This window comes from Amblyomma mixtum, chromosome 3 (genome assembly GCF_055824585.1).
Source record: "Amblyomma mixtum isolate Tamu chromosome 3, ASM5582458v1, whole genome shotgun sequence".
NCBI lineage: Eukaryota > Metazoa > Arthropoda > Arachnida > Ixodida > Ixodidae > Amblyomma > Amblyomma mixtum.
In genome coordinates, this window is record NC_143014.1 from 102,920,062 (window position 1) to 102,974,278 (window position 54,217).

At 45.2% G+C, this 54,217-nt stretch overlaps 1 protein-coding gene across 1 annotated transcript; it reads right to left on the reverse strand.

Annotated features, from left to right (window-relative positions):
* Positions 1–9,349: 9,349 nt before the first annotated feature.
* Tg (Transglutaminase) lies at positions 9,350–47,683 on the reverse strand. The gene is made up of 16 exons (XM_089580491.1): positions 47,377–47,683; positions 37,390–37,602; positions 35,963–36,099; positions 33,888–34,026; positions 33,075–33,193; positions 32,315–32,425; positions 31,699–31,873; positions 25,970–26,108; positions 24,817–24,923; positions 19,114–19,279; positions 18,919–18,998; positions 14,373–14,518; positions 12,905–13,049; positions 11,083–11,243; positions 10,505–10,644; positions 9,350–10,242 (listed from the first exon to the last, which is right to left on the reverse strand). Exons 1-16 carry the CDS (start codon positions 47,423–47,425, stop codon positions 10,059–10,061), a joined length of 2,211 nt encoding a protein of 736 aa, XP_089436617.1. The 5' UTR covers positions 47,426–47,683; the 3' UTR covers positions 9,350–10,058.
* Positions 47,684–54,217: the final 6,534 nt, after the last annotated feature.

The window sequence follows — 54,217 nt, forward strand, 5'->3', positions numbered from 1 at the left end:
ACCCCAGAACTTTTAGTGACTTATAATGCCATCAGGTTTGCTTTTTTTTTCTTTATTATGCCCACAATGTACAAAAATACTCAAACATTGTTTGGACCCTTAGCCAGATGGGTCCAATACGCACTATGTTACAAGGGTAAGCATACAAACAGCAACGGTCCATAAAAGACCATAGATAATGGGAAACGAAACAGTAACACTTCACACAGGTTTTCTACTGGTCAAGGAGAAATGTCTTAAATGAGGGTGCAAAGTTACTTTCAATTTTTAATTCATTAGAAATTCCATTCCAGATCTGGGCACCATTAAATTCAATTAGTCTTCGATGATAAGTGTTATGCCATGGTAGGAGGTAAAAATTACGATGTGTTGCAGCTCTCGTGGTTCTGGTGGGAAGTCAGAAGAGGCCTAAGGGAAATGGGTCATTAGACACTAGAGTACTGTGCCCTACTGCAGCTGTTTTTAGTGTGTATACAAAGTTCAAAGACAGGAATTTCAGTGATTTCAATAAAGGCTTAGTTGAGTCAGTGCAATTTGAATACGTAAAACTCCTAATCGCTCGTTTTTATTTGCGGACAATCAGATTTGGATATGTCCTATAAGTGCAACCCCAAGATTCTATACAGTAGCCAAGCTGGCTGTGAGTGCAATGAAAAATACAGAATACGCAGGATAGGGAGACCAAAGCACTAACAAGCCTTTCGAAATAAGTAACAGACATATGCAAGTTTTGAACACACACTGCGCGTCTGTTTTTTCCAAAGCATGTTTGTTTCAAACATAGCACCCAGATAATTAAACCATAACTGTTCCAACCTCGCATCATCGACACGTATATCTAACTGGTCATAATTAATTTTTTTGGACTGGAATTGAATAAAAATTACTTTGTTTTTAATTTTTAGGGTAAGCTGATTAATCGGAAACCATGTCGATACTGTTGAAAGTTATTCACGTATTTTCAACTGCCATCCATATATTGTGTCACCGATAAAGATAACGGTGGTATCATCCGCATACATTAGGGACACTGAATGACATAAGATTTTAGGAAAGTCGTTTACATGCAAGGAAAAAAAGATCGGTTCAAGGGCCGACCCTGAGGCACACCAGTGAGTACCTCTTCAGTAGCAGAGTTATGCTCATTGATTATTATGCGTTGTCTTTGACCGGTTAGGTAGCTCTTGAAAAGCTGTAGTATATTCCCTATGAAACCATAACTCTCTGGCTTACTGAGTAGAATTTGATGTTTAACTATGTGAAAAGCTTTACGTATATCGAGATAAACTACAACGGCAACCTTGTTATTGTGGAGGGCTCTATTGAGAAGCTGAGTAAGAGTAAGAGTAGCAGTAGATGAATCGCTAACAATGCGCTTGTAAGTGGTCCCAGCGCCATCTGTCCTTATTTTAATACATTCGCATGAGAATGGTCGGCGCAAGCGGAAATGGCTACCGCCACTTGCGAGTAGCCAATGGCAGGTTGCCCACCTGCCATGGTGGGCAGGCGGCAACCTGCCCACCGGGCTACGAACAAACTTCGCGTACTGCTTATGCGAACTTTTACTACCTCGGCTATAATGAACCTTAGTATATCACCTAGGATATAAAGACCTTTCATGTGTTAGCCTTGGATGTAACGAGCCCGAGTGGGTTAAACTCGGATATACTGAAACTAAGCATCCAACCTCGGATATAACGAACTTTCGTGTGTTACTTCGGATACAACGAACCTAAGCGTACCACCTCGGATATGACGGTCTTCAGTATGCCATTTTCGGATACAACCAACGTTTGGCTGCTGACGCATGCAGACGATCCACCGAGGGTTGCCCGAGTTTGTTTTTATGGCCTCTTTCTTGTTCTCAGTACGCGTTCCTCTTTTAGTGGTAAGTGCCGCCGCGGTGACTCAGTGGTATGGTGCACGGTGCTGACCCGAAGGACGCGGGTTCGATCCCGGTCACGGCAGACGAATTTCGATGGAGGCGAAATTCTAGAGGCCCGTGTACTGTGCGATGTCAGTGCACGTTAAAGAACCCCAGGTGGTAGATATTTCCGGAGCCCTTCACTACGGCGTCCCTCATAGCCTGAGTTGCTTTGGGACGTTAATCCCCATAAACCAATCTTTTAGTGATAAGTGACAAGGGGTGTTTTTCCGCCTACAATACTATGTACATTTCGAAATACTGACATTGATTGTCGTTCTAATGCGCTATTAGTTTTTTAAGTAATTAATTTCTGCCTCTTAAGTTGTTACCTCAACTATCTAATCTCTTATGTGATCGTGTGTGAAGGAGGCCCCATTACAGTCTTTGGCTTTGGCACCACTTCCTGCATGTGGTTGTGTTGCCCGGTTTTACCTAGTTAATAAATGTGATTCCTGATCCTGATTCCCGGATTTTGTGGGATACGCTGGTATCCTTCATCGTCCCCACGCTCGAGGCGAGCGCGTGGACTCACGAGACGAGCGCGCGCGCCGCCGGGAATGTGGAGAGAAGGCACTCCGGCTACTCTCCTCGTTCCCAACAATGACGTGACGTCACGACAACGCACTGACCCCGTAGGGAAGGGGTGCATGCCTTACCTTGAGCGCAACCGGTTGCCCCAAGCGAGGAATGCCCGATGGGTTATAAAGAGGAGCTCGCGGCGGGAACTCTCTCTCTTGCCGCGAACCTCCTGCGAGCAGCCCCAACGGACCCCTGCCTGCCCGCCGACTCCCGGACGACCCAACGCCTGTCGACGACGGCTTGGTGAGCTACGAGCCTCCATTTTATCGGATAGAACATTCTTCCGCAGTGTGCTTTACCTCGCGTTAGCGTGCTCTGTCGTTGCCTATTTCGTCCGAACATGCCGTGGCTGCGACTCTGCGCCATGGGTTGGGGAAACGTGCTGTGTACGAGTAAACGCCTGCGTGTAGCCGGCCCGGAAGCTCGCCTTCCCGGCCGGCTGGACGCGGAGTGACCCCATCTCCCCACGAGGGATCGCGCCAGCCGGCGAAGAGCGGAGTCTCGCATCAAAGGTCAGCGCGCTTCCCTGGTCACGAGCAGAAGAGGACAGTCTCTTCCCCGCGCACGCGCAGCAAACACGCCATCCGTGGCGCTTGGCGCTGCGACGCCAGCGCCCTCCCCTGTTAGTTAAAGTAACACAACTAAGGAGGGTGCATTGCGGGGAAGCGAACCACAGGGGACGAGTAAAGCATCCCCACAATTTCTAGGGGCTATCGCATGGACGGTACTTCCCAAGCGGTACTTTCTCCTTCATTTAATCCCCCTGCCCAATTCACCGAATTAATTCCTGTTGTCGCTCATCGAGCAATTGGTTTATCTTTCCATGTGCCCCGAGGCTTGCTGTGGTAACGCGGGGCGCGATGATCACAAAGCGTCGAGAGGGAAAGCGAGAGAAGCAGAAGCTGCCACTGGGATGAAAAGGAGCACAGTCGACCCAAATGTCAACTGCCAGTGCAGAATTTTATATTTTCCTGGAGCTGGTTGAAGGAAGCGGAGAGTTCCCGAGGTCCAGCACAACGTTATTTGGCTTTTGGGAGCACTGCTTTCGGGATACGACAGCTGTCTGGCTGCTGCACGCTCTGCGACAACCCAGCGCCGCGCATCTTCCCCCTTTGCGCATCCTGCATTCTGGCGCTAAATTTCGCCTGAACAGCCCTACTGTACTATTCAGTAAGGTATGGTCAGTAGAAAATTGCACTGGTAGCAATTGTTGGGGGAAGGAGGCGTTCTCATTTATAAGACAGTTGCTCTGAATGCCTACAGGGTGACCGCCCGTGTGTTGGCCTGTATTCAGAAAGGCTAAACGATCAGTGTAGAATAGATTTTTCTTTCTGCTCCAAACATTTATGGAATGGACACAGCATGTCACCCCACGACGAACGCTTCATCAAAACTCCACGAGGGATGTCTATCAACCACAGCAAGTGCAGGCAGTATAGACGCGGAACTCTTAACTTTAACGCGACAGCGTTAAAGGCCCCGTTCTGCAGAAAATCCGGCGTCGGCGTTGCAGGCGACGGCGCTGTGAGCGAAAGATCACGAGCATGCTCTGTAAGGTGGTAACTGGTAGCTGACATGACCGGGCACATATTGGTCGCAGGGTTGTGCAATGTCACATGACATGACCGGTTTGGTAGGAGCTGCCAGCTCGGGCTTCTTAAATCAGACGGGAGGCTGAAGGGAGTCGAACCCTCCCGCACCCTTTCATTCTGAGTCGTACATGCTCACCCTAGGCCACGCAGGCACGGTCTTATGGCTTGGTTAAGCGGGGATTTATGTAGGTGTTTAGCCACTAAAGCTATCGCGTCATACCCTTAATGCGGAGCTTGTGTTCTCCAATTTTTTTTGCATGCATTTGTGTTTCAAGAGCACCGCAAACTGACCTGAAGGATACCAGACGCCCTTAAAGGTGTATATTGGAAAAAAAAAGGGGGGGGGGGTACCAGCGGATACAAAGACGGGCACACAAGAAAAGAGGCGTTAGACACGGATGGACGCCAGCGCCCGCCCGTGTGTAACGTCTCTTTTCTTGGGTACGTGCCTCTGATCGCAGTTACCCCCCTCTTTTTCAATATGCACCAACTGGCCCAAGAGCAAGCTCTATTGCACCTTGAAGGTGCGCACGTTGGAATAAATGCGTAAACACTTTATAGGTGTATAAAAAGCAGACTCATGACGTCTTTGAGGAAAACGAACAACCGAATGCAAAAGTCGCTGGGAGTACAACCACAGTACCACTCGTCAGAAAGTTGCTGCCAATCCACTCCACCACTGCGCCACTTTTCTACCGGTTTCCTTCTGTTCTTTATTGCCGAAACTGCGAACTACAGTATCATCAGTGCTTAAAGTCAGGGGGGTCTTTGGGGTTATCAGAAACCCCACCAATACTGACAAAGGATCTAGACGCTCCCCGTACTAGAATGCAGGGACTGCATGAATTCGAAGCCAGCAACCATTTTTCATTCTTCTCTTGAAAAATTCGCTGTGGTTTTTCGCAACAATCATTAAGATGCTTTCTAAAACCGAAGACGGAGAAAAATGCAAATTTGGCAGCACTACATAATCGTTGGATGAAAAATGGAAACCCTTGCCGCCCTTGCCGCCACCCCACGTGCCAGTACAGAGCTGGCCGCTCAGCTCCAAGGGTACACAATGACAATGAGCACACAGGCAGAGAGTAGGAATCGTTTGTTCCCGGTCTGTGCCATAAATTGAGCAAACAACGATCTTTAAAAATGATTTCGCCCCTTTCTATAAAACCATGAGTAAAACAGGCCGCAAGGCGCTTTTTATTCCTCCCTCTCCACCTGTGCTCAAATCACTAGAGATTTCTCTTCGATGAAGCCCGACTTTAAGCACTGGTGCCATCCAAACACGGCCAAGAAGCATATATCGGTAAGAGCACTCTCCAGCAAGGCCTGTTACGCTGATTATGCAAACTGACTTACTCCCTCTTTAGTGAAAATGTCAAAACACGCAGTAAGTATGCTTCACAGAACTTATGGTTCGTCAAACTTCAGCGATTAACAATACGCTCAGGAAAGCAGGAGCAAACTGCACGCGCTCGCAGAGCAGCATTAATGACGTTCACTTGAAACTTCCAGACCCTGTGGAGTAGATTGTGGGTAAAAAATTGCATTGCAAATCGCGCTGCACAAGTGCTGGGCAGGGTGGTGGTGTGAATGTACACGCCGGATTAACTTTAGAATGGACTGTCGGCAATTGCGTCTCTACCACTTCCATAAAGCCAGTGTCATCTAAAAACTTCAAGAGTGATTGTGACAGTGATTGCAGCTCATTTCGGAAGCCCTCAGGGTACACGATGCGAGAGAAGTTGTCCAAAGAAACGTTCAATCTCCTCAGATTTTCTAGGAGTGCATCACGCTCAGCCCAAAAACGCGGGGGCGCTAAAACGAAATGGATCACACCATCCACAACATCCCAGTGCACGCACTTAGGTGATGCGGCACGGTGAATCTTGTGCATCCATATCAGCGTAAAGGCAGAGTTCGTGCGCAGTCGACGCAACACAGCAGCTGTGTCGCGCGACAAAGCTCGCGTAACGCAAGGGAGGTGCATAGGCGGCCGAAGGGCAGGAAAGTGTTGCACCACTAGCTGCCTTACGAAGTTCTCGTCCTTTGGGACAGCCACTGAAAATGGAGGATACGACCGGGCTTTTGAGCAAGAAGGTCTGCTGCCATGTTACCAGCTACTCCAACGTGAGATGGTAGCGGCTGGACGCAAGCTGTAAATCCTTTCATATAGAGCTTCCTCAGCCAGGTGATAGACCAGAGGCAAAAGTTCTTATCCGGAGTCTCTCGTTGCAAGCACTCTGGTGTAGACTTGGTGTCAGACAGAATGATGACTCCCTGCGCTTTGCAGAATGACAGACGTTTAAGCGACCTTGCAATGGTGAGTGTGTTATATCCTGCCAGGTGGCATCTTTAGCACCTGGCAACGACGAAGTAGTGTGTGCGCGTGCTCCTGTGTTCTGTGGGTTCGCACGGCAATTTAAGGCAACGGGCAAGCCCCATATTCTCAAAATAAACCCCTATCAGCCCCTCCTACGCCGATACTACCCAATGATTCAGCCGAAACAGACGACTCAAGATATTGCATTGTCATGCATTGCAAATGTTGCTGAGCAGGACTGCTCATACCTGCTAACAGAGCCAGCAGTGTAAACTGGCAGGTGGCCAGATGTAGCGATCTTTTTGTGCGTAAGCCTGGGACGTCAAGGCGGTAAAGAATGCCATCACAAAAGCATGGCGGATACTGCTTACACTTGTGTCCCGTGGGTGACCAACCCACGTTGCTAATATATGATGTGGAGGGCTGCAAAGAAGTGACTTTTCATCCTAGTCGACGAAGCAGGATCTGACCTGTCCGGGTATCTCCAACGCGAACTAATCGTAGATGCAGTTTTTTGGTTTGGTTTGGTTTATGGGGTTTAACGTCCCGAAGCGACTAAGGCTATGAGAGACGCCGTAGTGGAGGGCTCCGCAAATTTCGACCACCTGGGGTTCTTTAACGTGCACTGACATCGCACAGTACACAGGCCTCTAGAATTTCTCCTCCAAAGAAATTCAACCGCCGCGGCCGGAATCGAACCCGCGTCTTTCGGGTCAGCAGCCGAGCACCATAACCGCTGAGCCACCGCGGCGGCTGCAGGAGTTTTTTGGAGGCCTCCAGACGTAACGGAAGGCAACGAGCTTCTTCTAAGATCTCGCTATAAACCTGGCGTGGAACTCCCAGCGCAGTCTTCAGGCTTAATCTGCTGCAGGTATGCATGCGTGAAGATTATATTATGCGTGCATCCCGGAGATTCGCCCAGCCGTAGTAAAGGCTGTCATATCGTCGCTTAAAGGTAGCTGTGCACTTGCTTTATAGAGTTATCCGGCGACTTCTAGTCGTGCCCGTGTGAAGTTAAAAAAAAAAAGAAATTTCTGCGCCGGTAGCTACCCGCATGCTCCTTTCACGTTTAAAACACGCTGGTAAGTCTTGCTCCCTAAAAGGCTTTACAAAGTGGAAGAGGCAGAAGTAAAGGTTCATTGTCAGGAAGAGGGGAGGGGTTGGCTCGGAGATCGTGCCTCTAGTTTGCTACTCCACACCATAGAAGAGAAAGGAGGAAAGAGAGAGAAAGAATGAATAAGAAAGAAGCGGTGTTTCCAGATCCCAGAGGAGCTGTATTCACCTCCTAGGTATTCCACTGAAAGCCTGATAGTAAGGAATTTGTAAGAACCTGCCACTTTGCAAAAAGAACATGACACTATGTAGCTAATGTTATCAACTATAGAAGCAACGAACTGCGGAATAGCTCCTGCACAATTGAGCCGAAAGGCAGAGTTGTTCATAGGGGGCTACGCACACAGGCCGTTATCTTGACTTTTATTCGGTCCAACCGATGGCACACAAGCGCTCTGTTGTCTGCTCTTTGGTCGAAAGAGCAATAAACACGTGCTCTAACGAGCAATCCCTGAAGGAAGAGCTAAAGACTGTTGAAAGGGATTTGGCGAGAAATGGCTATCCAAGAAGCTTTGTGGCAAACACAAAAAAGAAACTACTGGAGCGACCGCCACCTTCTGACGTCTCCAATGCTTCTAAGCCAAAACGCGCCTCCATCCCCTACATGCCACAGATCAGTGAAGCGCTTGGTCGGGTATTTCGAAAGTACGGCGTGCAAGTTGCCCACGTTCCAACAAGCAAGCTTAGACACGAGCTCGTCAATGTGAAAGACCCGCTTCCCTCTGACAGATATCCTGGGGTCGTGTACAAGATTCCGTGTGAAGATTGCGACCGGAATTATATCGGGGAATCTGGAAACTGGTGCAGACGGATCCAGCAGCACAAAAATGACGTGGCGAAAGGACGCAGTGCTGCTAACGCTCTGGCCGAACACGTGCAAGAAACATACATGTCATCAATTGGGACGGGGCACGTGTGCTTGCCAGAGAACGAATCACTTCTAGACGCTTGTATCTAGAGTCCTTGATGATACAAACCACTCCCGGTACACTAAATCGGACGCAAGGAAATCTGCCTCCTGACTACGCAAGATCATTACGACGCATTTTTGAATAAGATATAAACGCATGCTTTAGCCTGGTTTCACCCATTGTGAACAAGGAAGCCGTAGGGCTTCCGAAATGTCAATACGTTTCATTAAAATTTTGACTTGGCCAGTGACCCTATGTTTTTATTATGGGGCTTAGCTTGTACCAACAGTGTCAAATCAAACGCGAAAGCTGAAACACTTGCACAAGCAATGAAAACTATTAGCGGCTGGAGAGGAAATACAGGCGGGCCTATTAACTCTTCGAAAAAGCGGTCTTTATGCATTCGATGCGAAAGTCAACCGGTTTAGTATTCTGGCTTCCTAGCGTAATCTCTTCCAGTTTTGTAGCTCACTTTTCGGTTCTCTTGTCTATGTTTCATTTGACGCCGGCAGTATGGCCGTGTAAAACCTACTGGTTGGCGACAGAGGCGTTACGGTCGTTTAATTGGTTGTGCTCGAGTCAGTTGGTAGCAATCACGCGTTCGCGGCGCATGCCTTGTTGTTCTGTTTTTGCTGCGGGCAGCATCTTGCGTCGAAAGCACGGCAACGAAGTTAATCGAGCGAATACAGATATTGTGACTTCTTTTTATAAAAAAAGGCGAATCTGATTACGTTTGTTCTCCTGAACGTCCACTGAATTCGGCAAAACAACGCTGTGAAACAAGCTGTACGCTTTCATGACCTCCTTAACCGAAAAGGTGCTACACATGGCGTTATGTCCTAAGTAAAGCGGGTTGACGGCGGTTGTTGCTGCGGATCGTTTTTATAGGTGAGGAAAGCGAAGCGACTGCAAATCTACTTTCTATTTTATTGTCCTCTCCTTGAGTTGAGACACAGTCAACCGTAACATTTTTACATTTAGAACATGTCATAAAACATTTTCGCTTTCATGATCTTGTTGCATTATTTATTTTTTTTATTCCAACGCTGTCACTCCAAAAATGTTTACAAAATCCATGTTCACATAAAACTGACCTGGACCGGTAGTGGGAATTAAGTGCGTTCATGCAATTTACCGCGCAGTTCAGCACACGGTTGTGCAGAAAAAAAATAGTTAGTAGCAACAGCAGTTATACGTAAACGACTTCTTACCCCATACGGTCAAAATACAAAAGTGCAAGAAATACGGCAAGAACGAAAGGAAATGAGTAAACTATAGTTGCAGCTTGTATATATACCTCGGAGACAGCAAGCGGAACAAGTTAGGAAAAAAAGCGCCGCGAATGTGCTTTTCTTGTACATCTAGAACTCAGCCATTGACGGCAGCCGCTTGTGTGTTTGTGGGGTGGGGGGGAGAGGGAGGAAGGGGAGAAGGAAGGGGTAGTGAGTGGCAAGCATGAGCACAGCGTAGGCACAGCACCACACTGAAGGCTTCGGGAGCCTAAAGCCGCGCACCCACATGATTTTCTCATTGCGCCAGTTAGGAGTTGGAAAGCCGAATGCGGGATCACATGGCTGAAAACCACTCGGCTCAAAACGTGATCGGCCACTGGTCGTCTACTCGGCGGTGCCGTTCGGTGCTGCTTCGGGGGTGGCTTCGTCACCCTTGACGACAACCTCCATGAAGCCTTCTACGTCAGCCAGCTGCGTCGATGAAAACTTGGCGGCGATGGACCTTGGTCCGCTCGTGGCTGGTGTCAACGCGAACTCTATCCACGCTTCGCTCCTCGGCTGCACAGGCCTAGAAAGCAGAGGAAGGCAGGAAAGAAGTTTTCAGAGCAGGAAGGGCGGGCGCTCCGAGCACGCACCGGTAGCAGTGCCGTCTGTTTTGCCGAGAGAAATGAAGAGAGAGCGCTGCTTTATGCATCTTGTTATCGTTGAAAGAGCGAAATTTGTTAACCGCCGCGTTCACTTTAAGGCAACTCTGTGATCAACCGCAATGGTGGCAGAAATAAATAGGAATACTAAAGGCTGCAAGGCAAGCAAGCTTGAGGTGGACTAACTCTTTCAGGGAAAGGTAGTAAGGCCGGCTCAGTCCAGGTCCCTCGACGGCGAAGAAGCACCGGGTGAGCCTGATCGGCAGGGGGTTCTGGAAGCTCGCGGTGAACTTCTGCCTCTTCCCCACGACGACGGGGCCGTAAGCCTGCATGAGAAGTAGGCACGTGCAGAAAAGGGAACCCTCAGCTTCGTCAGCCACCAAGGGTACGAATCTAGTGGCATTAATTTTACGACCGCTTACTCTGGCATGCCGTTCTTTTGAGTATTTTTGTATGTGCCATTAAACTGACGACGTTTTATTTTCCACAGTCAACTGGCACTGGTTCGGCTACTCAAACCGGAAATTGCCACACATTCTGGCCGAACTGTCTTGTTTCATGCCATTACAGCACGTAGTATCTCTGTCCTTATTAAGTGCATGCATCAACCGTCTATTCACCCCCCTAGCCCCCTAGTAAAAGCCCCCTAGTAAAAGTCTGTCAGGGCCGGAAGAAGGGTGCTTGCTCAGGGCGTAAAGATAAAGCGCAACGGCAGATCGACAGACGCGCGCTCAAGAAGGGGCGCAAACATCGCAGGTGTTTACCTTGATCGCAATTTCCGGCATGGCGAGCATAAAATCTTCTTGCACAATGTAGTCATACTTGACTTCCGGAATGCTTGCCATCATAGTGACCTTGAACGACGCTTGGTCTGACACATCTCTGCTGTAATCCTTGTATCCCACCTCCAGGGTCAGCATCTCCTCTGCAGTGCGGAAAACAAAAAATCGCTTTCCTCCCCTTGCACCCCCTTTCTGTTCACTCGTGAGTTTAAGCGAATACATTTTGAGAAGACAAGCGGTTGTGGGGCAGAGTGCACAAAGTAAAAAAGAGTGCATGACATAAAAATAGCTCTATAACAAATGGCAGAGAGCATATGCAGGGTTGCCCACGTCAGCTGCGCTATGATTTAAAAATGTACCGATGTGACCGCCCATTAGAACAAGTCCGAGTATTTCTTTTTTTACTTTGCATAATTAGATACTACTTCGAATTTAATTAGTTTACTCCTCAGTATTTGAATCAGCGCACAGCTTCCAATTAGGCAGTCGTCGAACATCCTAAATAAAATATGAATTCTGAAACTTTCATCCTGTTGCTTTTTACGTTTCAGTCTTTTCTTGCTGAGGAACTCAGTGATTTGTGGAAAAGAGAAACAAAATCACCTAATCAACTTTGCGAAGCGGTATCCAATTTGTTTCACGAGGATAGCGTAGGCACGTGGTAGATAGTGTATGGACAGGAAGCTTCTAAGCAAGTGCGGCGAAAAACAGTTCGGTTTATTCATGGTAAATATGGTAAGACAGATTCTCCAAATGCATCAATTCTAAAGGGCTATTTACAGTCCTTAGCAATGAAAATGAAAGTTAGCCGTCTAGTATTGGTTCACAGTTAGATACCAAAGAATTCTGGACAAAAGCATTTTTGAGAGGGAAACCGTTTATGAATGCAATTTTTTCATATCATGTAAGATTTCACTGTAACAATCAATATATCCGCAGATCACCCGACGGCAGTCTTGTATTGTTTTTTCTATTAGCGTTTTTGCTGTTGGCAAATGCGTTCCTAGTTGGTTTTAAATGGCAGTCTTAACTGCTCGATTCGATCGATGGAAACACTTAAAAAGAAAGATTTTGCTACGCATCAGAAGAATGGACCATTCACTCCAATATTTTTATAACAGTGTCTTAAAATTTTTAAATTTTCAAAATTTTTGTCCGAGAATGTTGGACATGGGTAATTTGATGGCAGATCTTTCCTGATTATGTGAAATTGGCGTGCACTAAAAGAACACGACATGTGCAAGAGCATTCATTAGCCCCAATTTGCGCGCGAACCAATGGGTTTGATTACAAGTTTTTTCCCCAATATTGTTGCGGAATGGAATCGTCTTCCATGGGCTTATGTAAATTCAAGTGTTTTGTGAGGGAGTTGGAGGATTTATTGCATGGCTCCTAGTATTGTTGTCCGGATAACTGTTCCGAGGTATTATGACTTGCGGCTATTGTGACTGACGGTTTTCTGACTTCTACATTTTAGTTGACTGCCCCTCCTGCTTGAGCCAAAGCCATGTCTCGCAGTACGCAAAAATAAATATTAAAACTCTACGTTAAACGGGACATCTATGCCAGGTAGGTCAGCGAATGATTTCATGACCTTGAGAGCCGAAAATGTGTTTAGAAGTGTGTTTAGTAACAATACTACGCGTAACAACACCGCTGTTTGATGTCGTGGGTTCACCTCATTAGTATGCCTTATGATGCGACCGAAACACACTGACCCTGTCCTCTGTCCTCAGAGACAGCATTCGAAGCGATGCAGGACAAGAAGAATGACTGCAGGAAGCTCCATATTGCGTTCACTTACCGGCACCTGGTTGCAGGTTGAGTGGAAAGTTCTGGTGCTTAAGCGCTCTTCTTGTGACTCCGGTGTAGGTGACCGTCTCCACGCGCAGGATGACCTTGCACGCATAGCGCTTGCTTGTGCTTTTGTTGACGGCTTTAGCACGCACCTGAAAGCAGCACCAAATTGTGAGACTTTCGTCGTTTCAATAAGTTCAACGCGCGCCAAATGATTTTAGTATCAGTTTGTTTTTTTCATTTCTTCTGTTTTACGGTTAATAGTAAGACACAGGAGGCTGAACAGAACAGTGCGACAAGCAGCATGAAAGGTTAGTGGATACGGTGCCAGCAGTAAAGAGAATGGAGGTGTCCGGCTGTCGTAAGAGTGCAGCTATGTGTAACGAGACAGCGGTTCTAATACGTAATCGGAGTGCGACTGTGTCATGTATAAGAATGCAAGGCTATTATTTTCCGAAGGCATCTTCCTTTCTTTTGTTGGACCATGAGCGTATGTCTTCATGGCACCGGGCGTCGTCGGACTTCGGCAATAAGTTATTAGTGAACGCGACGGCCAACAAGAGGGACAGTCTGTCCCTCTTGCGAACGTACAACTCCCGCTTCCTTTTAGTGGACAGGGAGCTGGCTCTCGGTTCTCTATGAAAGGGAACAATGACAAAACGCTGCAGCCAGCAGAAGGTCTTCGGGAAATATTCGCGCTGCCGGCGGCGGTGGATGAAAAATGGGCGAGGGAGAAGTGTGAGCCCGGAGGAAAGATTTTCTGTGTGAAGATAGGAGCAATGCAAATGAACAGTTGGGACGCAAGCTGCGAACCAGGCAACAGCCGTGTCATAGAGTCCTAAATGGAAAGAAGAATTCGATAGCGCGGCCGTAGCAAGCGAAAGCGTACAGCCCCGCCTGATTAATTAAAGATTCCTGTTTCAAGGAGCCTGCAGGTGAAGTTGAGCAACCAATCCTCTGTATTGAACTTCAAAAATGCATACATGTGGATATTTAATCTGTAGCCCTTTTGCTCAAGTTGATATCTTTGGAATTTGCCTCTGTTGGTTCAACCTCAGCGTGCATGAGCATCAAGTGGATCGCAGAAAGAGAAATCCAGGCACGCGTGCTGCCTCCAGGTTCATTCCTTATGATTCGCTGCTATGGGGGCAACAACAGCACAGGGTGTTCGAGCCACTAACAGAGGAAAAAAAAGATTGGGATTCGAATGAAATTAGCATAAGAGAGCTGCAGATTAAATATATTGGCACTGCAAAACGAAGCAAAACTCTTCATTGAAAGTCCTGCCAAAAAAAAAAAACACACACGAAGCGAAGAATACATTCAGAGAATTCCTACATTAGCAAGCGGTACACAGTAGATTCACATTTGACAACTGTAAATACTTAACTTCCTGTCTACATTACTTTTAATGACGGGACCTCCGTACAAGTCGTATTCGCTTCGTTTCGCTTACAAAGCTTTTCTCAACGTACCACTATCCCAGATCCGACGAGCACGTCCTTGATGGGGTCGATGCTGAATTGCACATCGTCCATAGAGTCATTCAGATAGAACCGAGAATAGGCATGGTTGTTGTCTCTTAGAGCTTTCAGAACAACGTCCCTTTCCTTTTGGGTACCTGCATGGCAAAAACGCAGCAGTTAACGAGTTCCGAGTAAAAGTCATTATTCATCATTCATCATTTATTTTACCCTTAAAGGCCTCTGTTGAGGCATTACATAAGGGGGGGGGAACAAAGCAAATGCAACTGAGAATAATACGTTAATACAACAAAACATAATGCAATACAATAAAATGAAAAACGATACATCACAATACAACGTTGGTCAATAATAAAGGGCGCAAGGCTGAATTAGGCGGTAACAACAACAACAACAAGAAAAAGAATAAGTGTAACTGGGTGAAGTTTGAGCAGTGTCTTTTATTCAGTACAGTGATTAATTAATGCCTGTCGAAATTTAGTAGCGTCGCGCTCGTTAACAATGTAGTCGGGTAGCAGGTTCCAATTTTCTATTGCAGTTGGAAGAAAAGATTTATTAAATGCCAAGGTCGATCCATGTATACGTTGAATGCTGAGGAGGTTAAACAGGCGGCGCGATGTTCTGATGGGAGCTAGTAATAATGTGTAACGAAGATCAGGATAATTGTAATATAACTTATGAAAGAGGCAGAGTCGTGCGATTTTCCGTCGGAGCTCCAGTGGCGGGATGTTAAGTGAAGATTTAATACTGGTGATACTGCTGTGTCTATTGTAATTTGAGGATATAAAACGGGCTGCTCGGTTTTGAACGGCTTCTAAGGTGTTAATTAAGTATGCTTGGTGAGGATTCCATATAGCCGCTGCATAATCAAGTATGGTACGGGTGAATGTTTCGTATGCTAATTTTCGAACAGAAGGAGGGGCTAGGTACAGGGATCTTCGGATGAGGCCAAGTGATTTTGATGCTCTAGATGCTAGATATAAGATGTGTTCCGACCAGGTTAATTTGCTGGAGATAGTGATTCCATGGTACCGATATGATTGGACTTGGGTTACCGTGTTTGACAGGAGTGAATATGCAGATCTGATGTTGGAACGTTTTCGCGATACTTGCATGAATTGGCACTTTGAGACATTCAGCTGCATAAGCCAGACGGAACACCACCGTTCTATTATGTGTAAGTCATTCTGAAGCGATAGTTGATCCCTGTTAGTGACAATGCGACAATAAAGGATGCAATCATCCGCAAAAAGCCGAATAGTGGATGAAACACCGGAAGGAAGGTCATTAATGAAGATTAGAAAAAGAAGTGGGCCAAGAACGGAACCTTGGGGAACGCCAGAGATAACGTTAGTAGTGCCTGAAGGATGATTGTCGATTACTGTGTATTGGGAGCGACCTGTTAAAAAGCAATGTATCCATGATAAAACGAGAGGATCAATGGACAGTCCGGAGAGTTTAGACATGAGGCGAAGTAGTGCTTAGTAGTTATGTGCTTAGTAGTTAGTGCTTAGTAGTTAGTTAGTAGTTAGTGCTTAGTAGAAATGTGCTTAGTAGTTATGTGCGTTTTCTGTGGCAAGCAGAAACTCAACACATCATTTACTTTCTGTGCTTGATTATGCGAACCATTACTGCGTACAGAGTGGTTCTGTAAGTTGCTGTTTTAGTTCGGCGAAGTTTGCCGGCTACCGGAAATAAAATTTATACATGCCGCAGACCATTGCCAAAAGTAAGTAGGTAACGGGGTTAGTTTCTTAATTTGCAGTGGAGCATATAGGTATGTCACTCCCTAAGCTCTAAATATGTGTCAGATAAGGCTGACCATTGTACTCTGCTTTCGATACCTTTTGGTCTTTAGGGGTGCCGTAAGGGCCCCAGTATGCGGCTGAGAAGCAAACTCCATTGCTCAGATACTTTTAGCAAAGACGGCACGTACTAAAAGCGCAGTTTCCTTTATTAATACCTCTTTTTCCAACAAGAATCTTTCGAACTGACTTGGGAAAAACTTCACAATCAGAAGGTTCATCCTAGTCCTAGTTAAATGGTCATTGTTGGGCCGGGCATTTTCTGGGTATTTGAAGCTGTCAATCTTAATCCAGTTGTTACTGTCTTCGATGTCACTGGGAGGCCGGTCTTGACGCCATTCAGATTTTGTTGGGGGAAGTATAGAAAAATAAAAGCGAGCAACACAGAAATTTTGTGACTGGGCCGCACCCAGCAAATGAACTCGTTCTTAGTTCGTTTTTCATTTCGCACATCCCGCTACCGTACCGTTAATTTACAAAAAGAAACATTCCCACCTTGTACCGCCCTTCATCTTGAAAATTAGCTCAGGGACTAACTCTGCATGAGTAGCGAGACGAGTGAAAACTGAGCTGAGCAATTACAAGACTGCGCCACTGACATCCCCATCTTGCAGCCTCTTGAAGCACGTATTTCACAAGCACATAATTGTGTTGTTCGAATCAACTAACTGTTTATCTAGCCATGGTGGCTCAGTGATTAGGCGTTTGGATGCTGACCCGAAAGACGCGAGTTCGATCCCGACCGCGGCGGTCGTATTTTGATGGAGACGAAACGAAAGAGGCCTGTGCGATGTCTGTGCACGTTAAAGAGCGTCAGGTGGCCGAAATTTTCCGGAGCCCTCCACTACGGCGTCCCTCATAGCCTGAGTCACTTTGGCATGTTAAACCTCATAAAATAAACGAAACTAAATTATTATTCAGCATTCGATTCGGTTTTAGGCAAAGACTTAGTACTATAACACAACTAGTAGAGGTTGCGCATGTCCTCGTTCAAAGCTTTGGTTGTAAAGCTCAGGGTAACGTCATATTTATAGTTTACCTAAAGCGTTCGGTACTGCACCTCATTCCATATCCCGAAAAAAAAAATCCATATCACTTTATATAATTCTCGCCCAGTTGATTAGTTTTCCTGTTTTCTTACTAATCAGTCTCAGTCCGAGTCCTTCAACAATGCCGAAAACACTACAGTTGGCCTAACCTCCTGAGTCCCTTAAGGCTCAGTTATCGGCTCATTCCTCCTTTTGGTTTATTCTGATGATTTTCCACGAAAGATCGCAACGAAGATTCGCCTGCACGCCGATGACAGCGTCTTGTATTACCCAATAACACCTTTCAGTATCACGATCGCCTTACTGACTCATTTTAAAGCTTCTGCGCTTGATGCGATAAGTGGCGGATCGGCATAAACTCAAATAAAACTATTGTCTTCACTTTCACTAACAAACCGTCTCCTTCAGTCTTCAATTATTACTTCAACAGGTGATTACTAAACAGAGTATCCGAGTTCAAGTATTCTGCGGGAAATTTTACGTCTGACATGTCGTGGTCTGCACATATTTATTCAATAAGCGGTGAGGCTTCGACATTTGCGTCGTGCATTATAGAGCGCCCCAAAACAAACCAAACTTCTTATGCAGAAATAAGTAGTCTAACACCTTCTTGATTATGAGCCTGTAGTTGGCAGCCCGCACACGATAAACGAAATTAATAAACTTAAAACTGTAGAGAGGCAGGCAATTCACAGATTTTTTTCAGCGTCATGATCGTGACTTCTCGCCTTGTTCCGCGCTTCCTGTGAATTCAATTCCAATTTCAAAACGCCGTCGCATTGATGTTGGGAGGTCTTTACACAGCCCTGTCAATGCTGTTAATTGCCTCTCAACAAACAGTTACCTAAAGTTCACTAAACCAACCTCACCAAGAAGCTACCATCCACTAAACAGTGCTCCTTTCTACTCACGCACAAACTTATGCACATGCAGTTTTTTTCTGCTAACTATAAAAAAACTACAAAATCACTTTTTGAAAGTTCTTGTGCTCTTCCACTGAACCAGTTTTTATCCAAAATTGAAACAATTTAGGTCCCCTGGAAGACGCCGATTAAAGGTAGCATGCGCTCAGCTCTCCGAGTTAGTTTCTTACACGGGCCGCGTGCTCGGAACAATTTCGTTCCTCTCAAATTCGGCAACTGGAAACGAGGGAAAAAAATCCTCATTGTCTATGCGTGTACCCCCATTTCGAAACTTGTACTTCAGTGTTCGTGTACACAAAACAGACTGCAAAGGGGACGCGTACATTGGCTACAACAAAATCCTGGCCAACGTAACCCATGTGCTTCTGTGGTTAAGTACAAGTATGGATCCGCACAATTAGGGCGGCAAGGTGGACACTGCGGACGGTGTGGTGTAAGGGTAAGGGACGACAGAGCAGCATTCAAGACATACAGAGCGTATATATTTTGCTTCCACAATCAGCTTGTTTTGTGTTTTGTAGATGATAGCATTATGTCGCATGTAAGCATGCGGAGAAAAGTCGTACTGGACGCTATTTGTCAAATTCGGAGGAATGCTAGATTATCGGTACATCGGCCTTGGAAATGGCACATGTGCCATTTTCTTGAGAAATGGCACATAAGAACGGATGCAAACGGGGCTATAATCAGAACAAATCCCTGGCAGGACGTGATAATAAATTTCCGAAGGTTTTTAGCGCACTTATTTATACTCACGTACCCTCCGCGAACTTGTACTCGTGAGTGATGTCTTCTCTTTCCCATCGACCCACGGCCTTCGTGCTCAAAAACTGCCCAACCCTGGAAACATAGAAACGATGCCGTGGTGGATCACACAGTGAAAGTTGCGCTGAAGGTAACTGAAAGCGTTTGAATGTTTTGAAAAACAAGTATTTTCGATATGTCGAAAACCTACTTATCCGTGCTTTTTTTTAGCATCTTAAGAGGTTTCCTGGGGCTTTCGTAGCGCCAGTAGATTTGGTCAGCGTTCACTTCAGCAAACACAAAAGTGCAGTCATATGGCTTAGCAAGTTCTCCCGCCTTGACAGCCTTCACGCTTGCCGGTCCACAGCTGAAGATACCTGCAATAATAAGAGTGGCAGTCATATGAGAGCCAGCATACCTTGTCAACTCCTTACATGAATGAAATGCGAGGCACTGAAGCAGTTTAATTGCAACCCTCTTTGGAGCGACAGCTGTGTCTAATGACGCTCAACTGAGGAGTCGGCTATGCGCTTGACTTCAGAGTGCAGCAGCCTGAAGCCCTAAAGCCCGAAGCTTCCCCCGACCGCAACGCTCACCTTCACAGCCAGCGTTGGCGGTCGGAGTGCGCGGCTGCTGGTTTTGTCTTTGAGTTGCTTGCTCACAAAAATGTCAATGAAGGACTTCGACTAATTGCGAAGTTATCTTACTAGAACCTGAATGCCGCTGTTTCTCATCTAAATGGGCTTAATATTGAAACGCGAGTTACGCGCAAGACTTGCGCCCCTTTTCGCGTTCTTTTGAATGACGAGGGGGAAAGTCTACTCTCTGCTGTTGTGAGGAGTGCTTCGGCCGCCGGGTCGGCAGTGCTATCACACAGGCCCGTTTGGGCGTATTTGGGGCTCAGGTCTGGTTCTCCACGTTCGTAACGGCTTGGTCATGTTTCTACGTACTCTTTTACGGATTCAGTATCTGTGTTCTAATATATCTACCATGGAAACTCAAAAACGCAAGGATTATTTATAAAGGTGCTATTTATTTCTTTAATATTTGTTTTGGTGACCAGTAGACTAGTGGCCGAAGCTGTGATACACGGACAGTAAAAATAATTTTTACAGTACCCATGAAGAACTTTAAATTGTATTTCTTTCACGCAGATTCGTCTTTCGTTTCCTTGCCTAGGTTAGCATTACCTTGAGAACATATTTTCTAAAGGTTTAAGTCAGGAAGTTTTGCATACGGTTGAAGGTCTTTTGGTGGTCTACTACTTTCCTTTTTTTGTTTTCTTTGTTTTATTAGCGTAAATTTCGCCGTTATACACAATGTCCCGTCGTGCTTCACGTGTTTGTTTGCCTGTGAGTGTGAACATGTTGTTTTGCTTTGTATTTTTATTATTTTTTTACTTGACCAACTGTCCTCGGGCACATATCAAGCTAACCTCGTAGCTTTTTGTTCGGGGCCCATTTCCTGCATTTAACTGCAAACTCCCTTATTACAAATACTCCCTTATTACAAAACTCCCTTATTACAAATCTACTTCACCTTGGGGGATTCCCCTAAACATTTGACCAACACTGTTCCCACTTCGAGTTATTGATCAATTCGATCTCGCCCTACCATAAGCTTGCCGTCCTGGTTAGCTCAATTGGTAGAGCGACTGCTCCGGTGTAGCGGTGGTCCTGGGTTCGAACCCCGGACCAGGACGAATTTTTCTTTAACTACGAAGTTCCTGAGAAAGCTGTATAGCTTTCCTTTGTAGCCGTATGGCTGCGCTCGGATGGATGCCAATGAGTAATTACTCCCTTATTACAAATCTACTCCACCTTGGGGGATTCCCCTAAACATTTGACCAACTGCAAAAAATAAACATTTAATTCAAGTGTTCACTACCGAAAGTCAGAACTGGGGCTGTGGATCCCCTCAGAACATCTCCATTCGCAAATAAAAGTATTGAATAGGCAATATGAGTAAATAACTGCAAATAACAACTCCACGTTGTGCGTGCAGCTTTGAATGAAACAAAAATGTTTAACAGCATTTAAGTAGAAAAATCAGTAAACACTGGCCACCAGGAAAATAAAAAGAACAAGTAGCTTCACTCTGGATATGTTCGTTTGAATACAGCTATGACGTAACGACAGAGTGGTATAACAGCTGACCGATAGGTGACTGCAATATCACTCGTATCGCTTTTAAACATAGTGCACCTCATAAAATGAAACGTAAAACGAATATTTAAAAAAAAAACCAGCCTTCTAAAAGAAGTGAAATGGAACTAAGAAGTGGTTAAACTGGAAAACGTCTTGTCTCATCGCTAACATCTCTTCTTTTCACTCGCAAAAAATGTGATCGAAAGGAATGGCTGTATTACCGAAGTTGAAGCCAAGTGGTATTTGTGGGACTGTATGTACAAAGCCCTCTCCAGGCACACAATCCACGTATATGGGCTGCTATTGTTATGCTCGAAGTTCGGTGAAGCATAATGACAGTGATGCATACGCGGGCAGAACGAAAGCTCGATCGAGAGGTCGATAGACTCCCTCGATCTACCTCACTTCAACGAAGAAACGACATCTCTGAACGTCATGCACTCGACCAAAATTGGTGTCAAATCGTTGGTTTCACTCAGTGAGCATCGAGTCTTCACTGACTTGCCACAGCCTAACCTCCTCCGGGTACTTTTAGGCTAACAATGATAGCAGTAAGCTTCGTTTGAGATTAGATTTACAGCCCCATTAATCTGCTGTAATTGGTGTCTCAAATCGAGATGAAACCCATTAAGTCCAAATCTCGGCAGTCGTCTGCTCTTTTATTAAGCCGCCGTAAAGAAGCACTTTTTTTTTGCGCTGAAATTTTCGCTTTGTCGGCATAAATTTAGGCTTTTTTCTCCGTGAAACCAGTTATCTGCTCAAATACTGGCTTCTTGCAATATTGCTTTATATAGTTACGTGGCGGAATCTATTACTGGAGCGGTCAGTGCACTTTCTAAAGTCTTCAAAGGAAAGTGAATCATCTCAGAGCTTGCAGAGTCTCAAAGATCTTAACGGTTCTGGAGCGGCAAGAGAGACAGACATTTATAAAAATGCCAGAACAGGGACAATGCTAAATAACAGACATTATGCTCAATTCTAAGTATGCATGAGCCAGCTGCGGCCACTCTATAATCTCGAATTTTCAATGTTCACCTCACTCTCTGCCTCTCCCTGCCGCTCTGTTCCCTTGACTGATCATCGGCTATCCTTTCTCCACATTACATGCACTGTCCAGGCCCATTTCCTTTTGTTCATCGTATCTAAGCTAGGATATCGTTTACTCCTGCTTTTATTCCCAGCCCTCTCTGCTCCTTTCTGTCTCTTAAAGTTGCCACTACCATTTTCATTTCCATAGCTCGCTGCGCTGTCCTCCATTTAATTTCCAGCCTTTTCGGTAACCTGCATGTCTCCGTTCTATGCGTGAGTGCTGACAATATATTATATACCTTCCTACTGAAGGATACTGGTGAGCTGCTATTAAAGACCCAAGAGTGCCCGCGGAATGCACTGTACCACATTCTTATTTTCCACAGTTATTTCACTTTCGTAATCTGGATCTGCGGTCGCTATCCAGCCAAGATAGGCGTATTTCCTGTCCCCTTCCAATACCTCGCTGCCTATTCAGAGCGCTTAACATTTGCTGTAGCAGGATGGAAAGTTTGGTTAGTTGTGTTACGTTCATTTTAAAAGAAAAATAGAGGCGAACGGAGCGCTTGTGTTGTGCTCCTCTTCTTCGTCTGCCGTCTCTGTTAGCGCTGTATTTTTCGTTTAAAATGAACGTTTAACATTCATTTAGTTTCTTTCATATCAATTTTTATTCCCGCAGTTTTTCTTTGACTATTTAGGTTCTCAGTCATGTGCTGAAGTTACTCTCCAGACTTTCTTACAGAGCAATGCCATCAGCATATGACAGGTCACTTAGGTGTTCTCCATTTATTCTTGTCCCCAGCTCCTCCACAGACAGAAAACGACGAATATGATTAGTTATTATTTTTGGCACCTTTTTCTCTGCTCGTCTACTTACGAGAGCTCCCATAAAATACATTCATCATGTCGAGGTTGTTTTCTTATTCGTTTGCTATATTTCCTTCCTTTTCTTAACCTTCTGGTTTCGAGCCCTGAAGAATAACGTTGTATTGTCTCTTCTGCTTCCATTCTCACCTAGGCCTGGGAAGTTCCGGTTTTCGTCGGATAGAAAAATGCGAACTCCATGACCGTGGCGGTCAGGGAATGCAGACGTTAAATGTGTTCAGGACTGCAATGAAAAGAGATGTGTTTACCGCGCAGAAACCACGCAAACCATCTAAGATTTGCTGGCTGACTGGTTGGCTCATATCCAGATGATGGCCTTATCAGTGTAATACTGTTTTTTTTTCTCGAGAATGTTTTAGTCACTGTTACTGTCATAACCCGCTTATTGTTCTCAAACCCATTGCTACCTTGTTAGCTTCATCCGCTCTAACTACTCTCGCTGCACCATGAAGATTACTGCCATAAAAACTACTTTTCATCTCCCAGATCTTTTCCATCCGCCAGATGCTGTCGAACCCGGGTGTATCGAACTCGACGGGGATCGTAAAATAGTTCCAAATATAGATAAATAGTTATAACGCGAGATTTTCTTAATGTCCACAGATTCTTATTTTAAAACCTGTGAGAGATACGTCGGTGCCGTCTGTGCAGCAAAGCGGACATTGCGTTCGTGATAGAACTAAACATTTAGACGATTAATTAACTAAAATCAACGAATCAAAATTTTGAATTTTTGATTTGAACCATTTCTGCAGCAGCGGGACATATATGTCTCACTTGCTGCAAGAGCCGGCAAACGAAAAACGATGCACCTACGTACAACCGCACGCAAAAATATGGTACGTAAAAAATATGCTACGTAAACAAACCACTCAGAGCTTTTTTATATTTCACTAATAGGCCTCCTTGGTGTCCCGTGGGATGTACAGTTTTACGAGACCCACCTTGCAAGAGAAAAATAAAAAAAATGCAAACTTCTTTAGCTTTAGAGCCTTTTTAATCGGTAAACTTTCTCGTAATACTTCTTGAAGCAATTTTAAGTTCTTATATAAGTTTTATAATACGTCAAAAAGACCGAGTTAAGGCTGCGCACCACCGTTTGGGTCTTTTCCCGAAGTGATTGGTACAACTGCGTACCCCCTTTTCTACAAAACCAGCAGTCGCAGCGGCTTGAAGGTGACGTCAGTCTGGTGTCATTCTGAGTGCAATTTTACCTTTTATATGCATGTGAAGCATGTACAGCCGTCGACATACCTGTCTAGAGCACTCGAACTAGTTCGAGACAGCGCATGTCTGATGCTCAGACCATGCTCAGAGATGCGCTGTCTCTAACCAGGCACTGCCGCTAGACGTCGCTCTGCGCACTGCGGACCTCAGATGGCATGGAGTTACAGCGCTCTAGGCAAGTCTGTAGACGACTGTACACAACTTCTGCTATAAAACGGGTTACGGGGCAAGGTTATATTGCAAAATTTCAGGCCGTCAGCGTCGAAGCTGAGCCCAGTTTTGAAACTTTTTTAAACGACAATTTGGTTCTAAACATCGAGCGGCAAAAGTAGGGATTTGAAAGTTCGTTGAGTTGGTTTCCCACACTGCAAATTTATAAAATGTGTGCAAGAACTGTCTCTGAAATATCCCTTCTGGTGTCGTATTCCGATTTGTTCGCTCCCCACAGCCCTGCGCATGAGGTCGCCCCCGACAAGAGTGATTGAGAGGTTTCAGACAGTTTTTTTTTCTTCGTGTTTTTGGAAGCTACTTAAAAAAAAAAAACACGCGCGGACAGGATTAATCCAAGGAACAGAGATATGGGTGGTGGAAGAATGGCGGAGAGGGCATCGCGAAAGTATGGTTACCTCCAGACATTTCCTGAGGGGTGGCATCAATGACCTGCCAACCGTCGTATTCTTCTTTTCCAAGGTCCGGCCGTTTCATCCAGACTTCGTTCCACACATGGAAGTTCCTGCGGGGTGTATGAAACATAGTGAATGTTTGAATTAGTAAGGGGAAAAAATAGAAGGCAAAAACTGACAGCGCGCAAAAAAGAAAAAAAGCTGCTGAATTATTTCCGTCGGAAGGAGCGGCTGTTTGCAGCAGACTGTTTGCAGAAGGAGCATCTAGTTCGCAGCATTGCCACATCGTATACCATTAACTGCCCACCGAAACAATTTTGTCCTCAATGTCGAAATTGGGCAGCGCAACTGTGTGCCGTGCGCAAGACAGCGAATTTGCTACTTTAATCGGGAGGCTCCACCGCGTTTCAGCCATTCCGCTCGTTGACGCGAAGGCAGCGTCACTTTTCTGAGCACGTTTTCTTCCCAGTGGGAAAACTCTGAAGTGAGCGTGGATGTTTACAGGACATAGCAAAAGTCCTTTTTGAAAGAAAAACCACGATGAATTTAACGACATCTAGGTTATGTACGCTGGTGTACTGTCACATTATCGGATTCACACATAGCACCAAAGCTTCATCGCGAAACGTCGTTTCAGCTCGTATATATAAAGCAATTTTCAGTGTCAGACTAAGGCTGAAAACCCGTGCTTTACCGAAGAGACAATGACTGGTTTTATCAATATAAGGCAAGATATTTTAATTTCCACCACAGCCTCGTGACACGATTTTGACAGTTTTAGGCAAACTTCGTGCATGGGGAAGAGCGGCTGACTTTTACCGAGCACGCCATGATTGCAGCCAGTGAAAAAGTAACTCTTGAGTCATGAAAATATTTGTTACGCAATACGGCCCTAGATTCTAGTTCAGACTTCCCGGAGATTTGTTCGCCGAAGGAAGAGTGCGAAAGAGTGGCATTATCAGTAGCTTTGTTCTAAACATAAATACAAACTTTGCGTCTCAACACGATAGGACACTATGTAGATTGTAGTTTTTAAATAACAGATTTCCCAGAGTAGACGTTACAATGCAAAAAAAAAATGTGAAAGTAGGATACTTGCATTTTTAGTTTTTATGTTTTTTGTCGCATGGGTCAAATGTGCCGCATGATATCTCACCAGATTGAGTCGGTGTTGAGCTTTTCAACAGTTTTGCCATTGTCGTCGTAAAACTGATCCACCGTGGCGCTGGCGTGAGTGTCATGGGCCGAGTAGTAGTTGGTCACAGTCCTCGCTGGGATTCCGAGTGCTCGACACACTACAAGGATGAAGATCATACACATTACTTTAAAGCAGGATGCATTTTTGCATTTTACTGCTCCTCCACCGCATTACATTGTGGCCAAAACCGTCACGTTACAAATCAGCCGTTGCCATCATATTATAAAGAATTGGCGTATGCCATTCAAGCCTCTCATCAAATGATTTCTAACCGCATGAGTGTCATGAGTCTACACTGAAAATTTTTAGAGTTACGTTCCACAGCAACTCCTCATACGCTCGATCTAAACCCCTTGATATTGAATGTAGCGACGCTCTCCTCCAGATGCCCGTGCTGAATCAATATTCAGCACTGTAAAGCGCGATCAGAAGTGATGCAGTCATTCCGTGACTGAGTGAGCCTCACGGAAGCGATTTTTACTATCTTAAAACAATCTGATGTTATTTTGAAAACATCATTCAATGCAGTGTATCATAACAATTTCGCCAGCGACAAGTCAAAAATCGCTCTAAGAGGCGCCTTTTCTGTGACTCGCTCCTCAGGTGGCATTAGATTTCGGAATCGCGGTAGAGTTGCGCGCAGTCGCGACGGTCGAACGAACTCCTTAATCGCTCTAAAGATTACCATCCCCTATCAACCTTAGGCCGACGACGGTATAACGCCGTTAAAGCTACCACACTAGAGCTCTGGGGCACCCGGGAGAGAGACTGCCGTATACGCTACGAAAATCAACGTTTTCTATTCTGCTTACAAGGGTAGACGTGCAGGCTAGTTGGTGAACCATGATTCTTCAGCGCTGTGTGTGTCTTTTCTATCTGTGTCCCTGTCTTTTGCGCTGTTTTAAAGATTCTATTCTGCGCCACGTCAGAGGCAGGCGTATTTACTAGAAAAAAAAAAAAAAACGTATGCGATGGAAACGTTTTTCGCGGAAACCCCCACTGAGATTCAGAAATTGAAGTGGCTAAAATAGGCATATTCCGCACGCCAACAGACGCGAATAGAACATACAGAGAAATTGCACCAAATGGAAAGATTAGCGTCTGAAACGACGCCCAATAATCAGCGAATTAAGCAAGATTATCAGCTTCCTGATGATCACGCAAGAAGTTTGAAGTATGCACAATAGTTCAGGTACCGCGAAATGCACAGTACTTCACTGAGGACGGTATGCTTTGTCGGAACAAAGTCCTTAAGGGCGGTGGATCAACTTTGATGTCATTTTTTCCTCGAGCAATCGCCAACAGCACGATGCCGTTTTCACTCCGGCTTGTGCACTGAAATTCTCCGCAACCGAGCATAACGCGGCTCTAAAAGTAGAGTTAGAATTGTCAGCGCGTAACTCAACGGAGATCGACCAGCAGCAGAGGCAAACGGCCTACGAAAACACAAGAAAACGATCCTTTCGCGCGCGTTTCCCAGGCGACGGCGGGAGGGACCAATCATCGTTCAGAAAAGCGCCAAGCAGAGTGTCGGGAGAGGAGGATGTGCGAGAGTCTGCGTCTAGGCCACGGTGGTCTAGGCGGAAAAGTTCACAGTTCGCTTGATCTAGCTTGATCCGATGTGTGGCGGCCTCTCTGTTTTAAGTTGTGCACTACAGTAACAAAAGGAATATTCCAACAGGTGCGAGAGATGGCGCGGGATCAACCATCGCATAGAAAGGAAAGAGAAGAGGCGCGGGGAAGGAATGAGCATCGAAGAAGCGCGTGGTTCCCAATGTCGACGCAGGTAAGCATGGCACCTTCAAAGCGACAACGCCGGGAAAAGAACCCACGCCATTGAGTCAACCAGGCACACGTGGGCGATCCTCATGACTCTTTAGAAGAACCTTTGACTACAGTCTGCTGCCTTTTTAGTTATAGACGTTGGCAGTGATACCGAGTCAGTAGCAGCTGCCGCCGTCTTGTGGCAAGAGTGGAAATTATTGTGGAGGTGACTTTTCTCAGTTTCTCAGTTGCCAGGCTTAGTATTATAAAAAAAGTAGGGGCGTGCGAATATCAAATTTTTCGAATACGAATCGAATACGAATACTTGATTCCGAATATCGAATCGAATATCGGATAATCAAGGACAGACGCATTTAACCACTACAAAACATTTATTTGAGCACCGAAGAACATCACAGTTTAACTACCGATGATTAAATGAACACAAAATGTGTGTGTGGTTGCACAAAAAGTATCAATGTCTCGAACATTATTCTTAGAGGAGTGGAAATATCAGAGAGGATGCCTAGTACACAGCATTGATTAAAGCTAGCTTGCCATCAGCACAAAAGCGCGTTGCTGGGATGAACATAAAAGGCTGTTGTGAAGGAAAACCAGCTGCTCCACATTGCCAGGCAGAAGTTGTTCCCTTCTAGCTGAAACGACTCCTCCAGCCACAGAAAATGCCCTCTCACTTGGCACTGACCAGGCACGTATTTCGAGGTACTTCGTGCACAGCTCTGACTATAGCAGCTTCGCAGGTATAGCCACAAAAACGCTCAGCAGCGCAGTCAGCTATGGCATGGCCCTTGAAGGAAGGAAAAATTTTCCTTCCTCGAGGGAAAATTTCGAAGGAAAAATTTTCCTTCATCCATGCGCATTGCTCTGGGCGCCGCCATGTTGTTATGTCTCGGTCGATAGGGCTTGCGGACTGAAATGAACGCTGGTGCTCACAATGAATATTCGTCTAGATATGAACATTCGCGTCTGGTCGAATATTCGAAAGAACACGAATACTTGGATTTCGAATCGAATACGTACACTAAAAATATAATATTCGAAATATATTCGAAAGTTTCGAATATTCGCACACCCCTAAAAAAAGCAAAACATATGCGCGTTTTTCTAAAATACACCTGCGATCATAGCATAGAAGCTGCGAGTCACACGAGCCGCGATCGGGTGAGAAGAGGGATGTAAGAAAACTTGTACATCTGCCGAAATGCGGGGCATCTGTACCCTCCTCCATCATTTGCGGGTTGTAACTAACGAGATTTTGCTGAATACCGCTTTCCCTGTAGATTCGGTCAATAAAGGAATGAGGAAAGTGTGTAAAGTAAATTTATTTGTGTGAAAGAGAGCTTTGCAGACAGATATTGTGAGGCTGCAAATGACACCTTACATAATGCGTAGATCACCTTTTCTGTGATATGTTCATGTTCGGTGAGAAACATGAAAAGAATGCACATAACAGCAACACTTCGGAGAAACTTTTGTCATATGAGATTTCGGGTCCTTCTGTAGTACAATGAGGATGTTTTCTTTAACATTGATTTTTCTATTAAAATCTGTTGAAGATGTGTTGGCGTGTGCATGTGGATTGCACCGCAAGGCGGACACAATGACCGTGTAATAATACGTTTAAAAAGCGATTTAATAACTAAAATTACCTAATCAATTGTTGATTTTCTGATGCTAGATTATATATTGCAAATATGATGGCCGTCAGTACTGAAGGCAAGATATGTAAAATTTCTGGATCATAACTCCAGTTCGAGATATAAAACGTGAAATAGACAATTTTGAACATTCTTCAAATTGGGTTTGAACGGGGTCGTTCAAAATTTATTCGCCATGGGTTTTACGACGTAGCCGGTGCTGAAGTGATTGCTGTGATGACACTACGCGCAGCTGCCAAGCGCTAGCAAGTACGGTCAGCGGTTCGTCTTCGTCTGACTGTTGGCCAGCGACGCCATTTTATCGATGTACAACGTCCGAAAGCCAAGTTGGAGATTTTTGAAAATGTCGGACATTCGATATCTGGAACCACAATGACGAATAAAAAATTTTAAATGCGCGGACACCTAATATTTGGTTTGCGTGATATAAGCGAGCGCCAGCCTGGGCAACGTTTCATAGCCAGATTGCTGGTACCGCGTATGTCCGGCATTTCTGGCTTGTTGTAAGCTTTCTCCGATCTGTCCAATACTTGACTTTAAATTGTTTTATGTAGAAGTATGTTCGACGCCCATTTTCAATTATTAAAATGGCTTAATTTGATGTCCACATGTGGCGCCGACGACTGCTGCCGGGCGCTGCATACGTCGGAAGAATGGGTCCCATCGGCTAGCAGGGGGGTCCTAAGATGCTAGTAGTCGTCGATTTCAGGTCACTGTTGTCGAAACATTACTCGATGACCATTTTTATTCGCTAAAACTTGTTAACTTGCGATCCACAATCGTACGTCGCGGTCTCGCTGGGCTTATTCGCACCGCTTGTGAGCCAAAGAGGGAATATATGAAATGTAGACGCTCGTTTCGCTTATTCGTAGTACGGTGAAGGTATAGACAAGAGCTACTATAGTCGTCGTCTCATCGACATGAAGGTTTCGCTCGGCCGCCGATGCTGGTGCCGGCTGGTGCGTCAGCAACCGCATATTTGCCGATCAGCACACCGGCCGCTTAGTAGCCGACTCAGCGCCTGACCGATGTCGCGCGTCGCTGTTAAAAGTACGTTACTGGGCTGTGATGTCTCTACTATTCACCGACGCCGTTCCCATAGCTGTACGTCACTAACTATAGAGATAGCGATGGTTCTTGATCGTGAGAAAGCATTTAGGGACTCTTTGGAGCTGAAATAAATTATATTTTAAGAGTTTGTTGCATCCAGTACTTCGCCGTGCGTGACCTTGCATAGAGAGAGAGCCCATAACAAGCTCTTTATAGCCTCCAAATTTGGTGTCTTATCCCCTTGAAAAACTGCGGTTGCTTTCCTTGCTGACAACTTCAAATGCGCAACATAATCTGCGCCATAAAAATAACTTCGAATGCTGACAAGTAAATTTTAGTCAGTTAAATGTTTTTTTTTCACTCTTTCAGGAACATAATGTCTGCCTAAACGTACCATCCACCTGCACAGACCGCACGAAAATCTCTTCAAGGGCTCAAGCTACAAAGTGCTGCGCCTTTTCTGCTTTACTATTTAAGGGCACGCTCTTGAATTTGATATAAGGGAACAAACCCATGGCGAAATTTCATCTCCAGTGACGCAGACATAACCATCCTGACGCACCGAATGCAAGCACGAAGAATAGAAAACGATATAAGGAAACACAGAAATGGGCTCACATCAGTTTTTATTCCAGGGAACTTTAGCCCTGAACTGTTTGGAGAGGCCGGCTATAGTCACTGACGACATTTAAGATCACATTTGATGTATCACTCGTGATGCACTTGAGAGACGTGCTCAGATATGAAGAAAGGAAGAGGAACTAATGGAGTTTGTTTCTTAGATAAGTGCAAATTTTACAATGGCGGCGCATAAATAACTGCCAGCCGAATACTTGGACACATCAAAACCATACTTGTCGCTTGCGCTGCCGCCAGGTTCTGAGTCCCTCTGGGGTAAATTACCGATTATATGCGTGCGTATGTAAGTACATGGTCGTCCACTCTTAGTGCGAACACATGAGCGCGTGGTTGCATTCTTCGGAGGGCCAATGTGTCCGACACACCTGCGCATGGAAGTGGAGTGGCAGAAGACGCGAAACAACACCTTAGTTCATCTTCGCCTTCGCCACTTCGCTGCGATGAGCGGCCTTCTGTCGGACGCAATGGCCTTCCGATGAGCGTGGCCGCGCTATCGCGTGTTCGCACTAAGATTGGACGACCCATGGTCTGCACACGAGAATTTGAGTAGCTCACCAGCGGTGGTAACCCCGGCGAAGACCCAGCACTGTCCGTATTTCACAGGCCTTTTGGTCTTGAAGAACTGTTGGAGGATCGGGTGACTGCCAGTCCATGAGACAGGAGAGACTCCGCCAGCGAAATTGCTGGTCCAGTTGCCCATAAGTACGCCCTGATCGTCGGACGAGTTCACCTGTGACGACGGTACAGGGTTCATCTCACGTACTATGCATGAAAACATGTAGGCTTTATACTTACAAACGAAAGTCGAAACATAAATCTTAAAATCATCGATCTAATTGAAAATGTTGCTCAGGTTAGCAACAATTCTTTTTCTCAAAACATTTTTGCCTCCTGTTAAAGAAACGCGTTTTCAACTATTGCATCAACAACGGTACTTGAACACTTATGACAATATTGTTGTTCCATTGGGCAATTTTCCTGCTGTTCCTTCTATCTGAACGAGCAAAAGATTCGCTGTTAACAGTTTCGATCTTATCGCTGATTCAGAAATACCGAGCATGGCTGATATACTCGTCTGGTTACTGCAAGCATTCGGTTAGGTCAATAATGCTTCGCGTTGAACAGCAATTCGATCATTTTGAGGAGTTAATGTCGTCACAGCGACACTCACCACTGCTGAAATGTGGCGCGCAACCAAGACCGGATCGGCGCACGCTTGCACAGGCAGTTTGCCAACGTTCCTCAGCAGGTGAAGACAGCAGTCCAGGACATTCTCTTCGAACTGTAAGTGTGAATCGGCGCTCTTATCTCTCTATTGCTCTGCTTACGGTACCATCTCATTGTTAGCTGAGGGCAAAAAGAAATCAAAACTAGCCACGATTTGTTTTCACTCCGACTATCACAGAAATGCGAGCGGTCCTTTTGGAACACCTGCACCGTGTCGTAACCTGAGTTCAAAATGAGAAGCGCAATTTGTAATCCTTTATTTAAAGATGCATGACATTCATCAACGTGCAAAAAATTATGGTTTTATTTGCGTGCAGCCGTTTTATAATTGAAAAATTGTGCGTATTTAGAATGCTTTAGGTACTGAATAATTTATTTAGCTAATTAAGCAAATATGAAATCCAACACATCCCAGCTTGTTGTGCGTGACCTCCAATAATAATGCGCGAGCTTCACTGTGACAACGCGAACCCGTGCCTTTTAATTCTCAGCTCGCGTTACACAACACAACAATATAGCATATTTGTGACCACGCGTCGTTTTTCACTATTTGGCGTGTTTCTTAAAGTACTGCTGCTATGTATTACGACTTGGTTAGCAATGTGCCATCTTTGAGAAAGTTGTCGGAGTTCATCTTATCCGGAAAGGTCAATAAATCTGCTCTTGCCGTCACGTCTGTGCAGAACGGTCGTCAGGGGACTTACATGGCCGTATTTCCAAGGACTGGGCCTCAAGCTATTATAGCTTCCACGCCAGATGATGCCGGTGTGAGCAAGCACATACTCAAATCTCCCTTCCGCATTCTCCATGTAGACGGTGTCATCTACGCATTAAGCAAAGAAGAGCAGCTTGTTTTATTCCTGGTCTTCAGTACACGGGCCCAAAACGGGGACTACTGCAGTTTTTGGTACCCTTAAGATTCCTCACTTACTGTGTTCAAGTTCTTTAGACCGACATGCAAGCGTTTCCCTACTGTATATTGAAGCATACCGTCGTTACAATGCTTATACAACTTAAAAGCGACCTTACAATAGGCTTTTGGTTCGAAGCTGTACAGTGGGGCTCTTTGGCACTCTTAGAAGTCCTCAGATCCGGTGGTGAGGGCGAAGCCTGTTCTTACTTTCGAGAGATTCAGAACGCCGAAGATCACTAGCACTGCATGGGCGAGAACCAAACACTGTGGGTCATATATTTTGACAATGGCCGAATGTATTACTCATAAACTCATTACTGAAACTCATTACTCATAATCTGAGCTGTGACTGTTATTTTCTGTTAACCAGGAGTTAGATTTTCCGGCATATCAAAGCCACTCCACAGTTATCAATTGCCCAGCGTACTGTCGCCTCGACTTTGCGTCTGCCGCGTTCATTTAGGCAGTAATGCAGCGAGAAATAGACGCTTTGTTCAAGACCGCTAAAGAGGCGTTATCTGCCAACGAGTTCACGCTTTCGTCCAGAGACGGTAAGCACTTTCTGCGTCCACCACAAGAGGGAGCAGGGTAAATCATGCGGTACCTTTGTTCCACGGGTTGAACAGGATGTAAAGGGGATCTGGGTATGTGTAAGTGGCACCAGATGAGTCCATTGCGCTACGCAGCTTGGAGTCAACATCCATGTACCAAGATCCGACGATGCAGGTCACTGGCGCCATCACCTGAGGAAGAGGAAGAGAGAACGGCGGCAACGTGGCTGGTGCTATGATAGCCGTCAACACTCTCCTTAACGTGAGAGGCTCGCTTTACGCTATTCTGCGCCAAGAATGGATCTGTACTCTGCGTAAGCGCCGCCTGCTTTGGCAGTATCGAATCGAATAACATGCCGCACTTTTGAAAAATAAAACACATATGCACTGCACGTAATAAAATAAAATAAAAGATTCAAGCGGCGAATAAAAGGTACTTATCAGCCTTACTAGAGAGTTTTAGGATGGGGAGGCCCTACACAGTGCACAGGCTCGAAAGTTTGAGCCCTCTGTTTTGAAACTCCCCAATATTTCAGGAGTATTATTAGTACTAATATTTCGGCTGGGCAAATTTTAAATAAATTGCAGGTGACCCTTCATTGAGAGAGCAAATTGAAGTGTGAGTGATTGCGCCGTCGTATCTATGAGCAACAGTCGTGGAAGCGCCAGTGAACCAGTGCAACTAAACGCAACTCTCTTACCTCAAGTTACACACGGACAGTATTAGCATGTGCTCGTGTCATCGGTGCTGTCATCTATCGATGTTGTATTTAAACATCAGAAAACACATTTCGCTGGACGAATGCGATGATATTACGAGGTTCTCTTTTTTTTTCTCAAGAGTACGCCGCTGGTTTTCGCGAGCTTACTCGTGGTAGGAAAAGCTTATAAATAAAGTGCTTACAAACCCCGCTACACAGTTTTCTCAAGAAAGCCGACTATTAATATTTGTGAGCAGTTCTGCTCGCCATCACGTGTCATTATTACCTTTAGGTGTCCATACCAACATTTCTGTGAGTCGTTTTTAGATTGACTGCGTCTATGGCATAAGATATTGTTATGCATAACAGTTCTGTGGCATAAGATAGCGTTGGTCCACATAGAGTGCGGCAAAAATCCCATTTGCCGAGAATTTCCACCAAGAGAAGCCGAGCATTAGGCTAGGGGAAATTTTTTACCCACTGGAACACCGGTGGGTACCCGTCAGCATTGGGATCGAACCCCACACCTCCTGCATACGAGGCGGATGCTTAAACCATTTGACCATCATTGTGGTGGTAAGAGTGAAATGAGGATAGTGTACATGATGCCGGTGCAGTGTGGCCAGGCCTACATCAGCCACAAGAGAAGCTGTCTGAACGTCAGGCTAAGTGAACGTAAGGATTCATGTACTAGGCGCGAGTGTAAACCTTTGCTTGACAAGACCGCAATCATCCTACAGTACCAATAGAAGCTGACTAGAGAACTTTTTGGCGGGTTCAACTTGATCGGAGTTGAAGGCGCGTGCTAAAGCGGAGGCTCAGTATCTGTGAGGAAACGAAATGTTGACTTCTTGAACTCCGTCAGTGCACCTGACCCTCCAGTCCTGCCTGAGAATAAGCGACTGCATTGAGTGGACTCAGTCCTTGACGCCCCCCCCCCCCCCCCCCCCCCCCCCCCCCCCCCCCCCCCCTTTCCTTGCTGATGGCTTGTTACAAGAACTCCCGCATAAAAAAAGAATTCGCTCGCAATAAAGACGCTTGACAGCTTGCGCTGTGCCTGTTTACGTTGTAGTTTTTACGTCCCCGTGTTGCTGACCGTACCCAGAGTAGGACCTTACTGATGTTAATGCAGGGGACGGCAGAAAGTTAGGTGGGCGGATGAGATTAAGAAGTTTGCGGGGATACAGTGGCGGCAACTGACAAAGGACAGGGTTAATTGGAGAGACATGGGAGAGGCCTTTGCCCTGCAGTGGGTGTAGTCAGGCTGATTATGATGATGATGTTAATTGAGGAAATAATTATACCTTTTTTTTCTCGCGTTTTGTCGATGATATCCGGGCTGGTAGGTGTTTTACTTTTGGACTAATACGCTTAGGAGTGACTGCAAAGTAAGTGTTTGGATAAAAATGTGGTGTTCGTCGGGGTACCTCGACAAGAAGGGATTTTTCTTCTGTCTTTCGTATGGCGGCACTCCATGTCCCCGACGTCAAAGCCTCAGCCCCCGTGGAATCTACGGGCACCAAGGAGACCGTATCCTTGCTGTACGGCGTTGCGCGGTCCACACCTGGGAAGGAAACGAGCGCTCACTGCAAATGCGCCCTACGTGGCGCTTTTCTACTAATGATTATAGCGGAGGCAGCAAAGGCAACATGCCATGAGAGTACACAGCAACATGTGCTCGCTTTCAGGTGACAAAACTGCGGGAGTGTTAAGGAAGAAAAAAATTGTTTTATACGAACTCACGTGCAGCATTAGTACGTGAACTCTAATACAGATTCTGCTTGAGTAATCAGATGTCTTGGCTTATAGACAATCTGTATGAGCGACATTGCATACAAGCGACGCGTTCTTTTGGAATTTTTTTTGAAAACGTTAAATTTACCAACCTTATATATACGTTCATCACAGCGTTAGCAGAATTGTTCTGCCGTCAAGCAGCAGATGTTTCTAAGTAAAGCTCCGTACTGGTCATGGTACCGTTTATTTGCTGTTATAGTGAAAGTGATAAACAGAAAAGCGCCGAAATTGCACGAATTTTCTTAAACATAACAGGTGTAACATTATTAACTTTACGCTCTGCTTTCTAGTGATCCAGGAGAAGGTGAAAATAATTATGCTTTGATGTTCTTTTCTGCAAAAGACGGCAAGAACATTTTAGTGTGACACTAAATAAAATTGGGGAGCTACTTATTAATACCAATGGCTATAGTTAGGAAAAAGTGAAGCAGAATGCTATAGGGAGTTTGTCCGAGTGCGCCACTGATTGTGGTTCCTGTAGGGGACAGTAATCTTTGCTTTTTTTCACGTTGGTAAACTACAAAAAGCTCTAAAATGGTGCTTTGTTTTTGTTAGTGTTAGGCATTAAAAGAACGACTGAACGCCCTCATGAATCTGCTTGTGGCAGTCGCTGCTATATGCTCCCTATTGCTGTCGTAATCGTGCGCGTATGTACTACGCGTGCCATCATTGTCGCTCGTGGAGTATTTCAGAGAAAGCACTGTAGAATTTGTGCTCTGTGCTAGACTAGAGCACTAACTAGCTGCAGATTCAAGCAAAAGATGAGAGCAAGAAAATCGCTGGTATACGCCGTACTCAGTGCTTGTTGGAACATTTTTGTATTTTTCCATGCGTTTCGCGATTATTTATTGATTATACCTTTATTTGGCCCATATTTGGTCGTCATTATTGTTGGATCCAGGTGAGGCTGCTCCTCACAGCAGAAAATGTTAAGCAGCGTCATCTTCGTGTTTTGTTCTTTACGAAACATGTCAGAAAATGAACCCCAATCATTGCGCCAAAAAAAAAACAAAAGTGAGAAGAGCTTTCTTAAAGTGGTTTCTTTCCCGGGGCATACCTTCAAGACGGAAGAAGAGAGACAGGGCATCGCTCGTCGGATTGAAGGGCCTGTTGAGGTTGATGACTATGGTGAAAGACTGCCCCCGTCGAAGCACGGGGGCCGGATTTTGCGTTTTAGTCCGGGCGAATCCTCTCGTGAAGTGGTTCTCGGCGTTGTACGTCACGTACATGTCCACCGAGCGCACCTTGACCACCTCGTCCGGGCGGCCGGCTGCACAGAGCGCCCAGGGTAAGCAGTCAGCGCCTGGATGCTCGGGTTATTGGAGAGAACTTCAGAGACCGGACGGATTCACGGAGCTTTCCGCACGTCGGATCGGCTCGACCGGTACCTTAGTTCTCCCCATTGCGACTATTGGGAATGGTATAGGCGCCAGCTAAGCTAATCGCGAACTTTGATATGAAGACCTTTGTGTATTTCACCTTAGCTCATTAGTACTTTGGTTCTTCAGCTGATCTCTGCTGTGAATCCAGATAATTTTGCTGAAGAATCCATTTAAGAATTAATTGTGGTGAATCACTCGTTCACTCTAATTTTGTGCAGCATTTCAGCGATAACTGCGTGCTCCATTGCTAGATTGCTGCGTGATAGATCAAGTCAGTGGTCGTAATAAATTTTGTTTTTCTCGAGGATCATGCAACCTCTTCCGCCAGCGGTGTGTTTCTTCAACTGCAGTAAGGAAGGCTCCGTATACTGCCAACATTTCCTGGTTTGTGAATGCTCAGCAGTCCTAATTGAGGAGCGGCAAAACAGACGGTCATGGGTAAACGCCCCGGCGACTACAGTTTGAGACCTCTTTCACTTTTGAAAACATATACGATTGCCTTTGCTGCAGTCGAAGAAGTTCTAGCCACGCTTGATACGCTGCCACATATGTTCGTAAACGTAAATACGTTTTACTGATGTCGTGCAAAAAGTAGCGACGGTTGTCGCTACCGTTGGATCTCTGTTTATACTGCGGTTGTTAGGACTTCAACATCGAACTACTAGCGAATTGATTAAAGTACTATACCTGACCATGCAGCGGGACATAATCGTGCCACGAACTGCTTTAAAACGCGTAATTAAAGGACAAAGATGTTTTGTCAAGCTGATTACAGAGTGTGATCATGGCGCGCTGATTGAAGGCACCTCAGTGGAAGACAACGCTGTAGTTGTGCATAGGGGCGCATAAAGACAGACATGAAGAGTATGAGACAAGATACACATACACCGCAACTTATCGACGCTCCGTCCACATTAAAGGAAGCTAAATTGCGATCCCTACTCCAATCTGCACCTTGCGCAATATTTTGTAATAATTATTATTCTTGTTCATTGTTCGGCCTCTTTGCCATTGACCAACCGCGCCTTTTATACCGGAGCCGGCCAATGATACTGGAGAGTTTTAGCATACAGGAATCGCATTGGCGTAGACGTATACCGGATTAATGTACAGTCTTCGCCAAAAGTAACCCGGCACAGGTGGTTTGTTTCTTAGCCGCGTAGCGAAACACTCATGACAGCCCTTAAGCTCTGACTCTGTGTAAAGAAAGGTGAGACCTTGTCCTAACATTATGGCACCGTTCGGTCTTTAGGGCTGCTGTAAATGCTCCGTTATACGTTTTAAAAGCAAAAACCTGTTGCTCGGTTACTTTTGGCAAAGGGAGTGCGTCTACTGCGCACGCGCAATTGCAATTGCGAGTGCACGGCAGGCATACTTTAGTAAGGTATACGTCCACACTAGTGGACGCATAGTTTTGAGTAGAAAGTTTATCACAGCGAAGACGTTCTAACACTCTGTTAATATCTTCGTGGGGGCTGGTCGGTCAATAATCATGGAAAATGGCAGCGCAAAGGACAAGACGACGACATCGAAAAAACAGACCACAGGACAAGCGCTGATCCTGGGTTTCTTCGATGTCATATTCTTTTCCTTTGCGCTGCCATTTTCCATATTAACACTGTTGTTTAGGGAGCATATCATAGCGGAGACGTACTGCGTGGTCATATACCTAATTTACGTATGCCTCCTGCGCACGCGCAGTTTCAGAATGTATCGCAAGTCGGGGCGCGCACCTGCCTCTGCGCGTGCGCAGTTGACATCCGCTAGTCCGGTATACGTCTAAGCTTGTACATAAGCGCTATGATAAAACTCTCCATTGTTTCTTGGCTACCATGCACTGACGTCACAGGCAGCAGCTGCCATCGACGAAGGCACAAAAGTATGAATACGAAAAATAATCGCTACATTGGGGCTGTTATGCGTGTAAAGGACGATTAACTTACATTCGTTTTCACAATGCTTGCTGACAGGCTCACGTGTTAACTTTCAACACTACAAGATGAAAAGAAAGATGAACAAAAGAAAGAAAGGAATGAAGAAAAGAAAGAAAGAAAGGAAGTAAGAAAGAAAGGAAGATAGAAATAAAGGAAGAAAGAAGGAAAGGAAGAAAGAAGCAAAGAAAGAAAGAAAGAAAGAAAGAAGTAAAGAAAGGAAGAAAGAAAGAAAGAAAGAAAGAAAGAAAGAAAGAAAGGAAGAAAGAAAGGAAGAAAGAAAGAAAGAAAGAAAGAAGGAAGGAAAGAAAGAAAGAAAGAAAGAAAGAAAGAAAGAAAGAAAGAAAGAAAGAAAGAAAGAAAGAAAGGAAGAAAGAAAGCCGACAGCAGTAGTTCCCGCAATCAATTTGGGCCATAGGCCGAGTGGTCTCGATTGGCCAGAGCAGATTAAAAAAAAAGTGCTTCATTTCTACGAAGGTTCCGCCTTCCGTTCTACATTTCTTAACCACGACGGACATTATAGGGGTGGCTGACTGTCACAGTGGTGGGTCAGCGATTATGGCGCTCAGCTGCTGACCCGAAAGACGCGGGTTCGATCCCTGCCGCAGCGGTCGAATTTCGATGGAGGCGAAATTCTAGAGGCCCGTATACTGTGCGACGTCAGTGCACGGTAAAGAACTCCAGGTGGTCGAAATTTCCGGAGCCCTTCACTACGGCGTCCCACATATCCTGAGTCGCTTGGGACGTTAAAGTGCCATAAACCATAAACCAAACCACTGTCACAGTGGGCTCGTCATATCGTTGTGTAAATTAACTGTGCTTATTAACTTTTAATTGCCAGCTTTAAAAAAATGCTGCGATGGCCGCTTTTAAGCGCGTCGCCATGACAGCCTGAAGCAGGAAAAATAATTTCGAAGAATCAACCCTCCCTTGAAATGGATACCAGTTTATTGTCTTTGACCACTCCAATTTTGAAATTCAGTTTCGGAATTAGAGTGGAGAAGAAAGTTCTTTGTGATGTATGTATAAAGAGCGTCACAAGCTTCGCCCTCATGACGTTCTTAAAAATGACGTTTTGGGGACGTTGGAATCATCAGAATCTCATCGCACCTTTATGCGAGCAACTCATTAGGCTGGCAAACAGCGCCTGTGCTTCTAATCTGTAGCCCTACTCCGGGTCCCTCAAGCGAATATCTGCCTGTGGCCAATACGATTCGCGAGATAAAGTACGGTATACGCTCAGAACGATCGGACATGCGCATGGCGTCGTAAAAACGCTGTGCGTCCTACTCAAAGCTTCTTCCTCCGCTGACTAGCCTGTGCGTTACGGCACTGCCGTCAACATGAAAACATCCAGTGCATATTTTTCATCGTCGAAAGCTATCACGAGGACTGTTAAAAAGCCGTGACAAGAATAATATGTCTGTGGCGACTATCTCCTTCAAAACAACTATGGATACATGAGCCTTAAAGCTAGTAATTGAAAAGATCATTGACAATGTCGTTAAATTACATACAATAAACAAAAAATGTAACGTTCGCTGAGCTGAAGAGGCACAATGAGGGGATGGGACCTTCGTAGTTGTAAAGCCTTTTTTTTTACCATCTTTGTTACCTACAAAATGACCACTTGGTCCAGTACCGCTCGCCAATTCTGCGCCAAAACCCATGAATAGCGCTAGTTCATGCTGGTGCAGATGCAATTCCATATGGAGCGCAGCACTTGTCCATATCGCTGGACAGGTGATTGTGTGCATGTAATTCTGTAGCGTCCGCAGCTCTTCATCAGGTACCTTAAAAGCAGCCTACAACGAACGTGGCGTCGTGTCTTGAATTTAAGAAGGACCGACGTCACTTGAACGATACAAGGTTCGCCACTATTCCAAGGCAGAGAACACGCGTAAGAGATGTGCTCGAAACAGGTGCGCCCGAAACAAAGGGGCGAAAATAGTCTGCCTCGACTGCGAATGTCGCCGCAGTGTCGGCGATGGAACAATGGCAGGACGCAAATGGCCAGCGTTCGCATGTCTGCACGATCGAGATCTTGTTCTGTGACCTTGAGCGCGAGCGGGTTTAGTCTTTCGTTCCTTATTTTAATTCATTTTTCTTTCGCTCGCCAAAATGCTAGGCTAAGAAGCAGCCGACTGCCGCTAGTATCATACGGCGCATGCCCCCCTCACTGCCGACGAAAAGAAATTTTGCTCTTGAACCTGTTTAACCTTCCCCTATTCTTCTCAATGTAGTGCGGCTGTCTAGTTTGTGGTTCCTCCTATTCTCTCTCTCTCATTTTGTCAAGGTCTAGAATGTCCTATGGCTTAGTGTCTAGGACTGCTTTTCTGTGCCTTGATTGGGTCCGGGTTCGGTGTTGGGCGTGTGGCGTATCCTAAATAAAATAGCGAGCATTGCGAGCGCCGTTTTTATGTATGCAGCACTGCGGCGCTAATGCTTACACGCACAAATGCATTCGAAATATTAAACCGGTATTGTTACAATTTGAAATAGCAATAATCTTCAAAATAAGAGATGTTGTGTTGCGTTTCCCATTTTATTGCCGTTGCCTTACTGATGTCTCGACCTTGCACTGTTGCAAACGGGACCAAAGCTCATCTACATTAATCCTAAGCAGTAAAAAGGAAACTCTACTCAGAGATCATTTTCGTTCATATTATACAAGTACGGAACGAAGCCGTATATTGTAAGCGCTGCTCATTGGTTTACAACTATGTTTAACAATCTAAAGATGCTTCCTGAAGGTCGAAAACTTCATTGATGTCATCGAAGTTGTTCAAAGTAACCCCATTCGATTAATTCTCTATAACTACTTCCGTACTGCCAGCATAACCTCAGCGAAAGGGATGCGAAAATTAGCTTCGTTAGCTTTTCACCAGAAATTTTCTCGCATTTGCTTATTGCATAGCATGTTTGACATTTGCCGATTATTGGTACCGTATCAATTCATCCGCGTCCGTACATCTCGTCTCGACTAGACCGCACACACAAGGTTGGAATCACGTCGTGCTGGACAAAAATACGTGACTTCTTTGTTCCCCGAAACTCCTCAGGGGTCTCGAACCACCTGCTCGGACCGACTGCCAGCACTGATGACATCCACCATTTTCGAACCGCATTAGCTAACATTCCATATGTAGAAAACTAACTTGCCGGCGCCTCATTGTTATTTTTAGTGTTGTAATAACCACTAAACTATTTTCGCCCCTCCTCCTTCGTAACAAAGGAAATAAACTTCAACTTCAACTTCAACTTCGTTCTCTAATGCCTAAGGCCTTTAGTTATCAGAAGTTAAGCTCAGATATTACATTTCAAGTTTCCATTTCAATATTTCCTCCACTTATCAGTTTAAATTCAGATGGATGATCAAATAATGATAATGCGACCTTCGTTTCGGTAACTAATTCTAAATGGCAAGAAAAAGCTGACTGTGCTGGTGGTAAAGAAAATGATCAAATCAAATGGAAGCAACTTCCTGCTACGTGTCCTCGCTTACGTGACTTTTAGCAATGAATTTTTAATAAGGGTTTCTTTGGCAAGGCTTTGCCAGTTTCAGTGCTGAAAGAAAAGTCAATTACATATTCAACTTTGTCAATTTGATAAGTATTTTAACATCTTGCAATTCTGTCACTAAATGTCGCGTGCAGAAGTCTCTTGAAGCCACAGGTGGCACTATTGATCACTAGTTAGAGACCGTAACGATCCAACAGTGCATCCATAGGTTATAGCAACAGCTTGGTGGTTCCGAGGTGCATATTTACGTGCTGAACAATGATTCCGCAAACTTGCATACAGAAACGCGCGAATCACACTAGTACGTGGCCCTCGCGGCCCACGCCACCCGTCCGCTACTGCTGCAGCATCTTTCCTTTGCAAATTCGGTTATTGCCTTTCGTACACACAAAGGCACAGTATGCGGCTCACTGGCGTTGATGTATTTCTAAAAGGTTTAAGCCTGTGAACTTAAATAATGCATTAATCACAGTGAACATTTTATCCGGATATCCTCCATACATGCATTGTTAACATTTGAACATTTATTGGAACATACGCATACAATGCATTTCTGCAACCAGATCGTCAGCTGTCTTTTTCAGAATTTGGGTGCACGGAATAAAGACAAGAACACTTCTGTGAGATAATTAAACGTTTAAAAGATCCACGCGTACACCGAGGTAATAAAAAAAACGGTCACATACGATAAGCTGAGATGTCTATAATGATGTTAAATACACAATTCCACGCAAGGGTTCTTTAATTTTTAAGAGGTATTTATTGCCTCATGGCATAAAGTAGGTATGCAAATGATGGATGAAAGAAAAAAGATGGTCAAATGAATGAAAATAAGTGCTGTGTGTTTCTTTATAGTGGCAAAATGTGCAAAATATCCCCAGAATGCTTGTCCTCCGTTTGCTTCAAATGTCTTGAGTTATTGGCAGATGGAAGCGAAAATTGATTGGATTACAGTTTGGTCTATTTGTGTCCTCCGCTTGCGTGTTTTCCCTCGAATATCCGTATTTATGGTAGTTTCCGTTCCTCACCCTATGCTGCGAGCATCTGCAGCTTGAGTCAAGTGCAAATAAGTTATGAAAGCTTTTTCTCCGAAGCCCACTGGAAAGTATATGCGGACTAAAATAAAGCTTTTTCTGCGTAACATATGCTTGTAATTCAACTATCTGCAATTTCAAGGGCAAATTACGATATCTGGCCACTATTAAGCGCGCATAAATTTCTTTCCTGCTAGTTTGTCATTAATTTTTCCCCGTCAGTGTGCATATTTTTTTTATTTTTTTACATAAGAAGCGAATTGGTCCGTGGAGTAAAATGTTAGGAGCAAGAGGCGTTTGCTGCGTCATCATAAGAGTACGGGAATTTCAGCAGTTTATGTTTGCCCCACAGATTGTGTGCTCTTTATAAGTAGTCAGTATTTCAACGACAGTTTTAACATCCACGCTGCTTTGTTTAATAAATTAAGAGAAACCGCGAGAAGCTTCTCATAATTAATGAAAAAAAAGCTAACTAGTTAGGGAAACACTTTTCCAATAGTCAATTAAAGGGATATTCTTAATTGCATAAGAACTCTTGATGGCCTACAGACTGAGTAAAAATGGGCCATTGTCTCTTGAAAGACCGTGTAAAAATGGTTTATTGTCTCTTGAAAGTATCTTTCGGCCAGAACAAACTAGCCGATTCTATCTTCTTTCTCCAATGAAGACGGTTGTAAGTCGAGTTGCGGGCCTCACGTTCAGCGAGTGTTGTTTCTTTATCAAAGTTAACCCACGATCAGCACACAAATAAAAACGGTAGAATACACACTGTTCACTGGCTGCTAAACCCAAGATAATTACCTCTGTAGCGCCACCCAAGGCATCCAGAGAGTGGCGTGTCAGTGTCAGCATATTGTACACGGTGATTATTTTTAAGTTTGCAGATTGTTATCGTAAAAACTGTGAGCGATACATCGGTGAGGTCTATTCAGCTGGATTGTACAGCAAGGCGGAGATCATGTATATTATGTAGATCAATAATTAAACAATTAATTAACTTTTTTATTTTTGATTTTATGAGTCAAGGTTTAATTGCGAAATTTATAGCCACCAACATAGAAGGTGAGCTGTGCTTTTAAATCTTCTTAATCGGCAACGTGGTTCCAAATAACGCCAAAAAATCCGCATTTGAAAGCTTGTTAATTTGATTTTCCCCGAACTGCTGTTTATACAATGGCCCCTCACACTTCTTGTGCATCAAATACAGGCGCAGTTGGTGTATTTGGTGATGTAGAAGGAGTTAAATTGAATTCGGCGACGATGCCACGCGCAGCGACATAATTTTATAATTAGGTAATGCGGAAGAGCCAACTCGACAAGCTTTCAATTGCTTATTTCTGACGTTCGATATTTCGAGCCACATTGCCGATTAAGAAAATTTAAAAACAGGGCTCACCTTCTATGTCGACGGCCATAAATTTCGTCATAACTGGATAATTTAATTTAATAATCATTTAATTATTGATTGATATGAGGTAATGTCCGCCTTGCTTTAGAATACAGCTCAGCAGACCGCAGGGAAGTAACCATCAAAGTTTTTAAAACAAAAATCTGTAAAGGTAAAAAAAAATCCCTCCATATGAAGCGCAGCTGTAACCATCAATGGAAGCAAGAAGGCAAAAACGGCGCAGTGTCGCCCAAAGGCTTACACTTTTCACGTTGGGCGGCAGTCCTGTTCGCGACGCATGAGCAAAACATATGGAAGACAACACATCTGTCCCTGCGCCCTGTTTTGCTCCGTAGCCTCGAAGGTATTCGTCTGATTGTGAGGTCATCTACAAGGCTGCGATAGAAACTTCAAATGCAGGTGCTCTAAAAGACCCACTGACGCCTCAGAAAAGTTTACATAAGTTCAGAGTATCCCCGCTCTCTTTATAGACCTTCTAGAAGGATATTTGGCGCTAAAACATGGCAGAACGCTATCGCCTCGCCAAGTACGGACGAGAGGACACGCAGCGAAGAACTGCCACGTCGCACGCGACGATAAATGTTACAGATGCTAACAGGTGTTCGCTATTGGTTGCCCAGCACAGTAAGCGTTTAAAAAAGAAAAAAAAAACGAACGGCTCCCTCTTCATCAGGGGAAGAATTTGGGAGTGTGTGCGGGTGCGTGAAATTACACCCGCAAGAAATTATATTATGGGCAAATTAGTGAATTCTTGATGTGAAAACTTCAACACCGACAGCAGGTGGAAAATGTCAGTACCGGTTTGCGCATTATAATACGAGTGTACATTGCCCTAGATCAAAACAAGTGCAGCACAGATTAAACTGCAATTCCAGTGCTCAGTTCAGTGCGTTCAGCTCAGACACACCATTAGACCTCGCACTAGCGCGTTTGGCTAACCGTGGTACACGTCGCTTTAATTGTGTCCACGGAGCACCTGTGTGTTATTTTCTTAACATGGCCGCGCTTTTGGGAGCTTCTGGATCGCCGTATAAGCTTCACGCTGTAAGGGAGCGCTTTTCATTTACTCGAATAATTTCTAATTTTAAACAATTACTTTAGCAAGACGTCTAAATTCTATGACATTTCCTTTTAAGGCCCTTCTTGCGTTATAACTCAACAAAAGTGGTTATTTTTAAAGGTCGTTCATCTTCTTGCCGACAACCTAGACGACGAAGACAAATTAGGTGGCCCGCCGTGGTGAAAACTAAGCATAAGTAAAGAAGATTCATAGAAAGAAAACGAAGGACAAGACGCAGAAGCAGGAAAACTTGCCCGTTGTTTTCTCTCCGTTGCCTTCTCATTACTGTCGTGGAATATATGCGATTTGACTAGTTGTGCCTTGAACCCTAGACGGTCTCTTCGAGAAATCACTTAGAACATTGCCAAGGATTTGTAACCAAAAAATAGATGGCGCCGTATACGTTGATGTCAGTCAGCCGTGAAGGAAGAAATTGTCTAAAAACGAAGTATATGTATACGCTCACATATGGGTTGAGCGAGGTTATAAGGTAGAGCCTAGTCATCGGAACAGTGGCGCCTACCTGTCAAGGAGCGGGACTGTGCGCGACGGGCGGTCATTCCATATGCCATTAAAGCTGACAAAATGAGTGCGTCTTGATGTACACTCATTTTGCCTGTTACGTCGCACTCTGCGTATTCCTTCTTCTCTATTCGCGTGCACTGCTTGACTATGCTATTCCTTTTTATCTAGGAGCCGTTACTCACGTTGCCCTTCGTCATCGTTGCCCTGAAGACGGCTGCTCACATCCCCCATTGCTTAGACCGAGTGATCCGGACTCGAAAACTGGCGAAAGCCCTCCGCTGGTGGGGAGGAAGAGTGTCCGAGTAGCTGTCCCCCTGTGGCGGCGACTCCCCTGCCGGCAGCGGAGAAGACCTAAGTGCGAAGGGAGAGCGGCGTCCTTCTGCACCTCGCAGGTGCTTCGGTGGGCGGCGGCGATGGAACTTCGAGGACGGACGTCGAGCAGCGGCTTCCAGCTCTGGGCGCGGACAGCGGCGGACTAGCGGCGGGGGCGTGTGCGTAGCGCTGGACGCAGCCGAGTCCGGCGGCCAGCCGCGGCCTGGCGATGATGCATCGCTTGTCAGGCGCGACAACGGCGTTCGACAAGCGCAGTGCAGTCGGCCACTGGCGTTAGTGCCTTTGTGCGCTGTTTTTGCTCGGCGTGAGCAACACTGCTGCGCTTGCTGGCCATAACGGGGCATATTTACCGCCCGCGCGACGCCCTCGGCACGAGGAGTCATCGCTCGGAAAAGTTGAACGGCAATCGTCTTTTGGAGCCTGATTCAGAAAATACAGATCCTAGGACGCTCGTACTCATAAAATATGCACCTTGTGCCAGTAAAGGTACTCACATTTATTTTTCTTTTGGCTAAAGAAAAACAAATGGCTTTAAAAATTGGATTGGGTGATGGCAATTTTTGGGCTCTAATACGAAGGATGCAGAATGCAAACCTTTCATTGAGAGCTGAGCACAGTTACGGGATTCGCCTCCTGCAAGCCTGAGAGCGGTTTTGCTTCCGTTCAAAGCTTAGAACTAATGTGATATCGAAGTATAAATTTATAATCGCCCCCCCCCCCCCCCCCACTCCCCAGCTTTCTTGAAGCCCACTGTAATGATTCATCCGCATTTTGAAAGCTGTGCTCCTAAGGCGATGCTTTTAATAGAGTGCGCTTTCTGCCCATCTTGTACGAGCTGCCATCGCATAAGGTACGGCAGTTAATTATTTATCACAATTTCAAAACAGAATAACAATCAGAGACTTCTAGCCCATGGAATCCTGCGGGGAGAGCGTGGTTCCACAAAATCGTGTGATCCTCGTACTACTACACATGCGTTAAAAAAGGTACATATACGGCACTTGTCCACTAAGGTGACCCTATAATGACATCTCCCTTGATAATAGTTTGCGGTGAAGTTGTTACACTGCTCGTAAATTTTTGCTTGCTTCCAGCTCCCAAAAGTCGATGACGTCATCACTGGTCACTGCCACGATAATGTCAGCCGGTCTTCACCGCTCGCGTCGCTCCCCCACTCATCTTCGCTACGAATTGGAACACACGTTTTCGCTAACAGCCGTAGCTTTAAAACGATGTCAAGCAGTTCATCGATGAGCCGAATTTAAGAATAGCTAAGCAGTTTGTGCCTGTCATCTGGCAGCCTAGAGCATCCTTTATCGCTTCGAGTTACCTTTACACTGAGATCACATCAATACGTAATTTGTTTCAAAAGACATCTAGCAAGGAAGATACTGACGGAATAAACTCTGCAGGGTTCCATTTTTTATTTCACTTGCAAGACCCCTCATATCTACATTAATGATCGCTTCTCTGTTGCAAGCCCTCGTAGTCACCTATTCTCCGAGGACTGCACCATTTTTAGAGAACTAACCAATGTGGACGATATTACATTACCTTAATCAGGTCTTACCACTACAGTGAAATGGTGCAACGAGTGGTGAGTGCAGCTAAACATTAACAAATGCAAAGCCACGCTTATACACAGAAAAACTACCACCCCGCCACCGTACTACATAAAAAACCTTTCTTTAGAATCAGTTGCGTCACATAAATACGCCGGTGATTATATCCCTCCAAACGTAAACTGACCTCTTCATACAGAGCACCTGATTAATAACTCCGCTAATACGCAGGTCAAGTTACTTGCGTCCCAACTTTTTAATGTTTTCTTTTTGAAGCTATTGCTATACCAGGTGTGGCAGGGAAACCCGTCACTAATTTGTATTTGAGTAAAAAATAAGCTTTTTGCGGCACCAGCGCTAGCGGAGGTCAGAAAACAGGCGAATCATGTTCACTAGTAAAGTGACTGACTCAATTGTAATAGTTAACTTATTAACAATCACCGATAGGCGCCTGACTGCGATTAGAGATTTGTAGCCGGTCGTTAGCAGTAGCCATATAAGTTTTTAGAATTTCGAAAACGCGATTACCCCCGCCACTGTGGCTCCGCAAATTTGGGCCACTTCTCACGCCGTTCGAAAACAGCGCTCCTTTGAGGGGCATAAAGCGACGTCAATGAAATTATGTCACTCTGTGACGCACGCACCACGTGACGATCTCTGCCCCGCTCGCGCTGCGGTGCTCCTCGATCCTGGCCACTTCGCTGCTCCAGCGCGGACCGGGCTGGGACTCTCACATGGGACGTCACCACGGAGTGTAGCGATTTGTTGGACGTCACTTTGCGCTCCTCGCAGGCATGCGGTTTTCGAATGGCGCGAGAAATGACTCACATTTGCAGAACCACAACAGCTAGGGTAATCGCGTTAACAAAAATATTCAAAACTGATATGGTTCTCACTAATGGCCGGCTACAAGTCTATAATTCCAATCAGGCGTGTATCGGTAATAGTTAATAAGTTAACTATTAGAATTTATTTAATCACTTGACTAGTTGGTATCGTTTGCCTGCTGGTTGACGTCCACCAACACTGATATTACTGTGCCGCAAAAAGCTTCTCTTCGCCTCAAAACGCTATTTTTAAAAATTAGTGACGCGCTTCTCTGAAACACCCGGCATAAAATACTAATTCGCTCTGTTAGTTTCGTTCTTTCTAATCCAATGCCGCACAGCTAGAATTGTTACCACCCAATACAATCTCTGTCTCCCATCGCTGTCATGGAAAAGAAGAGTGTTTGGTACTGCCCTGTTTCGCAAGTTGTACCGTAATCACACACTATGTGATCCCCTGAACCACTTTATGTATCCGATTGTATTGATAATCGTCGTAAAGTCGCCACTGAGTCTCATGCAGCACTGAATGCTTTTCGCAATAATTTTCACCCTGAAACAAACGCGACTGAAACCACTTCCCTCGGATATTGTCTGCATTAACGATTATGAGCAGTCATACCCAACAATTCTGGACAAAAGCATTTTTCAGCGGGAAAGAGTTTATGTACGCAATTTTTTCCAATATTGCAAGATTTCACTACAACAATCAATACTATACCCTCAGATCTCCTCTCGGCAGTCTTGCACGTTTTTGCTATCGTGAAAAACATTCCCAATCGGTTTTATATGCCACTCTTAACTGCTCGATGCGGGCGATTAAAAAACTTGAAAAGAAAGAGTTTCCTATTAATCGGAAGAAATAGACAAGTGCCTTAAATGTGTTGATAACAGTAGCTTAAAATATCCAAATATGCAATATTTGTCCAAGAATGCCGGACATGACTCCGGTACTGCTTAATGTTTGTGTAGCTACTGTATTTTCTTATGTTAGTGCATTTTATTTACCACTCCCCCTCTGTAATGCCTGTGGTCCTGAGAGGTAGTGTATTAAATTTACAAAAAAATATATATATGCAAATATAAAAATAAAAATTGCTATAAATAAGCAGACTCTTATTTTCCTAAATTGAGCCATTTTACTCTGCCGTCATCTTGTTAATGCGGTTGAAGCAGTGTTTCTACAGGTTTGGGCTGGAAGAACCTGCGATAGCCTTCATAACTGGCAACTGAAAATCGCCACACACTGTGCAGGAGGCGGCATGAGCCAACCGCCATCTTCCAGAGGCTCGCAAACTGGCTATGGATAGTTCAGCCTCTGCGAGGTGATGACCCACCTCCCTTTCGACACCACCCGCAAAGCAGCTGTGCCTGGGTTGTATGGCGGGGCACTTGAAATGACAAACACGCTTTCGTATTTGTTCGTTGAAAGGAATAATAATTTCTCTTATTTCTTATTTTTTCTTCCCATCATAAGGTATCAAAGAATGTTGTGCACCTTTTTATGACTGCTTAACATGAGCAGCGCACAGAGATATTTTGTCATGAGCTTCCGGACTTTGTTATGGTTATGGTTGTCATTGTTCGAGTGCCTCGAGGTTATTCACCCTGAACATTTTCGAACGCAAGGGTAATTGAATAAGGGGGCCGCCGCGTTGGCTCAGTGGTTATGGCACTCGGCTGCTCACCCGAAAGACGCGGGTTCGATCCCGGCCGCGGCGGTCGAATTTCGATGGAGGCGAAATTCTGGAGGCCCGTGTACTGAGCGATGTCAGTGCACGTTAAAGAACCCCAGGTGGGCGAAAGTTCCGGAGCCCTCCACTACGGCGTCCCTCATAGCCTGAGTGGTTTTGAGACGTTAAGCCCCATAAATGAATAAACCAAATAACTGAATAAGCAAATATCTGAATAAGCAAATAAGCCACCGTAGTTAAAAAATTAAAGATAAAAATTGAAGGAAATAAAGGCCTACGCTCTAACATAAAATAAAGCAGACGAAATGGTCAAAAGGTTATGTTAGGATGCTGAAAAATAGCCAAAAACAGTCCAAAAATGCAGCTTACTATTTGAACGGGTGACTTCAGGGAAAATGTAGTTCGCAACCATGGCGCGGACTCCAGGAATTGTCTAGGTGAAGTGTTGGTAGAATGCGTGGGAAGGAATGCTCGAAGAATTATGAATATCCTCTTATGTAAGCATACGAACAGAAAGTGGACAGAGGAAAGCCCGCATGGAGAGATTAAAAATGAAATGGACTTCATATTGCACACCCATTATGCCATCATACAGTTCTATACAGACGTGTCTAGAGCACTCAAACGGCACTCTGTTGTGGATTTATGACAGTCACTGCTGTCTGTCGGGCCCGATGTAGCTTTTAAAGACATCAAGCGTTATAGACGGACCATGGAAACGTCTATGCACGATGGCGTCTTGTTTCCAGCTCTAAGCCGCACGTGAATGACACAAGTGTACTCCTCAGTGCGCCTTTCGAGCGCTTTAGACAGGTTTGTGGACAACTGCACAAGACGTGAAGACGCTAGCAACATGAAGTTTCTAGGACCACAGGAAGATGAGGTCTAAAATTAGTTTAGATTCAAAAAGAGAAAAAAGGAAGGTTCTTAGAGGCAGATAAACAAGTTAGCAGTAAAAAAGAAAAGAATGGCGAACGATTTAGTGTGGTTAGGCCAAATACGTGTTCGGTGCGCTAGCACTTCGGTTTTCACTTCGGTTTCAGGTTCGAGGCTCTAGTTAAGAGGACATATGCGATAGCGGTGTGTTCTGGATCCATTGCGCACGCATGGAAGTTGATGAAGACGACGGCATCCAAAAGCACAGCGCTAGAGACTGGCAGTCAAGCACGCGGTATGTCCGGCTGCGGCGATGACGCATCAGTGGCCAACGGAGCTGATGTGTTCACGCCGCCGCGGATTCGAAACCCACTCGCAGCCATAGAGTGTTTTTCCATAACCTTTTTTTGCATAATTGGTCATAAAGCCTGCTAACAGGTTGCCCATAACACGATGGGCCACGTGCTAGAAGTTTTAACAGGCAAACATCGGCTAAGTCTGAGAGTGGGGGTTTTTGCGCTTATGCACCAAAATGAAGCAGTTCAGAATCTTACTCAAAAGCTGGGGAAGGTGATCGTTCTCTAGAGGAAACGAACGCCGAGTTGATCAAAATAAACACGGAAACGCGCAGCAACAGGTATGGCACCTAGGAAGGGCACTGGAAAACCCTCACTGGAAACTATAGGTCTGACTGAAAAAAATTACGAGGCGACCATCAATGATGGTGTGACTTTCAGCATTGGGTGGTCTCTTCACCCCGCCTCGCTATGTTACTAATCAATGCGTGGTTTAGCGCCCAGCTACCACAGAAATTCGCACGATCTTTGAGATTCTAAGTCGGTCAGTTCAGCGCCTACGCGTTGAATTGACGATCGCAGTTGTGCCATCGCAGTTAGCCTGTCACTTGCACTCGCGGCTTCTGCTGCGCGGGCGCGCCGTTCCTTACCCTGGTGCTTTTGCCTCTTCTTCCCAGCATCGCGAGCTGGTCCTCTTGTATCCCCTAGCCATTGGCGCTTTACCTCCACTTCACGGGCGTGAGGCTCCGGATTTTCACGCAGTTGTCTCATACGGTCACGTTCGCGGTGATATTAGCGAAGTTCTTCCGACTGCTGCTTTGGGCTACTCATCTTCTCCGCAACGGTAGAGAGCGACTGAGTGACAACGCGCTCACTAGCCATACAACACGGGCCGCGAGCCACGCTCCATGTGGTGCCGACGTCATAAAAGCGCACAGCTTCAATTTTCCTACAACCAAGACGTTGCGACCGACGTCTCGCTAACAACTACAGCGCCGAAAAACGCCAGAGCGTAAAAATCTTTCGCGCCACAGACAAAAATTGATTACTAAACGGAAATTAACATCGACATCAGCAAGTGTAACCCGCAGGCAATCCGGAAAGCGCTAAAGCACGTAGGAAACCTGAAAGTAGCAAGGTGGAAACTACAATATTTAGCAGATGCTAGACGCATGCATTAACAGAGAAATATGATAATGCCATTCGTAATAAGGACATTACAGTTAGGATGCTATACGAGTTGTTTGCTGAACTGCACACTGGTCAAGCCAATAAAAAACACGTTTATTGCGAGGCTCTTTACCTGGCAATATTAAAACCGAAAATAATTAAAGTCTGGTCGCAGCCAAAGGAAAAGCAAAAGAACCTTACAGTAATGAAAAGAGGGGAAGCGACCGGTCAAGATAACTTATATTAACGACTTCCCCAAATATGT

Excerpts from the sequence above, each read along its gene's own strand:
- Tg (XM_089580491.1), bottom strand. The coding sequence starts at position 47,425 with ATGGGGGATGTGAGCAGCCGTCTTCAGGGCAACGATGACGAAGGGCAA. Across the intron at positions 37,603-47,376 it reads CAACGATGACGAAGGGCAAC|CCGGCCGCCCGGACGAGGTG; the intron begins GTGAGTAACGGC and ends CGCTCTGTGCAG. Across the intron at positions 24,924-25,969 it reads CTCAACACCGACTCAATCTG|GAACTTCCATGTGTGGAACG; the intron begins GTGAGATATCAT and ends TACACCCCGCAG.